Source organism: Nothobranchius furzeri, chromosome 4 (genome assembly GCF_043380555.1).
Source record: "Nothobranchius furzeri strain GRZ-AD chromosome 4, NfurGRZ-RIMD1, whole genome shotgun sequence".
NCBI lineage: Eukaryota > Metazoa > Chordata > Actinopteri > Cyprinodontiformes > Nothobranchiidae > Nothobranchius > Nothobranchius furzeri.
The window spans coordinates 63,231,840-63,303,928 of record NC_091744.1 but is presented as its reverse complement, the minus strand read 5'-3'; the positions used below and the strand labels follow the sequence as shown (position 1 = coordinate 63,303,928).

Below are 72,089 nucleotides of genomic sequence, written 5' to 3'. Positions count from 1 at the left end.
TTTTGCAAAAACCCTGACCCTGCCCTGACCAAGAGATCATAAATATCTATTTATTATTAAAATATATTTTTTAAACACCCCAAAATGTTTTTAACAATTTTGTGGAGTCTGAAATTTTTCTCAAGCTTTGAAAAGTCACTGTTCACAAAAACATGTAGATGTCATTATATATATAATGTAAATTACATTTTAAACTGATGATTATATTCCTATGAATCTAATATGATTACATCAGCTTATTTTACTGCTCAGCCAGTGCCTATACTGAAATCCAGATGTATATTTTACCAGCTTTATGATTTATTCTGAGGATTGTGTGAAGTGTGTATTGTTTTTACATAATCTTGCCTAATGCACAGTGAAAGTGGTTCACCACTACAACACCTACATACTATAAAAGCAAGTTAAATGAATCTGCAAAACTCAAATGAGTGTGATTTGGGTGGAAATGGGAGACTGGAAGCATTAGTCAGGTACTTATTTTCTTTGATAAAGCACCCACCAGGATTATTTTCTGTCATTCCCAAATAACAGGCAGAGATGGAGGAACGTCAGCCCCAAATGTATTCAGCCATGACTGGACAGCCGCCCCAGGGACAGAGACGGCATGCACATTTCACCATGAGACTAAATTTGAGATGAAAATAGATCACTCAAGTCATCAAAAGCTAGGAGGAGATGAATGAGAGAGATTGATAGAGGGAGACAGAGAATGGAAGATTTCTTTATTATTATTATTATTATTATTATTATTATTATTTCCCATGTCCTGTCTGGCTGTGAAGCAAACAGATTTATTGTCTGAATGCTGGTGACAAGCCTTACAGATTTACTCTCAGGTGGAGCATCAGAGCTTTTGCTTTAATGTCACGCCTGATACTTAAAACTTTATTGTTATTGTTTTGAATGCTTTATAATTTCGACCAGACACAGAGACAGAAGTGAAAGAGAAAGGAAGAAAAAAAAAGGAATGGGGGGGGGGGGGGGGGGGTCACAAAAATAAACAGTCAGTGATGAACAAGAGTCTGCTTCTAGACCTGCAGAAAAAGAAAAACAAACAAATTAAAAAAAGAAGGGGACACACAACAATACAACAGGATCAAGCTATCACTGCGTCATCCTGATGACGAAATGTAAAATCAACATTGTTTTACTGAACTATCACATGATAATAAATCACAGTGCATTTAGTGTCAACCACAGCCTTAAGACCTTTGTTGAACGTGCCCAAGTCCAAGCTTATGAGAGCACCATGTGAGCACCTATGTGTGTACCCGTGCTTGTATATGTAAGGTTTCTCTATGGGAGCGTCCAATAGAGAGTGAGAGGGGCCACAGATCTGCCCCCCAAAGATGTGTAGGAGATGGAGGGAGCTCCAGTCCCAGAGATCCAGGAGCTGTCCCAGAGCGCAGGGACCCCAGGGAGACTGTAACCAGAATAGCCCCTGGCCCCTATCAAGAGGCGCAGAGGATTGCCCCGGGGTGTCACAACCAGCAGCCAGCAGAGTCCCGGGAGATATCAGCGGCAAGCCCACAGGGTCGCCCGCAGCCTCCCACCCCCAAGCCAGCCCAGCCCGGAACCCAGCGACCTGGGACCCTGGGGCGACCAGCCCCGTCGGGGACACAGCAGAGCCCAGGGACTCGGATCCCACCAGGCAGCCACTGGGATCGATCAGGCAGATGCTAAAAATCTTAAACCCCCCTGACCCGGGAGCCACGAAGGCAGACCAAGGCACCACACTCCACACCAAATGTGGCAGGGGGAGGGGACGAGAGGCGAAGATGTGTAGTAACACAAGAAATCCCAGAGGGGAGGAGTCCAAGACCCCACCTTCGTTTTCTGCTTCAGGTCGGTAACAAGATGGCGCCTGTGCTTAGCTTAGCCGCAGTCACCGGCCACTTTTTCAAACTTTTCTCCACTAACCTCCACTTATCCACCTTGCTCCTGTCTGCGACCCTCTTCAGTAGTGTCCCTGCTACCATCTCCTATGATCGCCAGACTCTTTTGACCTTCCGTTCGTTCACGATCGCCCAAGATGCACCGAGGACGTACCTTCCTGTTTGTTTACCTGAGCTGCGCTCTGGCCCAGAGCCAAACGATTCCTACCAGGATTCCTCCAGCGATGTTAATCTGGTCCCGGGAAAAGTCGGAGGAAAAGAGGTAAACGAGCAGGAATCCAGGTGAGAATAAGACTTCTCTTAAAGTGTGGTTTATCTAGTAAACATTGGCGTGATCTTCTAGCTTCTTGTCCTTTGTTTGGTGACTTGACGTCACTTCCGCATTCCCACCAGGCTGCGTTGCGGCGCGGTTTCTCCGTCCAAGTTTTTTCAGGTCGGTTTATCCTCATTCTTCAGTGGGTTCCCCTCCTGTTCTCTCCTTGAGTGGTTTTTATAAACACCGTGGATCTAACTCTGCTAATTTACATCCTCTAACTCCAGCTGTTTTAGTAGTTTCTGATTCCTCCACCTCACTCAGCATGGCTCTATTAAACACTCGATCTGTTAACAATGAGTCCTTCCTGCTTAATGATTTAATTCTCTCTAAAAGCCTGGATTTTCTGTTTCTGACTGAAGTTTGGCAGCAAAAATCTGATTATTCTGGTCTGATTGAACTCTGCCTGAGTGGTTATTCTTTTCTTAGCCAGCCCCGGGGTTCTGGTCATGGTGGAGGCCTAGCTGTTGTTTTCAGAGACCATCTTCCATGTAGCTCTCCATCAGGGGTGGGGAACCCTGGTCCATCGAGGGCCGCTATCCAGCATATTTTAGTTTCAACCCTGCATCATCCCACCTGATTTCAATCAGCAGGTGATTTACAAGCTTCTGCAGAGCCTGAAAAGCTGCAGAACATGTGAATCAACCACTGAATCAGAAGGGTTGGAGCAAAGACACACAGGATACCGGCCCTCGAGGACCAGGTTTCCCCACTCCTGCTCTACAACCTCTGGTCACTTTGCTCCCTTTGAACTGCAGGTGATCAAAGTCGGGCGTAAGGACCCGTTCTACTGTGCTGTGGTTTATCGTCCACCTGGTCCAAACAGTTCTTTCCTTCTGGAGTTTAATGACTTTCTATCCTCCACTGTGAACCTGTCCAGACTGGTGATTGTTGGTGACTTTAATATCCAGGTTGATAATCCCTCAGACCACTTTGCCATGTATTTCTCCAGCCTTATGGACTCCTTCAGCTTTACCCAGCATGTTTCTGGCCCCACCATATATTAATGTCGATGGGCCCCACACACACCAGGGGACACATTCTAGACCTTGATTTTACCCTGAGTCTAAATGCTGACAGTGTTTGTCCGGAGGATGTTTGTATTTCAGATCACCATTGCATTTTCTTTAACTTGTCAGTTTCTGCGTCCCCACCTCCTGCTCGCCATCTGGTTAGTTCTCATTTTCTTAACGAGAGCACAGCTAGCAATGTTTCTGCTGCTTTTGATCCACCCTGTTCTTCTGATAACGACCCAGATTCCTTAACTTCTCAGTTTAACGAGCACTGCCTCTCCATTCTGGACAACATCTGTCCTGTCAGAACCAGATCAGTTCCTGCAGTGAACCCTACTCCCTGGTTTAATGACAGCCTTCACAGCCTGAAGCGCCAATGCAGAAAAATTGAGCACGTGTTGAAGAAAACCCATCTCCATGTCCATCTGTTGCACATAAAGGATCTTCTGACATCCTTTAACTCTGCAGTCAGAGATGCAAGGGTTTACTTTTTCCAACCTGGTGTCCCAGAGCAAAGGGAACCCCAAGGTGCTGTTTAACACCATCAGCAGCATCGTTTCTCCTGCCTCTCCTACAGCCTTCATCCACTCTGTTGCAGACTGTGAGAACTTTCTCTCTTTCTTTGTGGACAAAGTCAATAAGGTCAGATCTAGCATCTCTCCTTCAGCCTTATCGCTGCCTCTCCTGACTCCAACCAGGCCCGTCATCCTAGATAGTTTTGCTCCTGTTTCTTTGCCTGAGTTAACCAAACTAGTTAACTCTATGAAGACCTCTGCATGCCCCCTCCACATCTTACCCTCATCTTTGTTTAAAAGTGCTTTTCAGTCCATCGGTCCCAGCGTGCTCTCTATAATTAATGCTTCTCTGGTTTCTGGTCAGGTCCCTGCTTATTTTAAGAACGCTGTAATCCACCCGCTTCTTAAAAAACCGAGTCTCGACCCCTCTCTCCATAGCAGCTTCAGACCCATCTCTAAACTTCCGTTCATCTCCAAGATCTTGGAAAAGGTTGTGGCTAAACAACTCACAGCTGCTCTTGATGAACATAACATCTATGATTGCTTCCAGTCAGGTTTTCGTAGAGCTCATTCTACTGAAACAGCTCTTCTTAGGTTCTCTAATGACCTTCTGACTCACAGTGATGCAGGGGACTGTTCTGTTCTGGTCCTGCTGGACCTGACTGCAGCCTTTGACACTGTTGACCATCACCTGCTACTGGAGAGGCTGAGAGACTGGGTAGGCCGATCAGGAACTGCTCTGGAGTAGTTATCCTCTTATCTTTCTGAGCGTGGCCGTCTCCCAGTTTAGGTCAGCCACCACCTCCCTTACCCATGGTGTCCCACAAGGTTCTGTGCTGGGGCCTCTGCTCTTCCTTCTCTGTCTGCTTCCTCTTCAGCACATCCTGAGCTCCTTCAAAGGAATCTCCTACCATCTTTATGCAGATGACATCCAACTGCACATCTCCTTTAAGCCCCATGAGATGTCTAAGCTGCAGCTGTTACACACCTGCTTAGACTCTATCAAAAGCTGGATGGCTGGGAGCTTTCTACAGCTGAATGAAGATAAGACTGAGATCCTCATCTGTGCCCCAGACAAGCTGGTTCCCAAAGTCAGAGACTCTCTTGGTCAGCTTGCTTCTCACACCAAACCCTCTGTCGGGAATCTTGGTGTGACCTTTGACCAAGCTCTCACCCTGGATTCTCATGTCAGTTCTCTTGTTCGCTCTTCCTTCTTCCATCTCAGGAACATTGCAAGGCTGAGTCCCATTCTGTCCCGCTCTGAACTTGAGACCGTTATCCACACCTTCATCTCCTCACGCTTAGACTACTGTAACTCTCTTTTCACGTGTCTGAGCAGAACCTCCCTGAACCGTCTACAGGTGGTTCAGAATGCCTTTGCTCGGCTTCTGACCAAGTCCTCCAATCACACCCACATCACCCCGCTTCTCCTCCAGCTTCACTGGCTGCCAGTCAACTTCAGGGTTCATTTCAAGATCCTGGTTCTGGTCTATAGGGCCTTATATGGACAAGCACCATCTTACATTGGTGATCTTCTTAGTCCCTACACCCCCAGCAGGTCCCTGAGGTCCAGTGATCAAAGCCTACTGGTTGTGCAACGCACCAGGCTAAAGACCAAAGGTGACAGATCATTTGCAGCTGTGGCCCCCAGACTCTGGACCTCTCTCCCCCTGAGCCTGAGATCAGTGGACTCTTTAAAAAGCAGGTGAAAACTCACCTGTTCAAGCTTTTGTGTGACCTTCTTCACCACTCTCTCTTTATTCTGCTCTCCCCACCTATTCCACCTTCCTCAGGATCCGCTGATTTCCCTCTTTCCTATTCACTCTCTCTCTTTCTTAACATTTTTTAATCACAATAGTCTATTTTTGCTCATTTTAAATATTTTTAAATCATTTTCTAAATTATTTTTTATATTTTTACATTTTTTGTTTTTGTGAAGCACCTCGTGATTTTTATCTTGAGAGGTGCTATAGAAAAGATCTTTTTGTCTTCTTCTTCTGACATATACAGTTATATACAGACACAGTGACATACTCCCTCCCTCATGCTCACACATACACATACAACCTAAGATTTACAAAAATGAACGCTAGACACCCACTACCGCTCCACATACACACCCTATTCACTCTGGTCTCAGTATTGCTGCACAATGAGTACAACCATCACCGGTTCCCAGAGTTCGCCCCTTTCTGCTGGGGTGATGATGAGCAGGCTCCCCCGCCCAACGCTGAGCAAAGCATCCCACCACCCCAGCCTCCAACCAGACGACCAGCCCCCCCTCCTAGCCTCCAGCCTCTGGAAGCCAAGCATCAACAGAGGTGTGCTAAGACCCCTAGTCTCCCTCCGCCTGCTCCAATACAGTGTTAGTGCGTGTTGATGAGGTGTATTCCACGGCTGTGGTGAGCGGGCAATGGAGGATTTCTAATGGGCAAAGCCAGAGTTTTACTGAAACAGGAGCGAGACGCTGAGATGGGTGAGGATATTGTTCTAATGAGCGTTGGAGAATGAGGCAAATGGAAAAAAATACACACAACATTTTTCAAGAAGTGCTTTTATTAAGAAACAAAACATGCAATAAATAACAAGCTCCTCAATACAAATAAGAAAAATCCACCAACTAATATAGTGAAAGTCAGCTCTGAGATTCCTGGACTGAAGACCCCCCAACTGCATTGGTTTTATTAGTCTTTATGAAAAGAAAAAAAAAACTAATGAAAAATGTATTTATATAACAATACTAGGATGTTATGGGTCCAAGCTAATATTTCCTTCTGAAGGCTCAGTAGAAAATATGGTCCAGAGGAAGGCAGGGAGAAATAAACATGATTACACTGAACATCTACTTCTACCTGATTGAGCCGGACTGATATGATGGCCTCTTGCTGATATGGCTGTTTTGTTTTCCAGAGGTTTACATTAAAACTGTGTGCTTTCCCAAGTTGCATATTTTATGCGAGAACGGTCAAATGATGAGGATGCAATAATTGCAACAGCATAACCATTAAGAACTGGTAAATAAGTGATTTACAGTAAATTGACAAACAATCAAGGGTTGACAAAGTTTACAGTGAAAGGGGGCAAATTATGACTTTTGTCTTATAGTTCTATAGTTGATACAAACATGTATATGAAATTCTTTGCACAAAATCCCATAAACTGTTTTATTCTCGACAGTTTCAGTACCTTCCAGAATGTCGTTGCAAAATTCTGATCCTTTGAGAAAACAACCTGGAACCGGCCATGTCCATTCATCCCCCTCGCAGGCTAAGAAGCTCTGAGATCAAGGAGGGGCTCAGAGTAAAGCATCGACATAAATATACTGGACAACTCCTTTCCATAGGCTCCAATATCACGTTTTTGAGGCCAAATGGGAGGTGGCCACCACCGCCATTTTGACCGTGTCACAGGTTCCGTCAAGCCCAGACAATTCCAAAAAAGGGAAGAGAGGAGGAGCTGAGGGTGGAGCTGTAAGGCTGGGATCAACTGACGATACCCGATCGAACTAGCTACACGCTAACCTGAAGCTAACCCTGGCTAACCCAAAGCTAACGCGGAGGTGGGAGCTAAGCTAATGGAGGTAGCAACCTAGCTACAACCGGAGTTAACTGTTTACAACACCAGAGCTTCTGAGTCAGAGCTACGCCGGGCTGACCGCTGGGTAAAACCGGGTGGAACACAGAGGTCTCTGAGACCTCCACAAGCCGGCAGCCGCACAGCAGACAAGGGCCGCTGCGATCTGAGATGTGCAGAGCTGCCACTGGGGAGAACCGGGTGGAAAAGTTTCTATCCCAGATCTCCACAAGCCGGCAACCCGCGCAGCAAACAGAAGCCGCGATCAGACAGAGATGCGCCGAGCTGTGGGGAGGGGAGAAACGGGTGGAAAACATCGGTCTCCCGAGAGCTCCACAAGCCGATAGTCAGAACCCAGCTCCACCAACATGTTATATTTCAACCCATTTTCTAAAGTGCAGCATTATGTTAAATGCACTGGGCTTTACCCTATTACATTTAAATTTCATGGTTAAACAGTACATGTTAAAATCTAAGCTCAGCTCGGCAGTGACCTAAAATACATAAATATAATTTTACTTACCGAAAAAAATGAAGTGGAGACTCCTTGGACGCTGTATTAGTGCAATTAATGCCACAGCAAGTCATTTTGTCCAACAATTGCACTAAAAATATCCAAAAAAGAATACACAAACACAGAGACTCCAAATGCCGGAGCAGTTTCCAAGCCAGGCAGAGGCTCTACTGAGGCCTTTCCACGGAGCTAGCTCTGTGGTCACGTGGGTTGGATGCTCATTAATTATACAGAATTTTAGGCTTTTAATACACTTAAATAGAAGAGTGAGAAAAAAATTCACCCCCCTCAGAGTTGTCATGAGTGTAAACTAGATCATTTAAACAAAAAACATGTTTTGGTACCAGGCTTTAAACATGTTTATTTCTGCTGTGAAATTGGTATTTTTAACATGGGAGTCAATGAGGATTTGCTCGCTTCTGACACCAGCCCCCAGCGGATGAGGGTGGAACTGCAATTTATTTCACTTCCGGGTTTGCCTCAATTTTAGAGCTGCATTGTGGGGGCTTGGAGTAAAGCTGCTACTCCAATGCTAATTTCCCTGTTTGTGACATCACAAGCTGTGATTTTTTTTCCTTTCACACAGCTTGTTTTAGGCACATAATTCCTAAAACCAAACACTGAAACATGGATGGACAGGTTTTTTTTCTATGTTTGGACTGATTATAGAGGCAGTAGAGACCCACATGGTAACACAAAAGACTGCAAAAGGTGAAGATGAGTTATGAACAGTGTTCACTTTAACTAGAAAATGTAATTTAGTTTTAGTCTTAGTCTTTGGACTAAAATTCTTTTAAATTTTGGTCACAATTTATTCATCCAATTTGTTTTAGTTTTAGTCTTATTTTAGTTAACAAAAATATTTGTGTTTTTCTTCTGATGCAATAATTTTCAACTTGTGTAAAGGAAAAGTTAGCTAAACCTACCTGAAACTGTAAAGAATATGTAAAATTCACATTTCACACTTTGCACCAATAAAACTACATACTTATAATTGTTTCTATAACATTAATTAACGGAAACAACCTAAATAAATGCTGACAGGTTGAAATTGTGCCTCTCAACATTAATAAAATAAAAAATCTGTATAATGTGCAGTAATATTTGTAAAAATGAGAGGAAATTACACCATACTATCAAAACATTCAAATATAATACTCTAAAGGTAAACTAAAGGTATGAAATGTTTTCAGGTGTATTTATTAGAGTTTTTATTAGACTGATTGATGACGGTGGGACACCTGAACGTTTCTCCTCACAAGAGCACCGCTAGAACACCAAACGCTGATCATACCAGCTGTAGCAGCCACAAGAATAGAAACGACCAGACAACAAGATGTGCGTCGCTCTGCTCTGTGGTTCGGTTTGGTTCGCTGAGCTCCAGCTGATGGAAAGTGTTGCATCAGAGTTTCAAACATCTTCTGAATCCTACTTTACATTTTGTGCTGAGTCAGCCTGACCATTAAGTGGTAATATGTGCCTATGTGTGTGTGTGTGTGTGTGTGTGTGTGTGTGTGTGTGTGTGTGTGTGTGTGTCTGAAACCCAGGAGACAGAGACATGAACCAGTTTTGTCCTAAAAATCGCAGCTCAACTCTGAAACACACAACGTGGTCTGTACAGCAGCATTCAGCTCATCTGCTGTCTGTTTCCTCTAAGTAGCACTAAGCTATCCTTTTCCCCTTCTGCGCTGTTCTTGATTCTTCCACCTTTGTTGGGTCAGAACCTCCCAGCACGCAACCAGCTTGTATAAATCAGTCATCAGGCCTCGACAGCGTTCACATCTCAGTCAGCACAAAGTCCCCCACAATCAAGATCCATCCCTTCATGTGAGCTACATCGGTCCATGCCTTTGGATCTTTAGGCAGCACAAAAAATCCTGATCAAGCATGCACACAGAGCTCTATTGTGTTATATTGGCTGTCACGCTAATGGGTTGTCAGTACTTTGTCTGCTGAAATATGTTCATATCGAAGGCAGACTGCAGGAAAAAAAGCTGCAAAGCATTGCTGCAATAAAAATAAATAAATAAATAAATCAGCAGATATCCTCTCTCTCTCTCTCTCTCTCTCGTGTGTGTCATGTAGCTTGGAGCGGTGGTTTAATAACATCAAAAACAAGAATTATTTCTACCTGAAGTTTCACAGAGTTTCTCTCTCAACAACAGTTTAAATCCCACATAGTTCATAATGTCAACAGTCTGATGGCTAAAAGTCAACATGTTTGGCATTGAAACAAGAACAAATACTTGCTTCTTACTGGAACATTTTTGAAAGATAAAATTGTCTGATATAATTGTGATGAGGGGGGAAGCCACAAGACATAAAATGTCATAAAATGTATGAAAATTTTTTTTTTATTGCCATGAAAGTGGACGGAGGCCTGTTTAGGACAATTTAGATACCACAATATATTTGTTTCAAAAGGGTCAGATGTAAAAGCAGCTGAAATCATTACTGACAATTTCATCTGATGACCCAGCCTCCTACTACAACAGAAACCTCTCCACCCTTCTGAATGTTCACGCTCCACTAAAAACCAGATCTGTTTCCTTCACCCGTTCGTCACCAAGGTCCCCCCCCCCTGCTCTCCGTCAGCTCAAAGCTCAAGGACGCCAACCAGAACGACTCTACAAGAGAACTAGACTTGCCATACACAAAGAAATGTACTCCAGTCACATAATGTTCTACAAGGACCATCTCTCATCAGCTAAGTCTGCTTATTATTCTGGATTAATTCATTCTAACCAAAAATAATTCAAAAACTTTTTTTCTGTCCTGAACAATAACACCAAACCTCCCGACTTCCTCCCCCTCCATCTGCAATCCAATGACTTCTGTAACGTCCTCATGTCCTATTTTGTTTCAAAAATCACCGACATCCATCAGCATCTAGCTCATCTTATCTAGCCTCATGCTGCTTCTGCAATGGACATCGCTGTCCCCTCCCTACATCACACAACTACATTTTCCAGTTTCATCCTTCCCTCAGTCCATGACATCACTGAACTCATCCTCAAATCCAAACCCTCCACCTGTCAGCTCGATCCACTCCCTACAGTTCTTGTTAAATCGTGCCTCCCTTCTCTCGCTCCTCTCATAACCATTATTATTCAAAACTCTGCTCATCACTCCCAAAGCTCTTCATAACCTGGCTGCATCCTACATATCTGATCTCATTCACACCGCCGCTCCTGTCCGCTCACTTCGTTCCTCTTCTGCACCTCATTTCTCTGCTCCCCCTACGCGCCTCGTCACTGTGGGGAGTAGAGCATTCAGCCGCTTTGCTCCCCACCTCTGGAATTCTCTTCCCCCTGACCTCTGCACCATTCACTCTCTCCCACTTCTTAAATCAAAACTCCAAACCCACCTCTTCAGACAAGCTTTTACTAACTAGTTTCAAAATCATTGTTTTAATTTTTACATCATAGTGTTTTTATACATTTCTGTAAAGTGTTGATCTTGTTTTATTTTTTTCCATTGCTGTAAAGTGTCCTTGGGTGTTAAGAAAGGAGCTTTTAAATAAAATGTATTATTATTATTACTTTTCTTAGAATTAATCCATTAATATGAGGTGATTGACCCTTGATTATTTGTCAAAGATGGCGTGATATTTAAAGATGCTGCATTTCATACATCCAAATCAGGCACAGAGCTGAGAAAAAGAAAGTATCTGTCTCAGTTTCTCTCCTGAGAGTTTGGTTTTACTCTATAAACATGTCCTTGAATCAGACGGTACATCTCAGTCAAGTCTGGAGTCTCCGTCTGCCTCCGACCTGCGCTCTGACCTTCCTGCAGATAAGCTAAATGAAAAGAGCACCAGGACAGATACATAAATAAATAATGCCAAAGTTGCTGCTGGTATTCTGAGCGGTGATGGATGGGAGGTCTGGGACAGTGTGTGGGAACGTGGCAGGCTGAAAGGCACTAGAGCTGACAGCAAGAGAAGGCTACAGCTTTACCCTCATAAGACGGTGACGTGTGATTGGCTGAAGGCTAAAGTGGCAGATATCAAGGATTTATTCCTGTCTAAGTGTCAAACTCACGCTGATTCCCCATCTCCGTTCAGACATTGCACATTTATATGAGTAATGTGAGAGCAGAAACGCAGAGTGACTTTTCATCAAGTTGTATTTCACGAGTTCAGATGTGACTGATGCAGAAACCAGATCAGGGTAGATGAATTTTCCTGCAGAAGGCTGAAGCAGGAGAACGGAGAACAATGGGGCCATCACTTCATTCTGTATCAGATTTCTGTGGACTGTGCCAAGCCTGGCAGGTGACCGGGTCAGATGTGTGACACTCACAGATCACCTAAGCTCACTGACTGTTGTCATGCCAATAGAAGATGTGGCCACTCGGCCGCGAGTACTTATGCCTTTTAGTCATACTTGTAAATGAGGAAGAAAAATTCTGTTCATTAAATTCATTAAAAACATCTCTAATGACACATCAGAAACACCCACTCACCTCAGATTAGCCATTAGCTCACTTGGCCAATCCAAACTAATATCTATTTCTCCAAACTGAGGCTGTTCAAAGAACTTTCCACAACAATAGCAAATAAATTGTTTGCAGGAACCTACTTCAAATGCATCAATCTGATCTAATGAAAAGCTGTCAGATTTGAAAAAACAGTTTAAAAATTTATTCCTGAACTGTTCAAATCAAAGTACTTTATTCAACCTTATTAGTGACCAGCATGTTCTTTGCATGCTTAAATAATGAAAACATCTTGCAATCTTAAATAACTATAATAAAAATACTAAAGGAATAGAATTAGCATCAGTTTAAACCAGATTTATCCAATTCATACTTTGACAAGTAGGCAGAGTGCTAAATGTTTTTTATTATAAAGGCAAAAAATGAAAAATGTCACATGATTAGTGATGAATGAAGAGTTATTACTTAATCATTTGAGGTAATCGAATGATGCATGAGATTACTTTTGCACAAGAGGCAGTAACTCAGGAGAAGTGCACAACACAAAACACAAGAACACTTCTGTGATAATTTTGCAGCTGCACGGGTTTAATCAACACTCACAACTCAAGCAGCTGCTTTCCTCCCAAAATCTTTTTGTTTTTTCAGATTTTGCCACAATCCATTATGATTTTTCAGATCACTTAAGGTTGCAATATTATTAAAATCTAATTAATTTAAGTGAAGCAATAACATTTTAACATATAAATAAACAAACAAAAATACATACATAAATATTACATAAAGATTCAGGCCTCACAGGTGCTAGGATGTTACCATAGTGACTTGATTTGATTGTGCAAATGAAATGAAGTTTGCCAACTCCTCCCTGAAGTTCAAACAGATGAACTGAAGAGTGCCCTAAATAAACACAGAAGAGCTCTCTGTGAGCGAATGTTTTTGTCACAACAGTAAACCAGTGTAATAAATAGTTTGTGGGAAAATACAGAAACAAGTCTCAGAAATATATTTGCTGATACTTATTTTTTTATTCATTTTGTTTAGTTATTCATTTATCTATCTGTAATAAACAATTATCATTTCATTGATATTATGTGATTGTGTCCTTAAATGTCAGCCCCAACAGGAGGCAGCTCGCCACTCTGAAGTTGCAAGTGGAATAGTCTGGCCACAGAGGGTAGTGGGGGTCTGTAAAGGGTGATTTTAGCCCATACTGGCTCAAGAAAATGATTTAAAAATATGGAAAAAGTTGCATCATATCCTTTTACCACAGTCTGCATGGCTGATCTGATCAAGACCATGACTGACAGCTAACACTGGTGGTAACTGGTCACCATTACTCCCAGTTCCCAAACAGACAAACAAACAAAGTAATGTGCTAATCTGTGCAGAAATCAGCTGCAACAAAATAAATAATCCTGCTGGGTGAAATTGAAATGTTTAACCTCAGAGCACATGAAAGAGACAGAGCGAAGGAGACATGGAGCTCTGAAGACAGTTTAAGTAGATCTGACCTTGGTAATTTCATGCTGTTCCACACACGTTCTTAAGAGCGATTAGACGTAAAAGCACTCAGTCTGAGAGAAGGGAAGCTGTGCAGAAAGGCCTCCAGTTTGCTTCACCTGAACATGAAAAGGTCTTTTTCTTCACAGACAAGAGATGTAAGAATATTTACAATATTTTGGTAAATTAACAAAAATCTGTCTGTCTCACATCTTTTAGTTTGTAGACTTTTATTTCTAAGAGAGCGTCAAAGAAAGGAAAAGATTTGGGCTAAAAGAGGTAATAGTTTTGAAGAATAACGATCATTTTAGAGTTTTATTTTAAATGTTTTAGAGAAAAAATGGATCCAGAAAACAAAATAATTAAGGGAGCATTACATGCATTAAAGCACACTGATTGTTATTTACCCATTAATCTTTCGTTTTCATCACTTAATCGATTCACTTCTTCTGCAGCTTTTAAACCCGAGTACACACACCACTGTACTAATTAACAGAGTAACATAAATGACCGCTCACATATTCAAAATCTGTTGACAAACACAGAATAAATTTTTTATAAAAATAGTGAAATATCAGTAAGGTAAGGGGTAGTGTGTCATGTTTACTGTTATGAGAGATCACAGTGAGCCCTGATTGGTTGACATCCCATGAGGCCAAATAAGCACCCTGCCACATGAGCATCAAAATGCAACAACTACAAATAGTGTAATATGCAAATGAATTCCTGAAAAGCTGAAAACAATTTCCCTATCAACAACAATTTGGTGAAACAAGAGAGAAAACTTGTCTCCACGTCTCAGGAAACCATCAAAATAAAAGCATCATTTCAGTTTTAAACAGGTCTCAGAAAATTTATTTCAAGTGACTGAACTGTCATTTTTATAAGTTTCATGGTTAATCGCAGTTTAATACAAACAGTATTTTTAATAAGACTCTTTTAAGCTGTCTCAACACTCCAAAAACCCTTCTTGTTACTCCCACAGACATCCCTTTTCTTTAAAATGTTGATATTTTTGTCTTCTTTCACTTGGTGAGCCTTTTGTTGCTGTGATTTCCCTGAAACTCCTCAGGCACACAGAACTGACATGTGACCATCAGACACTATCCCACCTACAACTCAGAAACAGTTTTTGAGTACAGTTAATTGTTTTTGCACAGCAGCTGTTAGTTTGGGGCTTAACCTCTTATCTATGTTTCTGAGTCCTTGTATAAAATACAGTCCTGAAAAGGGACACAGGCATGTTGTGATGAGCCTAATGAGCCACTGACAGCAGCTTTAACATTTCTTTTTAAGCGACCTATAGTTTATTCAACAAAATGTACGCATTTTGTCATACAGATGACTACAAAGGAATGTCATAAATTATTTTATAGAAGAAAGCCTGTCCTCTCTTTAACGCCACAGCCTGAGTGCATTTCCCCGAGGGGTGAGACTCCGAGCTCCTCTAATGAATACCTTGGCCTTTCATTTAGAGACACCTCACTGATCACTCATGGAGCCTCCTGCAGGGCTTTTAATGCTCCATCTAGTCCCATCAGAACTACCTGTCGTGTTTTTTCTCTGCCAGAGCAACAAGTCCAGAGCCGCCTCTAAAGGCTATAGTTGAGCTAGAGACAGCAGAATTTAATTAACTCTCCGTTAAAGCCTCCTCCTCCTCCTCTCACTGCCTAACATGCCTCTCCTCTTGCCTTCGTGGACCAGATGGGCGGAGTGAAAGCAAAAGGTTTGCGATTACCTTTGGATCAGGCTGCTCCAAGTGTGAAATTATTGTCACGGTTGAATGATGTAGCTGTAAGCCTCTAAGTAACTGTTTGAAATTATGCCAAAAAAAAAAGGGGTCTTTCAGAGAGGGAGACAGACATTTAGGGGTGATTAGTTACTGGTGATCACAGATTACCTCCCTCGGTTCCCCGAGATCACTTTAATTTTATTTTCATGACTGTTTGGGGCATTTTCTGCTGCGGTAAGTTAGGAATTGCTGTGATCCATGGACAGCTGCCTACAAACTGGTGCTTTTGCATCTCGGCTAATCATCTAGGGGGGAGTTGTGGTAAACACTTTCATTTCTCTCAATGACATCAGCAGTGCAGACCCCAAATCAGAATAAATGAGGCTTATCCTTCAAAGAAGAGGACAATTTAGCATCTGTTTACATCAGTGATGCTAAACCTAAGGCCGTGTTTGTCTTCAGGAAAGCTCCCATGACTGTGGGGGCAGAGTGATTTGAAAGTTAGCACCTGTTCAGGAGAAACACGTCACCCACAGCTGGAACAGGCTTCTGGTTTGTTTTTGGAACACATTTTATTTTTATGAAAGGACAAACATGGCAATGATTTAAAAATAAAAGACAGTTGGAATGTTAAAAATCATGTTTGAAGACAGCAAAGTGGTGTGATGCTCGTTGGAATGTTGTATAAAAACCCGAATAAGACTTTAGTTGTCTTGTACAATTCCAGTGCCAAAAAAATATTTGGCACCAGAAAACCAACATGTCAGAGAAACATACACATTTTTCCTATTTAAAACAAAAACAAGCGGTTAATTAAAACAATGCACAAAAATGATCCACTTTTCTTTATACAGTAGACTTTCAGCTGAACGTTTACTGAAAAAAGTAAATCACAGAACAAGGAACTTATTTCAGTCGTTCTTTTTTCAATCATTTCCTAAAGATCTGTTCCATTTATGTCTAAAACAGATCACAAATGGTGAGCTGTGTTTTAGACACAGACAATGCTGGGTAAAGAGGCTCAGAAAATCTGTGCTGGTAGGAGTACAGTAAGGCAAGACTGCCCCCTGGTGTCACATTAAAGAACGATAAACTGCCCTCTTCAAAGTCCAGGAACACTCCCACTCTCTGCAGCCCATCTGCCTTCACAGGGACCGACTCCTTGCTGTGCAGCGCCTCCACCTTCTTCTTATCGCACGCCAGGCACCAGGAGTAGCTGTTGAACCCCAGCCGAGAGCTGTCCTTTTGGCCCTTCCTTTCTATCTGACCCTCACACACACCCACCTTCCAGCGGCCGTCGTCTACACACACCCTCACCTCCCAGTACCAGCGACCCCCTTTCAGGGCAGAGGAGGCCAGCACCTGAGGGAAGGAGCTGAAGCGACCTTCGTGCTCCACGTAAGCCTGCTGGGAATCGGCGTAGGCCACACTCCTGTTGTCATCGGACAGCTGCAGCTTCGGATGGGCCGTGTCCGCATCCAAGACAGGAATGGTGCCATCTGCAGGCGGGAAAAGGAAGTCATGAACCAAGAACGCAGACACATGTGTTGGTCTAAAAGGGATCATCAGTGAGGCGTGTCTTACACAGCAACCTGTAGAGGTCTCCGTCTTTGCCTGGCATGGCGAGAACGACCTTGTCCAGACGTCTCTCTGTCCATCTCTGCAGACAGTTCAGACGAGCATGGTCCACTTCTTCCACTTTTGGGGCCTCGAACAGCTCCACACAGTTCCCCACCTCATTAGTCCTGGTGAGGAAGAGTAGTCAGTGCACAACTTTAAAACGGGTAAACTTAGCACTTGTGTTTTAAATAGCCCGCAATTAGAATTTGTTTATACAAAAAGTGATGAGATAAGATTCTGCCAACTGCTGAAAGTCCCACTTGTATTAAATTAGCATCTGATGCAACAGAATCTGATGCTGTCCTTCAGGATGTTTTATAATTGGTGTCCCCTCATTATTCCTTATTTATGAAATGTGGAGCTAACAAACCACCTCCATACAGAAAACAAACTTACAGTTCAGATGTTCTGCTGTATTCCTACAAAGACAAAGAAAAACATTGTTTTTAGGAACAGAAACAGTAATTAAGCCCAAAGAGAATCCCTAGCAACCAAGAAAGCTCCAGTGACCATAATGAAGGCCTGGTCTTGAATACGTGTGTCCCCTCTGGCATCAGCCAGGTTTTCCAGTGTGTGAAGCCCACTCTGGATGGACTCCAGAGATCTCTGAAGGACACCAAGTTTCTTCTCCAGACCCCCCAAGACCCTGTTCTCCTCCTTGGTCACACACTGAAGAGCTGACTGCTCCTCTTGCTCCAGGGCCTCCCTGATGGCTCCATATTGCTGTTTCACTCTGTCTTGTGCCTCCGTTAAATCCACCTGGACAATCCAAACCACATGATGAGCAGACAGTCTCAGCTGAAGCTGTTCTGAGTCACAGAAGTGGCCTTTAAGAGGACGGGCAAGATGACCAACAACTACCGGAAATATTTATTTTGCCGATTGTGCCAAACAAAGAGGACACGGGACGTGCTTTTGCCACTCATAGACCTGGAACAGGATACAGAACCTGGAAGCTATGGTCCTCTAGAGACAACTGTACGAAGGAGGATTATTTGTAAAATGAAAAACATGGTGGACATCCTCTTAACAAGACCAGAGTGAAACATCTGAAAACGTGAGCGCAACTCTTACTCTGAAAGTTTCTTTCTTCCCCGTGAGTTCAGCGAGTCTGTTCTTAACCTTCTGTTCAGCTTCCTGCAGGTGTTTGATCTCGTCTTTCAGGTTCGTCTGGAAGTAAAAACATCCACATAGGTGAATTACAAACATATTGTATCATTAGATTGAATCAAAATCAGCCTTTGAGCGAAACAAAATAAACCGCAAATACCAGAAACTCCTTACAGAAGCAGGAAAACAATGCCCCGAAAGCATGCCTTAAACTTGTCAAAGCTAATCGCTGTAAGCCGACAGAGGAACACTCACTCTGAGCTCCGTCTCTGCCTCCCTGATGCTGATGAAGACGTGGTCCCGGTGGTAGCCGATGACGGTACACACCGTACACACACACACGCTGCACTGTCGACAGTAGATGCGGTTTATCTCCTGGTGCTCCTGGCACCTCCACAATGAAATGTCCTCCACAGGAGGAACTAGGGAATGATTCTGGAAGACTGGTGAGTCCAGATGGGGACGGAGGTGTTCTTTACACATGGACGCTCCACACACCAGGCAGGTCTTCACTGCTGGCTCACATGCAGCTTTAGGACAATAATGGCAGGGGACAGGGCTGTTGGTTTTGTTCTGAGGCCTCAGGAAGATGGAAGTGCGACTCAAGGGACCTGAAGCAGCTGCAGGACTCTTAGTAGAGCTCAAAGGTGACTTGCTGTCTTGCTGTGGTGGATCTGGTTTCCTCCCAGGATCCGAGACACCAGGATTGGAGTTAGAGCTGGCAGGCAAGATGGGCTTCTTTGGTGAGACACGAGATCCTGTCACACCCGTCTCTTTCTTGGAGGCTGGAGGATGAGGAGCGTCACACAGATCTACTTCACTGGAGCTGTCGGAGTCGTCTGATTTGTGTTGGTTCTGTGTGACCGGGAAGTCTCCGAGTTCATCGTTTGGAGGTACCTTGCTGTCAGAGCTCTTGCTGATGAATGTGCCATCACCATGTTCAGACTGTGTAGATGCTGGACTTGCTGCTACTTCAGATGTCAACACAGGAGTCGACTGCCCGGGTTTATCTGACAAAGAAGAAGTGGAAGTCCCGGTGTCAGTGAAAGGATGAGAGGGAGTTGCTTTCTTTGTGACATGCTGCTCTGAAACAGGTGCGCTGGCTTTTCTTTTCCCAAGAAGGCGGCTAGTGAGTGAAGGTCTCCTTAATTCTGAGTCCAGTGCCGATTGATTATCATTAGCAGATGTGCCTGTAGGAAAGAGCAGATTATGGTCAGAAGAAAGGTTGATTTACACTTTTACTCACAACCCAATAGGTTTTTCTCTTCAAGGCTTTTACAATAATTAGAAAATAAGACTGTATCTAAATCTAATCTAAATGTGTAACTGTAACTTTTGCTGCCTCTTGGCCAGGACTTGCTTAAAAATGAGGTTTTTAATCTTAATGGGACCTTTCTGGTTGAATAAATAAAACATATTGAGTTATTAGGGAATGGCAGATTTTTCAATTCTACAAAATAAATGAAGATGCTTTAAAACGGTAGTGAGAACTTAGTTATTACAAGCTAATTAACACATCAAACCCTTTGATCTCCCTCATGACGGTTAAGGTATTTGAGGTAATGTGTCTGACGAGGGGGCGAGTCGCTGCGAAACAGAGAGGTACTTCACTAAAACATTTCTTTTGCATTCACTAATAAATCCACCTCGAGTCCATCCAACCGGTTTACTGTTTTGTATAAGCGGTAGAAGAATGCGTTGGTCCCGAGCCTGTAATAACGCACTTCGTACTTGTTGACGTCCGCCGGGACAGCCCCCAGTATTAGCTAAGCTAACTAGCTTTAGTCACAACGGAATGTCATTTCTGGGCGATTTGAAGAACTTTTTTCCACACTCAGCTTACCTGCAGCAGTGGGAGGCGCTGCCCATTTACCCGGGACACGGGTCTGAATCAAACTTTTATCAAACGGCAGCGTCTGATACACAGTCTTGCACCTCCACTCCGGACAGTGGTATGGTCCGTTCGGGGCAACGCTCCATAAGTCTCCAATACAGCGTTGGCAGAACCGGTGGTTACATTTTAGGGTGACTGGGTCCCCAGTCGTGTCGTTACAGAGAGGACACCTGGCCGGAGTGTCCAACGCTGCCCCCATCTTGTTTAGGCCAATAATTAATCTGTTTCCGCAATGTTTGATAGAAGGGGGCGGAGCCAAAGATTTGAATTCTATTTCCGTTTGAGTGCGTCTGTGGATCAGTTGGACACACACACACACACACACACACACACACACACACACACACACACACACACACACACACACACACACACACACACACACACACACACACACACACACACACACAAATTAAGTATAAAAATATTTAATAAATTATTAAAAATATATGTTTAAAAGAAGAAAAGAGGAAAATCAATGGATCCAGGAAAGGTGGAATAAGAGCAGAATAAGGAGAGGGGGTGATGAAGGTCATGCAAAAGCCAGCTTGAACAGGTGACTTTTCAGCTAAAGGAGACCACTGAGTCCACTGATCTCAGGCTCAGGAGGAGAGAGTCTGGGGGCCACAGCAGCAAATGATCTGTCACCCTGGGTCTTCAGTCTGGTGTGCTGCACAACCATAGGCCTAGGTCACTCACAAACATAGCATCCCAGTTACTTTTGTAACTAATTACTTTTACAATGTGGTAATTTGAGTTACTAACTCAATTACTTTTTGGAAAAAGTAATTTGTAATTATAACTAACTACTTTTTAAACGTAAGATGCCCAACACTGGTTATAAATGACTATCACTTTTCAATCCAGCAATCACATGCAGTTAGAGCAGGGCAAGCAACCCAAGGGCAAGAAGCAGAAATTCCCCTAACCAGCATGGCTGCCACAAAGAGCCCATACAATGTTTAGAAGGAGTAGAACTCAATTTCTAAAAATGCAAATACGAAACGCTGCACATTATCTTGCATGTTTCCAGACAGCTTCGATATTTCAGGATGGTGCATTACTATGGTGCGCCAACCACAGTTTATGTAAATAAAAATGTAAAATTTCAAGCTATAGGACATTTTAGTATATTTATATATAGTATATTTAGTATATTACATAGATATTTTAGTGAGATTTATTAATAAAAATGACATGTTTGTGAATGTGATACACATAATATGAAAAGTAACAAGATGTTACACATTGTGGTTTTATTTATTTAGCCAATAACACAATAAAAACTGTTTTTACTTAAAATGTGCCAAACCCAGCAAGCTACAGCTGCATGAATGAGGAAGGGAACTGGTCTCATCTATTGGTTAAAAGCTGGAACTTCACGCAAGTTCTGTTAGAAGTAGAAAGATTCTTTTTTTTATATTCAAGGCACGATAAAAAATTAATTAAAAACATGATAATAAAAAGAGGAAAGCATAAAATAAAAAAATTATACAAAAAATCAGTAGAAACTCTTACTTAAACTTTGGGAACAAGCATTTCTAGGGCACAGGTGAGTGTCTCTGTCTCTGATAAAGACACATAGGTGCCGAAACGTTGGTTCTTTTTGCACAGATTAAAATTATTTTCTGACCAGTGTGCTCCATACTCCAGCAGAAGTTTTCTCTCTGCTAAATTAAAGCAGTCCAACACAAATGCTGACAGTATTTCACCCTGAATGCAATATTAGCTAAATACATTTCCTGGTAAGAACTGACCACCTGGACTTCAGCATATGCACGACTGGTCAAAAGATACTTCACAGGTGGCTTCTGGCACATAATTTCACATCTGATGAGTGAGAGGTGGATTGAGCAAATAATTGTTGATTCAAAAGGATGCTGCTAAAGTTATTCCACTGAAAAATCTGGTTTGACTCCCCAGGACGGTCATTTAACATGAGCTGTGAGCTTTTGCTGAAATCGGAGCTCTGGCTGGAACTGGGGAAAATAGGAAGTGCTTTCACTTTTACTGAAATGGTTTTTTTTTTATAAACTTTGACCAACCAGATCTGAGAAATTTGTATAGGTGTTTACCAAGACCCCCCAGGCACCCCCCTTTCTTAGAAAGCTCATTTCGTTTTAGTAAATCTGTTAAACATTCCTCTGTTAATACAGAATACGATTGTAAACCTGTAGATTCAAATAAATCCTTTTATGAGACCAAAGAATCATTTCATTGAACGGAGTTGTCGTCTCATAGCTGCCATCAGAGACAGTTATATAATTTTATTTTGATCTGACATTCATGGTTTAAAGAATACTTTATATTAAGAAAAACATGGTTTATTTTAGGTTTGTTTAAATATACATTTAAATAGTTTTTTTGTTTAATTGTTGTTTGAGGTGGAACTAATGCTCTATATGTTGTTGTGGTCCGGTCTGTAATTGTGACGCACTTCAGTCAGCAGAGGGCAGTGTTCATGTGCCTGTTAAGGCAGATGAGACCATTTACTGCAGGATGTAACCTTTCCTAACCCATTTGAGTTAATGCGGCCAGTGAAGTACGAAGGTTTCTGTTTTATGCGGATAAGTTGCTAATTAGACAATTAGACATCATTGTTTTGTGATAATATGCGGGGATCAAATAATTTCAAGGTGGTATGCGCCCGCACAACCCTCAAAACTCACTGCATATCCAGAAGATGTGTTAAGCTTTGGAATGATTTAGATGACAACTTACAGAGTGCTGCTAGTCTACTACTATTTAAAAGACAATAAAAGATGACTGTTATTGAGAAATATGTTGAGAATATGTGATGGAAAAGCTTCTTAGTTTTATTCTGACTGTGTGTTATATAAAAGAACAGTACAAAATATAAAACTGAATAACAAAATATGCATGAAAGGTTCATTAACAAAACATTTACTGTCAAAAAGTCTAATATTGTAAATAGTATAATATTGTAATGTGGGGAAGGCGCACATACGCTTTGCTTCAGCCTACTCCATTTGAGCATTGCTGTTGTAATGTTGTGAAATTTGAAAGAATACAACAAATGTAACTGCTCAATGAATGTGCTAAATAAATAAAATAAAATGTTCTAAAGCCAATTTTTAGAGTTAGTAAGACATTTTATGGTCTAAAATGTTTGTTTATTCTCTGTGAGAATGTGTACATTTTATTAAACAGAATATTTTTGTGGTATTTGTACAGTTCCCACGGCACGGTTGGTGGCACGGATGTGTTAATAAATCCAGTTAACATAGAACGCCTTGTGTCCATGATTCAACTTGGAGGGAGTTACACTCGTCTTCTGCACGGACCTTGGTGTTGCAGCTTCTTGTAAATAGTGGCCGAAAAGAAGTCAGGAGAAGGAATTTTATTATGGCTTCCCTTCTTGGTAGCAAGGTCACAGAGCAGTGGGAAGCACACGGTTAACCCCTTGGCGCACCGGTGAAGCAGTCTGTGGACAAATCAATGTCTGGTGACCTCTGACATTAGAGTGGACAAATAATTTTGATCATCTCCAATGCTACACCTAACATAAAACAACTGTTCTGCATAGAAAATACATGAAAAATTTAGAAAACTTTTTAGACCGAGGTTTTGAAGATGTTCTGATGTCCAGAAGCGTTTGAGTGGCGGTATCATATCAACACAACCTTGAAACTTAACAGCAAATGAAAAGAAGCGGTTGAGCGAGACGAGCTGCTGTGATCAGTGACACCAACCTCTTAACAAAAATAAAACTACAACTGAGATTTACAGTGAAAACCTTTATTAAGTATTCATATTTTCAGAAATGAATTTCTTTGCTCTAATTCATATCCCCATTTTTTATATTAGCTTATCAATATCTACATGTATTCATATTTACAAGAACATCTTCACTTTGAGGCTGGGACAGGCCTTACAAACGTCTTCTGACTTGAGTTCATCTCCCAGGCACATCTACTGCTCCGTATTTAAGCTTCGGCTGCACCGCGTTACCCTGTATGTCCCAACTAAACAAATGTGGTCATCGAAGAGAGAAGAACAGTGAGACAAGGACAGAAAAAAGTACACAACAGAACAACGTGTGTGTGTGAAGCTGGCACCTCGGCTCGCTAGCCCAATGAACTATTACACACATCACACTCAGAGCAAGTGTGTGTGTGTGTGTGTGTGTGTGCATGCACTCATGAAAACAGACACACGTAGAGAAACACACTCACGTAGCAGCAACGAGTCCTGCAGCTTTCAGTTCTAATAGCCACCTTCACAGTGTGGACATACAAACTACAAAACATTCCTCTCAAACTGAAGCACTGTGCAAAGTTAGCTAGCAGGGCATAGAATTACTTCTGTTAAAATCACTTGAAATATTCTCTGTACACACTTTGTAATTCAAGTTTAAACATTACTCCTAAAAGCAGTTTTAAATACATGTTTATTTTACTGTAAGGGGGAGAAAGTGGCATGTGAGCAAGAGAATCATGAAAATTTCTTTGTCAAACCTAAACACTAGATTTACACAAACCCAATAATATTCAGAGTAGTTTTTTTGTCAAATAAAACATGAAACTTCTGACTGTGACACAAAGATAACTGCTAACATAGGTTAATATTTGTAATTACATAATCTACAAAGGTATTGTTTGAATGTACTGTGTGTGTGTATGTGTGTGTGTGTGTGTGTGTGTGTGTGTGTGTGTGTGTGTGTGTGTGTGTGTGTGTGTGTGTGTGTGTATGGGTGTGTGTGTGTGTGTGTGTGTGTTTGTGTTGACCATACATTTTCATCTAAAGAATAACAGTCTCTGCCCTTGTCAGGGTTGCCAAGGGTTTCCTTCCTTTTGACAAGAAGTGCAGTGGGATCCATCTAATTGCTGGGACTAATGTAGAAGAGAATGGACTTCAAACAGGTCACATTGTTCAGCAGGAAGTAGAAGGCAGCCTGATGGGTTTGATAGAGTTCTACTTCTGCACAAATCTGGAATGCCTTTTTCCTGTGAGATGTAGAAAGATCTGTACTTTGACTAAAACGGACTCTTTGAAATTAAGGAACCTGCAAGGAAAAAGTAAAATAACAATAATGAACCTGTTGTTTCTTTATCTTCTTTGTAAATTTGAAACAATTACAAATAGATTTCATCAAACCAATATATGTCCTGCATGGGCAGTTTAGCTCCAATTGTTGCAGAGAGTATGACGCAATACATATGAATGCTCTTGCATAAAATGAAGCAAGATTGCGCGTGCATTTTATTCATATAAAACTAGCTGCAGTTTTGCCTTTACAAAATATCCAATGTACATACATGATGTTTTTTCTATAAACCACAAAATGACAATGAAAATACCAGCTCAGTGACCTAGTGGTAGCGTGTCCGCCCTGACTGGGAGGTCAGGGTTCAGTTCCTGGTCAGGTCATACCAAAGACTTGGAAAAAATGGGACCCAATGCCTCCCTGCTTGACACTCAGCATTAAAGGGTTGGATTGGGGGGTTAAACCATCAAATGGTTCCTGAGCCCGGGTGTGTCTGCAGCTCACCACTCCACCAGGGGATGGGTTAATTGCGAAGAACAAATTTCGCACACACATTAGTATGTGTGACAACTGATGGGACTTTGACTTTGAAAAAGCATAAATTAAAACACTTTTACTCATATATTTATAGTTGTCCTTGTTCAGAGGAAAGGGACCTTTACATTCAATTATACTGACTTTAGGCTAATGTGTTGTGGTGAATGGAAAGGGGGAAGCAGATATGAAAAAGAAAAGATGGTGGACAGATGCATCTCTGTCCTTAAACATACCTTTTCTCTGGGTTAGGCTTTACCACCCTCTGTGAAAGAACACAGAAACAGAGAGAAATACTGAAAACACCATTTGAGTATTGCAGTTTTCTCAAATTGCAGATACACAGTGTTTGCATGTGCTGCACACAATCACCACCAGATGGTGCAAGGAATGAGCTAAATCTGGAAATGGTAAATGAATTGTGTTTATAAAGCATTTCCTAGCTTTTCTGACCACTCTCACACACACATTCCTGCCCCCAGTTTGCAGATCGACGGGGACACAAGGTATCTTACCCAAGAACACTGAAATTTGGTGAGGGTGCTGGGATCAAACCACTAGATTTCCATCTGACAGGTGACCACTCTAGCCCCCCAGCCACAGACAGTATTACAAGAATCACCCAGATTGAGTTTAAATGCATCAGACTGCTATTAGGGAATGTGGCTGGAGAAGAAGCTGACAGTATTTTATGTTTTTGGTATTTATCTCTCCTCATTAACTGAATTGAAGCAGTAGTGGACAACCTTTTTTTTCTGTCTAAGCCTCTCTGTGTTCCTCATTACTTTTTACTCCTCAGCCCCCTTTAGCAGACTGGTTAATCCCCTTCTAGCTTTGTTACTGGTGGAGTAAAGTAGTTGGGATGTAGCAAACCAACTATGGAAAAGATGACAGTTTGCTGTGGTTCACTGAGAGAAATAAGATGTTTATTGGACTGTCTGAGCCATCTAAAATAAAACGTACACATGTCTTAACCGGATTCAAACCCTGTTCTAAATTAAGCTGATCTCTTTTTAGAAGCTGCTTTATAAACTACACCTGGTCATAAAAAAACAGGAGTGCATATAATCCGTGGTTCTGCTCACAACGGCTGTTTGCCAGAAGGGTTTCAGTTTTATTGCTTCCCTGATCTGTGTGCCCTTTCTATTTTCAGCCTGTTCAAAGTCATGAGCTGTAATAAAACCAGCGACCATTCCTGAGATTAACATATTCCTATTTTATGTAAGCATATGCATTCGTCTGTTTCGTGGAACATGGCCTGGATTAAGAAAGCACTTAATGGTAATTCATCTGGATCTACTCAGCCAGTGAATAATGAAAGTATTCCACATTAATGAGATTTATAACCCAATAAAACACAAATGAATGGAAAGTTAAGCGAGACCAGGTACTGATTGTAAAGACTAATTAAATAGAATGCATTTAATTTACAACCAAACCAGTATTATATTGTATTAATATATTATATTATATATTAATATATTATATTATAATATATTATATTATATACAATATAATATATATTGTATATAATATAATATATTAATATATTATATTATATATTAATATATTATATTATAATATATTATATTATATACAATATAATATATATTGTATGAATAATAATAATAATAATAATCAATCAATCAATCAATCAATCAATCAACAAAGCTGCTCAGAATGAAAACTTCTACAAGGGGAAAATCCCTGCTGTCTTTTTGCTGAACCCACCAGGATTCCTGATGTCTGACAGGGTATTTTAAATAAAACTTTGTGCCCCTTTTTACTCACACTTTTTATTTGAAGCTAAAAAGTTTCATATGAACTTCATCTATCCAGGATCAATCTGTCAAATGGATCTGAACTAATTAGGCAACTAGAAGAAATCATTTTATGGTGATTTCTGCATGCAGAAGTGGTGCAGATTCTGATTCCAGATCATTTTAAGTGTGTTAGCAGTGCAGCACTGCATCGATCCAAACCGATCCTCTTGACAATGCTAAGTGAGACGGTGATTAGCCACCATTCATTTAAAGTTTTATTGGTGTCTCAGACCTCAATTAGACCTCCATCATTACTTCTGAAGACAGTTACTTAATGACACTATAACTGCATGAATAAGTTAAAATTTATTTCTGCGATTAGTTCATCGTCCACTGAGTTAAACGTGGACTCATTCAGTTCCAGTTGATCTAAAGTTGGTTAGGCTGATTGAAATCCCCTGGACTAGTTGCTGAAATGAAGAAAAACACAGCATGGAGATGACTTGTTGATGCAACAATTCCCCATCTCTGCCTCAAAGAGACACATAAAACACCGCCATTCAAAGCTCATCCTCACCCTTGCTTTCAGCCAGCAGCTCCTCTGTCATGAGTCCATCCTGCCTGTTCCCCAGGACAAAAGCCAGGAAGGACAGAATCAGGGCATCCAGGATACCCATGATTGCCAAGATGTAAGCCCAGCGCACAGAGCAGGCCCCCAGGCTGTATTTGTCTGTTTGTTCTCCGCACATTCGCCGGACCTCGTCGCTGTCCCAGCCATCCGGGTAGATCATACAACCCAGGACCAGACAGACACCTAAGCAAGGGAGGATGACAGAGCAAAGGGTTGGTGACATCATCGAAAGGTGGGACACATTACTTAATGGGATGGATGATCATTTGAAAACGTGCATGCTCTTTCTAAATGTTCCACCCAAAGAAAAAACTTTTGTTCTGCATCTCCAACTTGCATGAGGATTTCCTTTAATGCTTTCTGCAGCAGCAAAGCAGAAAGCGTACGAAAATAAGCTGAGTGTACATTTAGCCAGAGTGCACAATGCATTAATAATAAAACACGCCCTGGGTTTTTTTCTGGTTAATTCCTGAAACATTTAGTTGCTTTCAGAGGCTGACGTTTCTACTCATAGAACCTACAAGCTGCATGTTTGATTAAACAGAAATCTATGCCTATGTTTGCAGGAGTGAGAACATTTATGCTGTCTACTCACTCACACACACGTCATCCGTATGTATGCACGGCTGCACAAAAACTCTGCAGTTTATTAGCTTACTGCAGCTCCTGAAATATCAATAATTAAGATATCTTTCACTGAGAGAAGGGAGAAAAGGAAAAACTACAGGCCCATATAAAAGCTCAAGACTTCACAGAACACTGATAACCATGAACTGGAGATTCATTTTCTTTCTTTTTCTTCATCATTGCTGATTTTAATGCACACAGAGCACAGATGAAAAAATAAGGGTTCTGCACTATTGCTTTTGTCAATTTATAATTTTTATTGCAGCATAAAAATCTATTTAATTGCTTCAAAGCTGATTTAACAAACAACACATTGTTATTTAATAAATAGAGGTTTATATACCATTCTAACAATATGCTGTGTGCAGTTAATTTCTAGTCTTCTGTTAGTGTTTATCAGTTTTCTAAATGTGTAAACATAAAACAAAAGACAGTTGAAATCATTAGTTCTTTTTGTTAAAAGTAAGATTTGATGCATGATGCACGAAAATGGCTTCATTTGTTCAAATAATTCATTTTTAATTGGCATTTTTGCACAAATTTTTTGCATCAAACTGGGAAAAAAGTAGATGGGAGACGTTCTGTTTAGGGATTTCTATAGGTCACCATCAGTAACTTGAATCTGATGCGGATGAGCGTAGCCCATTGAGCTGGGGTGTCGTTTTGGACCATATACAGAAGATTCATGGTCCATGCTGGGAGACCTGTCAGAAGGACCTTGCTGTATGGAGATAAACCTGTTTTCTAGCCTTGTCGTGCTGTTTTGTGATTATTTGAATACAAGCATCATTACTGATGCTTTCTGGACATTTACATGAACTAATATCTCCAGTAAGAGTCCACATCACTACACATTTAGTGTATTGTTAGTTATTATGTGAAACATTCTCTGCACAGAGGGAATACCAAGCAGGCCAATTTTGTAAAGCCTTTGCACATCCATAGCCTTTCCACCTGTCAGGTGCCTTTACGAAGCTAACGCAAGCTTTTCTAGCTGCCTCCCTTAAGCCTTGGGTATGATTCAATACAATCATGAATTTTACATTGAGGCTCAAGAGGAGAGAGGAGAGCCCCACAGAAATCAGAGCTGGTGAGAGGAAAGGATGCATAATGAAAAAAATATCAGAAAGCATGCAGGGAAGATACCAAAAGAGAACAGGAGTCATGGAGGAATATATCAACCATGGTCTCTTCTGAATATCGTTCCCTCAAAAACTGGCAGATAAACATCTGTAAGGGAGGCTCTGGCAAAGATCAGTCCAACGGGAGAGCACATCTGCTACTTTTGTGTTTAGAAACAGCTTGTAGTAAAAGGCAGAGCACATACTGAACATCCACTATGATCACTCAATACAAAACAAACAAAAATGTCCAAATAAGTAAGACCAGAGCACAACTTCAGTGTGTGTCATGACCAGAAAAGGATTTTTGCTTTTTTTCACTTTCAAAATGAGTCTGGTTCTGAAACGGGCACGTAAACTCAACATTTTAGTAAGATATAAGCCTGGGTAGATGCACCTGCTCGGCTCTGATGCAGAACTTCACGCTCAGGAAAAAAATGCTGAGTTGTGGATTTTTCACTTTACAGAAATAACTGCACACCTGACCTGACAAAATGCATCCATCAGAGCTGAGACGACACATTAACCGACTGTATTATTTTATCCTGTCAGTTTCTGCTCTTCTTTTCCCTGCTGGAGGAAATCAGCTGACAGGTGCAGCAAAAGAAGACAGGACAAAACAGAAACACACAGATAGTGTGTGTGTGTGTGTGTGTGTGTGTGTGTGTGTGTGTGTGTGTGGGTGTGTGTGTGTGTGTGTGTGTGTGTGTGTGTGTGTGTGGGTGTGTGTGTGTGTGTGTGTGTGTGTGTGCACGTGAATGCATTGATGTGTGTGTGTTGGGAGGTGAGGAGTGGACCTGAGCCAGTCACCGGCCTCCTGTAGGACCTCAGAAACATTACAGAACCACTCCATGCTGGATCCTTATGGCAGAGTTATATTTTGAAGCTTATTTAGTCTTTCTGCTGTCTCTCGCTCTGCCTGGGAACACTGGGGGGTGAGGCAGTTGGGAACTGGAGAGAAAAAGGCTGGCTGCTTATATAAGAGGCTGCAGGTAGAGCAGATGAGGTGCAAACAGCTCTGCAGGGATGTCTGACAGGACACCAGCAGATGGCACAAAGCGGCCTGATGGCTGTGGGTTTGTCAAGAGCACATTGGCTCATTTTCGAAAATCTCGTCCATACCAAAAGAGTCCTGTCGTCTTCAAGAATCCCTGTGTGCTGTTTGAGAGTGACGAAGATGAGTGGAGGTCCATGGTGACCTCAATAACAGCAGCCTGATTGGATTTGTGCACCTGGTTTACCAACAAAGACAAACATCACTGTAATCTGTTTAGCTCTGTTGGTGTAGACGCAGCAGCATGTGTGTGTGTGTGTGTGTGTGTGTGTGTGTGTGTGTGTGTGTTTAACACAGTTATTGGCTTGCGAGGGATTTGGGCTGCATGTGTTGTGAGCCTTTTCTTTCATTATTCACACATTCACAAAGCCATGAAAATGAAATCCCATTTCTTCACTCGCACTTTTCTTCATGGATCTTCTTGTCTCCTCATAAAAAAATAAAAAAGGACTCAATTAGGCATGTACATCATTCACCTCGGTCTAACAATGCTCACGGATTTTGCTCCACCACACACACACACACACACACACACACACACACACACACACACACACACACACACACACACACACACACACACACACACACACACACACACACACACACACACACACACACACACACAATTGGCTGCTCTCAAAGCATAAAACAAAATAAAATAAAACAGAAAACACAAAAGGCATGATAGTTTGGACAATCCAACTAAAGCGCAGAGAAAAGATTCCTTTCTATGGGTTTGAAGGCAGGAGGTTGTGCATGTGACCGCTAGAGTTTCAGGGTTTGACAGTCGGAGGGAGGAGACTGTTACAGAAGGTGTTTATTCATTGGAGCCTCCTGATGACGACAGAAGGCTAAATATTCCATGAGAGGGATGGTAGGGAGGAACTTCTGTAGAAGCTGTTTGCACGCAGCAGGTGAGAAAAAGGTTTAAAATGGACTGGAGAGCCAACTTATGATTATTTAAGGTTGCAATGTATTTTTTTATTTCAAGCACTGCAGTTGCCAAACCACACCCTAAGTCAGTACACCCGTCACTGAGCCCTTGTAGGTGGGGAGAATCAGAGGTCAACGGTAAAATCATTTTCTTGTCACAGAGTTGGCATTGCTGGTTCAGGGAAGGTTGATAAAGATGTTCAGGATGAAAAATCGTGTTTGCACAAACAAAATAAAATAAAAAATGTACAAAGAAATCAAAAATAAAATGAAATATCAAAATAGAATAAGACAACAAAAATAAAGCAAAAGAAAATGTCTTTACTATTCACAGACTATTTCACTGACTGAGTATGACAAGGTATCAGAAACATAACAAAAATTAAAAATCTGTTTTGCTGACCGTTCACCTGAGTGTTTTACTCTATCCCAATTAAAGTTCATTTGAATCAACACAAGTTGGATTTAATATTTTTTATTTACGTTTTTACAGTTTTTCTCCATTGGTTTGGCTCATTTCTTGAAACAGAAATTACATTCTCAAAATAACATGGACACTCCTCCAAACCTCTTGGCAAATGTTCACAACAGAGTGGCATTTCTCATTCATTTTATCAAATGGCAAATGCCTTAGTACATGTCTCAATTGTCTCAGTGCATCTTTGCAAATGATTAAGTACATGTAGCCTACCGCTATACAGTTAGCCCAAATTTAGCACATTTTCCAAATAAATAGATCTTGTAGATCTAAACTATTAGCTGATTCTCAATCTAATGATCATTCTCTCCAAAACATGTCAGCATGATTTCATTGTATAAGTACTCGCATGCACAACTGTCTGTTCAATTGTCAGAATTGGTCAAGAACATGATACCATGATTACCAAATATGAATTTCTTTGAATATTTGATACATTGATGACAGTCATTGACAGTCAGGTGAAACTAGACTAACCAACGGGGAGTGTCTCACACAGGTGTTTTCCATGATCGTGCGTTGCCAAACACAGATATAGAGCTTGACCAGCGCCAGTCCGATATCTGAACATGGATAGACATGGCCAAGCAAATGGACAAGGGGAAGTACTTCCTCAAGCAAGAGGAGGAAGATGAAGAAGAAGAAGAGGAGGACAGAGAATGCGTGGTGGAGGAATAGGGGGAGGAGGCCGAGGAGCGGGAAGTCACTCTGCTGTCCGAAATGAAATTCGGGCCACAATTATAGACCATGTCATAAACCATGACCTCACAGTGGCAGAGGCAGGCCGTCGAGCGCAGCCTAATGTGCCTCGCTCTACAGTCTCCTCCATCATCCAAACCTTTTGCAGGGTAAACAGGTTTGTACTCTATGTAATCTATGATGGAATTATATGTTGTATCGGACAGGGCACTGTGTGTGAGGCAAAAAAAAAAGTATAACTTACTGTAGAGATTTTGTGTGCATACAATTTACTGAATTACTGTACTGTACATTTTCTGTTTTACATATGTATGAAACTGTCATGTACCTGGGCAGAGGTGAGTCACACCATCTCCTCTCATCAGCCTTGAGTTAATTCTCCACAGGTGAGGAGCAGAGGGAGCGGCAGCTGCAGGAGATTCCCAAATCAGGGACGTGGGTTTAAAAGGAGGATGGAGACACCCCACTGTGCCGGATGATTGCACCAGTTTAGGTAGCCCCAGCCGCTTGTTTTGCTCATGTTCGTTCATGTTTTTGACTCGCTCTTTGACTATTGGATTTATGACCTCGGACTGTGTTTTTGGACTATGTTTTGGATTACCCCTTACGTCTGGTGTTTGTTTCCCTTCCCCTCAGGATCCTCACACCACCTGCTCCACCTTCGCAGTCTACGTACTCTGGATTTCACACACTACGTCCCATCCTCCTCCGTTGTTCCTGTTTGGTTTACCTCTGCTACCTCACCCCTCCTGGAGTGCTCACCCTCTGCCCAGCGCTCTCCTCGGCATCCCCTCCCCTCTCGTTCAGCCCGAACGCTACACGGACTTGAGCCGCACCGCTCACTCCCACAGGACTTCCCTGTGCTGTTTCTGTTCCCGTTTTTGTAATAAAGAACTTTACTTTATCAGTCTGCCCGATGAGTATGATCCTGCATGTCTTGGGTTAGACACTTACCTCGAGTCATGACAGAAACTTTCTTTGCGTGTGAATAAAGAATGGTTATACCGTATTTTCTGGACAAATAAGCTGCTACTTTTTTCCCACGCTTTGAACCATGCGGCTTATAACGGTGCGGCTTTACTGAAGATTTTCCTTCACCTGCCAGCGGGCGCTTTAGCAGAAAGTGAAACAGGTGGAAGTCAAAAGTGTGTAACTTGATGAAGGAGCTATTCCACCCAAGGTTATTTAACCTCTCTCCACAGATGCCTCCGACACAGCGCTCGAGTGCATGTGACAGCCTCAAGGTCATGCATTTGCTTCTAAAACTGTTTACTTTCCAGCAAGAGAAGAAATAAGATAATGAACTCTTTTCTTTTATTAAATCAAAGAACTCTATTTTTAATAAAGCTAATCAAAACAAGTGTTAGTCAAGAATACAATGTTGACCGATCTGTGAAACAACAATGTTATGATTAATATGTTTTATTAAGTGAATGACTTAATCTAGTTCACTAGAAACACTGATACACGTAAGGTAAACCACTCTGACACATTGCTGTTACTGATCCAATCAGAACCTTCCTAGTCTGAAGCGTGGCATAGTCTCTGTGGTGTTTAAAAATCTGCCAGCTTTGATTCAACCAGAAATCAAAACATCCAGATTAATAAAACTAGTTCCAACGCCATCTTAGTTCAGTTCTCAAGATCTCACTAGATTTCACCGCATGCTAAGGGGAGTATCGGACCGGCCATCCGGACTTCCCTTTTTAAGCTGAGAACCACCAAGCTGGAAAAATCTCTTGCATTTTACCAACCAAGCAACGGTTCCTTTCAGAATAAAAGCTGAACTCACTAACCCTAGAGAGGGTCCCCTTTTGACGCTGTGAACCACCTGTCGCTTTTTACCTGGAGATGATCCAAGGACTAGTTTGTCGTGCTGTTGACGCTGTACCATTGGCTCCAGTACCGAAAGGAAGGTCAGAGGACCTGGCAATCTGGATCCGTACAGGAGGTCTCCTTGAGGGTAGGGATGGGTACCTTTGACATTTGAATAAATTCGGTGCTAATTCCCAGTACCTAGGAATCGATACCGGTACTTAACGGTACCAATTTTCGATATTTGAGTGTTTATTATTTTAATTCTCTTTTATAATTAAATATATATTTTTCTCAATATATAACAATATTTGATAAATATCACAATAAATAACATACAACTGTTAGTATTTTAACATCATCCTTGTAGTTTTATAAGCTGATGATTAAACTGAAGCAAACATATTTACCGTGAATTAAATTTACTGTGTATCTTCATTCCTTTTGCCGTCATTTTTCAATTGATTTTTCCTACTTGGAAGTTAGAATTTCCGAGGAAAAAGCGAACGCACCATTAGCTGATAACGGTGGCAATGGAAGCTTACATATCAAGCTAACGTTATCTTAAACAGTTTATTTAGCTGCTGGAGCAGATTAAAAGGATGATGCCTCACACTTAGATCGTTGTCACTGGTTTCATCTTCACCCAATCACCCGTCGCATTTAGTAAAGTGAAGCCAAACTTTAGAGCACATTCATGTTCTTCTAGTCGGAAAGTCGGAGTTCCGAGGAGAGAGCGAACGCACCATTAGCGAAACGGAAGCTAACATATCAAGCTAACGTTATCTTAAACATTTTATTTACCTACTGGAGCAGATTAAGATGAGGATGTCTCACTTAGATCGTTGTCGCTGGTTTCATCATCATCCAGTTACCCATCACAATTAGTGAAGTGGACCCAAGCTTTAGCGTTCGTTCTTTCTACCATGCTGCTCTGTTTACAACTGCCTCGCAGCGAGCGACGACATAACGCTCTTGCGCATGCGCAGCTGTCTTGGCAAGTTCTCGTTATGAAGGACGGGTACCGAAACGAGGCACCGTTTGAAATGACGTGAATCGGTGCTCGGTCAGTACTATGGAATTCTGTTGGTACCTATCCCTACAAGGTATGTGTGGATGTGATAAATATGGCATCTCATGTGTTTATGAAACTACTCCGGTCAAACTCTGATCGTAGTTAGGAGCAAACCATCATATCTCACTCAGACTTGCTTCTCCGGATACGAGAGTTCTGATTAACACAACTCACACACACACCATCCATCTCACATCTCATTCAAACAGATACATCCATCATTAGAGAGTTAGTACTGTTTAAAGTTTTTTAAATTATTTAGTAATAAATCATCTTAAACGTTTAGAGGACTTTCTCTCTCTTCTCTTGTCTCTCAGTTAATACAAAGTGTTCCAAATCCCTACAATAAAAAGTTCCAATCTTCTGGTTAAATAACTCATTGGTCTGTAAGATTGATCCCATACTCGATATGGAATCTTAACATCTCAAGATCCTTATTTAGATGGAAGTGAAAATCGAAGAAAGTGCTCATTTTAATTTAGCACATGCAAGCAGCCGGCACGACGAAGAATTTTTTTCAAATCCATACCCCCTCATCATGGTAACTACACGTATGAATTCATATGATGCCGCATTTAAGTTGAAGGCCATCGATCTGGCAGTAAAGGAGGGAAACAGTGCTGTCGCACGTGAGCTTGGCATGAATGAATCCATGGTTCGGCGCTGGAGACGGCAGCGGGAAGAACTCATTCAAGCCAGCTTCACCCGGGGATGATGACAGCAACACGGTCAGCCATACTGACATCGCCACAGAAAAGGTATGTAACGAAGCTCCTCTGAGGCTGTTCAACTCCGACACTGAAGAAGAGGACTTGCTTTAGTGCGCAAGAGGAAGATGAGAGCGAATGACTATTTCTGGTAGGCAAGTGTGATTTATTTACTAACCAGGCATGTTTTGTGTGCGGTTTTCATTTTCTAATCATCCGGGGCTTATTAATGCTGTGTCAGCGCTGTTCTTTTCTTCTAAACAAGCATGCAAATTACCGGTAATAATGTGTAAGTTCTGTTTTTATTTTATAACCATCCAGAAATATGAACGCTATCAGTGCTGTTTTCTTTTCTAAGCTTGCAGGCACGTTCACCCATGTTTAAAATTCATTTTGTTGAATTAAAACAACAATGAAAAACCTCCGTGTAGCATCTTTCTGTCTAATTATCTTATGTTATGGCCGTACGTGCGCTGTGCACCGGAGACCTGCATGTGGCTGCAGCGCCGCGGCTTGTATTTGAGTGCGGCGTGTGTGTAGAAAACCTTTTTTTTTGTTGGTGCGGCTTATATTGAGGTGCGCTCTATAGTCCGGAAATTACGGTAATTTCCTTGGTAGTGTGAGTGCAATCTGTGATGTCAAACCTTGGGGGCTACTCTTTTCGGTTGTATAATGTTGGTCCTCTGCCATAGTGGCAAAACATCTAAACATTTTTTATGGCAGTACTCACACAATGCCAAAGGGATGATGCATTGTGGGGGCACTGACTATTAAGATTAGAAAGAAATGTAGTTTTGACACAAGTGAACTGTTTTAGGAGAGATATGAGCTTCTGCAGGTAAACCATGTTGTTGTGATCAACCATCCAGGTTTATTTTGACAAAAGCACCAAGAATGATGAGAATGTCCCGATCTGTCGAGAAATGAGCCAAAGCTATTGAGAAGGATCTTTGCCATTTTGGAGACACTGACTGTTTAAATGAGAAAGAGATTTAGATTGAAGCCTGAGTGAACAGTTTTGGAAGAGATATGAGCTTTTGCAGGTGAGCTATAGTGTTGTGCTAAACTGTAAGAGTGTTTTGCCAAATGATCTTTTAGGTTTGAGAATGTAATTTCTGTTTCAAGAAATGAGCCAAACCAATAGAGAAAAACTGTAATACTCCTACTGGTGAAAATGATCAGAAATATGATAGAAACATCTTTATCAGCTCTTTTTAAGTTGTTTCTTTAGTTAGTTCGGAATGAAAACTGAGGGAGACACACATGTAGCAACCAAAAATGTAATAATGGCCAATAATGTAATAACATCCAATAATGTAACAAATTTGGCTATTTTAAATGTATTTACAGTTTTTTCCGATTGCTAAAACGCGTTTTTCAAAACTGTACGTTTCTTTCAAAACTGCACACACAAAACCCCAAACATCACACACAAATCGCTAAACCCTGGCATCCCTTTGCAAAACAACTCTGCCATCAAATCTCGTAACATGTTCACAAAATGGAACACGTGTTTTCATTTGGTAAACACAGCCATATTTTCACATGACACACACATACCAGTCATTGAATAAACACAAGTAGCTTTTGGCTGAACACTACCAAGCATGGAAAGAACACTGAAGAGCAAAACTGAAAACACAGTTAGAGAAATGGAACACACTGAATCTATTACACACTGAACCTATTGCAATGCCCACTTCTCTCATAGACAAACATTAGACATCACACAAATGTTGAGACAAAACATTTTATTTTTAACCCCCTTTCCTCTCCCATTCAAGCATAATTATGGGGCATCATGCCTCCGGTCTCTGTCTGGCCAGAGGGCCTCGTCAACTTCACACGCAATGTCCTCCTGGTCCAAACAGCGCTGGAAGTACCACCTTGAGTGCCTGATGAAGCCCTGACAGGCCTAAAATGCCACATCGCCACAAGCCTCCTCCATGGCTTGAAGCAGTGGGACCTGGCTCTGTGGATTCCTTTCGTACACCTTCCACCTCCAGGCTGAGAAAAACTCCTCAACGGGATTGAGGAAGGGGGAATAAGGTGGAAGGTATAAAACGGCAATCCGTGGGTGGTCCTGAAACCACTCATGCACCTGGGCAGCATTGTGGAAACTTACATTGTCCCAAATGACCATATGGTTGACCCGCTGTGGGTTATCTATGTCATCAGGTTGAACAAGCACATCATACAGGCCGTTTAGGAATTCCATTAGCAGGGCTGTGTTGTATGCCCCTAGGTGGGCATGTCGGTGTTGGATGCCATGGTGGCTCATGGCCGCACACATTGTGACGTTGCCACCATCAAACAAAACAGAGCATCAAGCCTCCTTTTATGCTGCAGTCCTTGATTGCAAATTGCTCGCTAGACCCGAAAGTTTACAGATTTGATCATTTGTGTGTTGTTGATTGAAGCTTTGATAATTTATGTGTGAAGTGTTTTTTTTAAACCTGAAAATTGTGTGCTGTGTTTTAACAGCAAGGTAATGTGAAATTGACATCAGAGTGTAGAGGAGGAAAATCAGAGTTCTAATATGACAAGGAAATCTTTAGTGATAAATTGAGTCAAGCGATTGGGAACAGAAGTAGAGGTTGTGAAAATTATGCCTCATTTTTGCTTTTTGAGTTTTAGCAATCGAAAAAAACTGCAAGCTAATAATGTAATAAAAACTGAGCCAGTAACATAATAACCTTTTGTCAATAATATAATAAGAGGGAAAAGAGCACACAGTCGAAACAACGAGACAGTTCACATCTTGTATGAATAAATATAACAGCTGCACCATACATTATAACTATTTTTGATCAGCAAACTGCACAAAAACCGCACAAAAATATTTTATTTCCAAGAACTGTGATCATGTGTATGTATTATTACATTATCGGCACTGGTTATTGAATGTTCAAAGTATTCTTTAATTCTAAGCCAATAATGTAATAACCAACCAATGCTGTCATAACTCATTATATTATTGGCAAATGTGTATTACATTATTGGTTCAGAGGTTTGATTGCATTATTGCCAAGTTATTACATTATTGGCTTTATTACATTTAATGGCCAAATTTGTTACATTATTGGCTGTTTTTATGTTAGTGGTCATGATTGCATTTTTGGTTTCTACACACACATTTATGAATAATATATTGCGGCATCATTATTTCAATGCAAACAGGATAAATGTATTGTTTGTTACCGTCGGTACTGTGATCTACTAGCATTTCAGACTGTTTTTTACCCCAATTCTTGTCTGATGCATAGTGATGCTCTTAGACATTAATGCGACAGCACAGCTGGGTGCTTGGATGACTCATGTTGGGGAAACGAGACAAGAAGCCCAAGGCTGAACGCCACGCTGCAGAAGAGGGAAGGACACAATGGTTTCTGCCTCCAACATCCGTGTGTCATGTCCCACCATGGTGTCCGTGTCTCTTTGGTTTGCTGCTCTTAGACACGAGATTGAGGGGTTGGAGTAAGAGTGCCAGAGGTTTGTCAGTTACAATTGTAACATCCATAAAGGGTCATTTTTCATCTACAGTTTGACCTCTTCAGTATCCGGTCATCTACAGACATAATTCTGCCTCTGTGCACCCTCTAATATTCCAAGCTGCAAGGAAGTTTCTACAATGTTGTTGACATTGAGATTGTTAACACAGTGTTCCCTTCACCAAGGTCTTTCTGCTAAGTCTGTCTGCTTATCTAGACTGTCATTATCCTGCATCCTGCAAAGAATAAAGGATCACATAAGACTGAACTTTTATAATAATTCACTGAATGATTTAATTAAATATATAAATAATCATATAAGTATGAACAAGAGGTTGAATGAAATGTTTTGATTAATCTGTGCCTAAATTAATAAGATTGAAATGAATGCGCCCTTGCACTGATATGCTTGTTTCATAATCAGTCTACTTGACAAGCTCACACACATATATGCATATCTTCCTGACACAAGGCTGCAGTACATCTCATGACACAGAGATTTTCTTATCCATGAAATCAGAGCATCTTTTATCTGAAGGAGGAGTGTTTCTGAGGTTTGTTTGGTAAAACCTCCTCAACATGGCACGTTGTGATTTGCCAGAAAATCATAACATAGGAATTTATAATACTTAGATCACTTCCTGAGTTGTTCAGTTTAACTGAGTTGAGTTTTTGAGCAGAACTTTGGAGTGGCCAATCCAGAGGAAAACTCTTTGAACCATCAAAGCTTTTGACAAGCCGTCACAACCTGTTTGCACGCTGACAAGCAAAGCTGACACAGCTTCGACTCCTTAAGAGTCCGTCTTTGACGCAACACCTTCCTGCCTGCTGTGATCTGGAGACAACACGAGACTGGACTGGTCGTACTGTGGTTTTTCTACAAACTTCGGTGCCTTGGGGTCCACCAGACTTCCTAACATTTCGGACCACACCGGGGGTCTCCGATCAGGTTTGTAGACACGACAGATTCCGTCTGATGTTGTTTTATTAATAAATCCACTCTCTAGTTTATAGCAGACCAAATTCTTTTACACCCAGAACTAACAGTTTCTTCCAGATACAAGGTTCTGATAAAAATCACATTCCATCATCACGCATCACATTCCATCCACACATATTCATCCATCACACATGGTTTCATAACTTGTCATGTATTATAATTAGTCTAGAAAATAAAGTTTATTTTAATTATATACTTGACTCTGAATTGATACGAAGTGTGTTTATGGTCACTGAATAAGCAAAGAATCCTAAATTCTTCAGGTTAAACATTCAAAGATCAATCAGGTTGATATTCTATATTTACATAGAGTCATCAAATCTTATTGGTCATAATTAAACCCCCTAAAATACACTACGTAACATCATTACGCAAAGGAAATAACTTATAATGAAGGCCATTGAAGGCTCTCCTCTGACTGGGTTAAATTTGGGGTCCATTTACCTCGTATTAGTCTGGAATGTGACCTGACAGCTGTTCCAGCTGTACGTCAAAAGACCGTAAGGATTTGGGAATGGGTTTATTGCTTTTAAAGACCAGAGAAACTATTGCTATCAATACAAGTTGATGACAAGTTTTATTCTCTGCATTTACAAACTGTAGCAGCACATTCTGTATGAGTGGTCAAGCAGTGTGTGTGGCTGATTTACTCAGGCACAAACCGACACACGTGAAATTTAAAAACGCTGATTACTGGAGCTATCAGAGCTTTTCATCAGAAAGGCAGCCATATTGAATTGTGAAGTTGGGTTTGAATCTGATGTCATCCAGATCATGGATGGTCTTTGCAGGGACTAGACTGGGTTTGTTTTGATAGCGCAGTGTGCATCAAGGCCATGCTGCGGCGCATTAATGTTTACAGTCACATATCCATCTTCTGTCTCTATATCCAGTTCAGTTTTATTCTTGGCTTCTTGCACTTTCTTCTTCTATATTGTATTTTTATTAAATAATTTTTCTTTAAAGCAGTGTTAATTTTGACAAGAAATGCTTATTTAGTTTTAGTCTTTTTTTCCCCCTGTGTCCTGTCTGGCTGTGAAGCAAACAGAACTGATTTCCAAATGCTGGTGACAAGCTTTACATATTTACTCTCAGGAGGAGCATCAAAGCTTCTGCTTTTAATGTCACGCCTGATACTTAAAACTTTATTGTTATTGTTTTTGAATGCTTTTCAATTCCGACCAGACACAGAGACAGAGGTGAAAGTGAAAGGAAGAGACAAAAAGGTGTGTGTGTGGTGGTGGGGGGGGGGTCAACTTGATGAAGAAATATATAATCAACATTGTTTAACTGAACAATCACGCAACAATAAATCACAGTGCATTTAGTGCCATCCATAGCCTAAAGACATGTGTTGAACGTGCCCAAGTCCATACTTATGAGAGCACCATGTGAGCACCTGTGTGTGTATACATGCACTTGTTTATGTAAGGTTTCTCTATAGGAGCGTCCAATACAGAGTGTGAGAGACCACATATCTGCCCCCCAAAGATGTGCAGGAGACGGAGGGAGCTCCAAGTACCAGAGATCCAGGAGTTGCCCCAGAGCACAGGAACCACAGGGAGACTGCGACCAGAAAAGCCCCCGCCCCCCACGAGAGGAGCGGAGGATTGCCCCGGGGGGCCACAACCAGCAGCCGGCAGAGTCCCGGGAGATATCAGCGGCAAGCCCACAGGCCCGCCCGCAGCCTCCCACCCCTAGCCGGCCGAGCCCGGGACCCAGCGGCCCGGGACCCAGGGGCGACCACTCCCGCTGGGGACCCAGCAGAGCCCAGGGACCCACCAGGCAGCCACCGGGATTGGTCAGGCAGATGCCAAAAATCTTAAACTCTCTGACCCGGGAGCCACGACCCAGGCAGACCAAGGCACCAGACTCCACACACATTTTAGTTTTAGTCTTAGCCTTTTGACTCAAAATGTGTTTAAATTTTTGTCACAATTTAGTCATCCAATTCACTTTAATTTTAGTCTTATTTTACTGGAATAAAATATAAGTATTTTTTCTTCCGATGCAATAATTTTCAGCTTGTGTAAAGGAAATTTTAACTACTTGAAACTGTAAAGAAATGTGAAAATTTCACATTTCAGACTTCAGATCAATAAAATTCTATAGTTAGAATTGTTTCTATAACAATAACTATTGGAAAATACCAAAACTGACAAAATGACAATTTGAAATTGTGTCTCTCAATATTAAAAATAATAACAAATCTGTAAAATGTGCAGTATTATTTGTAAACATGACCAGAAATGTCATGCCATCAAAACATTAGAATGTATTACTCTAATAATAATGGTAAACTAAAGGAAATTATTGTTTTCAGGTGTATTAATTAGAGTTTTATCAAGAATGTTTTTAATCACAAAAGCTCCGCTAGAACACAGAATGTTGATCACAACGACTGTAACAGCCACGGAAAAAACAAAACAACAACAACAACAAAATAAAAAACACAATTAGACAACATGTGCGGCGCGCTGCTTCATGGTTGGGTTTGGTTCGCTGAGCTCCAGCACCCCCTCGCTCGCCCCCATAGCTGTTAACAACACCGTAACAATTTTAAAACCAGGGGAAACCCCGGATGTGAACTCACCAAGCAAATACTTTTCTGATTGTCACATCTATTGCTTTTACTCCCAGCCGCAGACGTTTTCTCCCTTTAAATAGGACTTTTACCAGCCTAAACATCCGTATGTGTTTGCATTTTTAGGTTCTTTTTAAGTTTTCTTTTACCTTGCTGACAGTTTTGACCACTCCTGCGGTCTGTGTTAAAAAAAAGTGCCTAGAAATGCAATTAGAAGCAACAAACAGAGTAAATATACAAAAGATTAGTAGATGTCTGTTTACCGGTAGCTTATTCAAACAGCAGCCGGCTTCTAACTCTGATTGGTTCTTGTCTTGTTTAGTCCCGCCTGTTCTAGTTGGTGATAGTTTTTTTCTGCTGTCCCATCTTTTCCATTTTCTTATTGGATTTTTGTTTCTGTCAGTTTTCATTGTTTTCTCTTATTCATCAATAAAACCATCGCTCAAAATTTGTCATAAATTAGTCTTAATTGGCGTGTGTCTTTTCACTTTAGTTTCGTTTTAGTCAGCAAAAATTAATTTGTCACAAAAATGTATTAAACTGCTTTAAAGTATCTTTCCGTAGTTTTCTCCTTTCAGAAACTATGTATGATTTTTCAAAATCCGTAACAGTGATTGTCTCATCATGTACTGTGATATAATGTAAGCCAGATGGGGTTTTTTTTTGCTAAGCACGCCTCCTGCCCCGCAGAGCTCCTGCAATAGGAAACTGAGGCCCGACCAGAACTAACCAATAGTGTTAGACTACTACTTACCTGCTTCAAATTTAAGGAACACCTCAGCTGATGCAGAGTTGATGAACTTTTCACGGACAAGTAAGTCTTTGAAGTCATAATGTGTTTTTTTTCCTGACGATAGGGGGAGTAGATACCTAAATCGTTGCAAGTAAGCAATATTTTTGTGTTGGAGTTACCAACGGATGCCCATTAGGGTCAAAAAGCCCTGGGGAGCACAAACTTTAGCTAAATAACAAGCACATCAGACTCCCTTTTATCACTGACAACAAGTGAAGAGGTAAATGTGTAAAACAACATTTAAGAATGACAAAAGTTTTGTAACCATTTGTTACAAATTAGTAAATGTATTTTGTCCTCATGGGCTCCCCTAGAGGAAAACATGGTATCTAATATGGCATCGCCCAGAGACTTAGACCCACTCCCATGTACATTAGACCTGATTTTTATGGTTATATGTTACAAAGCTGCCAACATTTTTCAGCAACTGGGCAACATTTCATTCATTTTCAGCAACATTTTAATGGATATTTCCAGAAATGAATGGAAAAAACTACACATTGTCTCTTTAAAATATAAATTTATGAAAACACAACATGACATGAGAATAATACTTGTAAAACAACGTGTTTTAGCTCTGTTTGTCGGCTAAAGAAGCATATTTATAAACAGAAACCGTAAAGTCACCATCTTAAAACAAAATACCCAGAGATTTTTTGTGTGAGATGCTTGTCAGCCACTAGATGGTGCCATCGGATAGGAGAAATACTCCGGAAAGAGACTTTAAAGACCAACTTCACTTGTCACTCTGAGTTTCACATGTAAGCTTAGCATGAAAAAAGTCTTGTACCCATATTTCCTGCATTAACCACCAATGGAAAATAGACACAGAAATGCTCAAATTAGAAAAGCCACTTAGATCTATGTCATAATGTCAAGTTAGCATTCATGGATTCACCCATCTTGGTTAACAATAAGGAAAGGTGCTGTTGGGTTAACGCACAGAAAACAGCAGAGATCGTCTCCGCTAGCAGAAGCTAAGTGTAAGCATTAGCAGCTCCACCACACAGCAGAAATCCTCCAGACTTGGGTCATTTGTGGAGTTAAAACATCTGGTTTTTTTTTTGTATCCACAGGGTTAGGCCCGTCTCTGGCAGCAGTCTGGGAGGAAACTCGGCCCGGCATGGTTCTTTTTCCCCAGGGGAGGGACGTACGGAAAAACTCACTGGCTGTTACTCTGAGTAGTAAGTAAGTAAGTAAGTAAGTAAGTAAGTAAGTAAGTAAGTAAGTAAGTAAGTAAATAAATAAATAAATAAATAAATAAATAAATAAATAAATAAAAGATTATGAGTCGTAGCTTCATTTGATTTATTTAAAAAAAACAGAAAAATGGTGCAATGGAAGAGACAGGCCTTGATGCATAGCATTCAAAAGTAACCTGAGCTGCTGAAATAGTCCTTATAGCTGTGATCAGTACATCAAGATCTGTGTGTGTCATACATTTGATCCCATATGAACAAGATGTGAAAACAATGGGCGTTGCTCTATCTAGTCTGATTGATTGAAAAAATACATTATGGGATATTTTTGTACTGGACACATAAAAAATGGGGACATTGACTAAGTCATGTCTCAGAAAACAGATTAATTATCCAATAATGTTGCAAAACAAACGGAGTCAGTGGTAGTCATCAATGTTGTTAGCCAATCAGAGGGGAGATGTTTGAATGTCAGGAGATAAAACTCCACAACCTGCTGTCTTCAGCTCTGGCTCACTTCTATTTCCTGAAACATGAGCGCCAGAGCTTTTTTTTTTTTACCACAGAGATCAACTCACAGGGTATTCATTTATACTAGAAACCACTGCAAATAAAGTCCCATTAGTCATCATCACACACTGGTGAAATTACATCTCCACTTTTGACACATCACCATGGGGAGCGGTGAGCTGCAGCAGTGGCTGCGCTCGGGAACATTAGGTTGTTTAATCCCCCAGTCCAACCCCTTAAAGCTGAGTGTCCAGCAGGGAGGCACGGGGTCCCCTTTTTAATGTCTTTGGTATGACCCGAACAGGATTTGAACCCTGATCTCCCAGTCACAAGGTGGACACTCTACCACTAGGTCACGGAGAAGATATTGAAGTGAACTTGGTCTTTAACACAGCCCACATTTTTTTCATTATGCTATTAGAAAGAGAACTGCTAAAATATAAATAAAAAAATAATCAATAAAAGTGCTACTCCAACTTCACCAGTTACAGATAAACGACGAGGGTGCAGAATGAAACGGATTAATCTCATTTTCCCACGGCCAGTGGGCAGCATCAACTCCCTCACACTCCACAATAAAGTCTTCTCTGTAGCTACTGTGAGGACTGGATGAGTACCCAGAAAGATGGGCTAAAAGCATGCCAATAATATGCCTTAATTACTTGCTGATAAGTGAGGGAATTACGAGTGTATTATCCACACAGTGAGACTAAATGAGGTATGCAAGTCTGTGAAATAGTTGCAGAAGCCCGTTTCATGCTCCAAGTTTATGAGGTGGAAATAAAACAAAGAAACAGAATAAGAGCAATAAGAACAAATTATCTTTAAATAGGTCAATTTTTATAGTTTTATGCAGCAGAGAGAAGACGAACATGTTCTCAGACAGCTGGCTGGACACAACGTGAAGGCATTTCTTGTAAAATAAAAAAAGAACCTCCAACGTGTCAAAGACACAGCAAAAACTGGAGCATAGGAAACTTTTCAAAGTTACTCTGACAGTTTCCCCTGGAAGAAGAGGAACATGCTTTTTTTGAGATGAGCTGTCTACAGTCCAAATCTATTTCTGCTTCAGTTGCTGGCAAAACTTGATGGTTGCTGGAGGGGAGCGAGAAGCTTCCAGGCATCTTTTATATTCGAGTCTGTCAACAACTTCAGCAGTTTTCTGCACAATAAGCACATAATGCCCAGAGCTTACCTATCAATTTAATTCAAAGGATTAGGAGGAACCAGGGAGATGGTTTATTTCATCAAATCATCTTTATTCTGTACACGGACTTAATGCTTAAGAAAAAACCCATGAACTGCTGCAATTTATGTGCTGATAGAAGCATGTTACAGTGCAGCTGCAGGCTGCAGGAGTGACTATAACTTTTACTGCAGCTTTTACTAATGCATCTTAACAAGGGAGACATATTTAAAAACAGTCATGAAAAAGACATCAATCCCAATAGCAGCTTATAAATGCATGTGCTATGGCAAGCCAAATGAGCATTTATTCTGAAATCAGGATATCAGCCAGAATTGTCATGAACATGTAAGCCATTTCTGTCCACTAGTTAACTAGTTAGGCATGTTTGTGTCAACTAGTTAAATATCGAGGGTGAAAATGTGCCCACTAGTTAACTAGTGGCAGCAGAAATGCGCACTAGTTAACTAGTGAACACATTTAGGCTTCAGTAGTTAACTAGCTGACACAAAAACTGCTCACTAGTTAACTAGTAAAAGCAGAAATGCATACCCGTCAGCTAGTTGAAGGTATTTGTCTCACTAGTTAACTAGTGAGGGTCAAAATGTGCACACTAGTTAACTTGTGGTAGACATAAATGTGCACTAGTTAACTAGTGAACATATTTTGGCTTCACTAGTTAACTAGTTGACACATAAATGGCTCACTAGTTAACTAGTAAAGACCAAAATGCACACCAGTCAGCTAGTTGAAGGTTTTTGTGTCTCACTAGTTAACTAGTGATGGCCAAAATGTGCACACTAGTTAACTTGTGGTAGACATAAATGTGCACTAGTTAACTAGTGAACACATTTTGGCTTCACTAGTTAACTAGTTGACACATAAATGGCTCACTAGTTAACTAGTAAAGGCCAAAGTGCATACCAGTCAGCTAGTTGAAGGTATTTTGTGTCTCACTAGTTAACTATTGATGGCCAAAATGTGCACACTAGTTAACTAGTGAAGGCTTAACTCCTAACTAGTTAACTAGTTGGAGTAGGTCAGTGCCACTAGTTAACTAGTGAACCATTAATGACTCACTAGCTAGCTAGTTGATGGCAGCAGGCCCACTAGTTACCTAGTTGATGCATCCATTGTCCAAACTAGTTAACTAGTGAGGACATAAATGTATACTAGTAAAATAGTTCAAGTCTACATTCACACTAGCTAGCTAGTTGCGCAGAATTCTAATTAGGAGGCGGAGAATTTCTCAAATTAAGACTCTCTATTGGCTCCCTGTGTCAATATAAAATATGACAACCAATCACAGTGCGGAATTTCGTAAAATCCCACCCCAAACATTTGCATGCGGCACACAAGTTAACATGCTGGCCAGAGGAACCTCAGCTAGTGAACTAGTAGTGGCTTCAGTGTGACACTTACATGTAAACTTGTGAAGGCGGAACTGCTCACTAGTTAACTAGAGAGGGTACAAATGTCCACTAGTTAACTAGTGAGGTGCAAAATAAGTGTCACTAGTTCACTAGTGGGCCCCAAATCACCCACAAGTTAACTAGTAAGGTGCGGATATGCTCACTAGTTAACTAGTGAGGTGCAGATTTGCTCACTAGTTAACTAGTGCACCCTAAAGCGCCCACTAGTTAACTAGTAAGGTGCAAAAAAGCATCACTAGTGAACTTGTAAAGTGCAGATATGCTCACTAGTTAACTAGTGGGCCCCAAAATGTCAACAAGTTGACTAGTAGGGTGCAGATTTGCTCACTAGTTAACTAGTGAGGCACAGATATGCTCACTAGTTAACTAGTGATGTGCAGATTTGCTCACTAGTTAACTAGTGAGGTGCAGATTTGCTCACTAGTTAACTAGTGCGCCCTAAAGCGCCCACTAGTTAACTAGTAAGGTGCAAAAAAGCATCACTAGTTAACTTGTAAAGTGCAGATATGCTCACTAGTTAACTAGTGGGCCCCAAAACGCCAACTAGTTAACTAGTAGGGTGCGGATTTGCTCACTAGTTAACTAGTGAAGTGCGGATTTGCTTACTAGTTAACTAGTGAGGCGCGGATTTGCTCACTAGTTAACTAGTGAAGTGCGGATTTGCTCACTAGTTAACTAGTGAGGTGCGGATTTGCTCACTAGTTAACTAGTGAGGTGCAGATTTGCTCACTAGTTAACTAGTGAGGTGCGGATATGCTCACTAGTTAACTAGTGAGGTGCAGATATGCTCACTAGTTAACTAGTGAAGGTCAAAATGTGTTCACTAGTTAACTAGCGTGTACAGTTTGACCCTCACTAGTTAACTAGTTGACCTGTTGACAAGATATCAGAATTAATGCTCAAGCGGCTGGCCAAATTGGGCAAAGTTAACAAGTGGGATTTTTACATTCAGTAGTCAGCTAGTACAAGTTTTTGTACCTTACTAGTTGACTAGTAAAAACTAAATGTGTTTTAACTAGTTAACTAGTGGACATTGATCTGTCCACTAGTTAACTAGTGAACACACTGAGCAATACTAGTTAAGTAGTAAGATATGAAACATTTTAACTAGTTAACTAGAGAGAATTTAGGCCTTACTAGTTAACTAGTTGACATTTAGGCTGTCACTATTTAACTAGTTGACACAAACATGTCTAACTAGTTAACTAGTGGACAGAAATGGCTTACATGTTCATGACAATGCTGGCTGATATCCTGATATCAGAATAAATGCTCATTTGGCTTGCCATATATTTCTAGTTTGTCATTTATGCCCTTTTCTGGGTTGGCTTCATGCATTTATCTTAAAAAGTGTTTTATATTTTTCTTCTGACTTTTATTGTCCTTCTGGTTGACACCTCGTTATCAAACACTGATGTAATTTAGGATAAAAAAGTGCACCCAGCTGCAAATCCCTCTCAGGAAGCCATTTTTTAGTAAGGAAGGCCAATGTGCTCTTAAATTATCAAGTGGTTTTGCTCAAGTGATGCAAGTCTAACACAGGTGTGAGACATGCGCCTCTAAGACAAAAGTAGCACTCCAGGTTAAGGCAGAGTTGGGGATGTGAAGGGGAAAGAGTGCATAGAGGAGACGCTGAGTATAAAACCTGCAATGAGTAGAGCAGTGGGAGGGGGTGCGGTGTCAGGCTGGAGTCTTATGTAACAGGTCCAGATGCAGCTTGTTCCTCCACAGAGGATAAAGACTGGCAAGGGCAACGAGGATGAAAAGAGACCTCTGAGTTTTCTGTGAAAATATTGGCTGGACCGTCGGTTTGGAGAAGCTGGAGAGCGAGCTGGATGCTCACAGGTCGGATAAGGAAAGGCTGCAGAACAGGAATGTCTGATGTTGTTTCAGTTACTGTTTGAAAGGTAAAAACTGATCCTGCAGTGAACGCTACAAAGAGATATTTTGCCCTACGTGTAGGAGCACATAATTCATTTTATATAAATACGTAATGACACAGTTTTCATAGTCCTTACTGATTTTACTGACCTACAGAGTTGAGACATAGTATCGTGTTTTTTGTCGCAGACAGTGACGTTGTGAAACCTACAACTCCGGTTCTTTCTGTCCACACAAAAGCGCTTAAAACAGAGAGCGGAGAGTTTTTAAAAAGATTTGTTTTCACTGCGTAAATATGTGCTTTCATGTGGATGACAGGCCGAATCGTAGGAAAATATCTTGGCTTTGGGAGACAACCGGCTACGTGTGGAGAGGGTCTAAGATATGGAAGTCTTTAACTTTATAAATCCAATTACTTCTTCCCCTTCTACTCCTCCTCCTTAAAAATAGCATTCTCAAGAGGGCAAAAAGAAAGAATAAGATTTGTAAGGCTCCATTATGATGAAGAGGCTAAAATATTATCTTCTAAATGGCTAAAAAGAACAAAGGTGCCACACCAGCATCCTGACACTGGAGTGCAGCAAATCCCCATTTTTTTCTTATTTTCTAACTGCTGATGAAAACAAGAGGGTTCTGTTAGGAGAGAGAGGGTGACAATTCCCAATTCTTTCAAGGCAACAAGATCACATTTTAAATAATTTAGAGGAAGTATTTCCTACTAAATAGCTCTTTTAACTTTAAAAGTCCAGCTCCTTTAATTCTTCCTACTTCTCCTTATTCCCGTTGGGATTAACTGAAAGTTTAGGATTTTTTTAAAGCTTGAGGAGGCAAAAATATTCTCTTCTAAATGGTTAAAAATAAATAAAGTGTCACTGTCAGATTTAAGATTTTTAGCATCATGTTTTAAGCATGAGGTCAGAAATTTGGGTGCCATATTTGATTCTGGCAACCTTTAAACAGATTGACTCAGTTGTCAAAACAAGTCTTTTAGCTAAAGTAAAACCATTTTTAAGTCTCAGTGATCTAGAAAAAGCCACATATGTTTTTATCAGCTCCCGTTTTGACTACTGCAATGCGTTGTATGCAGGTCTAACCCAGAAACATCTTGCCAGGTTACACCAAGTCCAAAACGCAGCTGCTCGTCTGCTCACCAACATCCCCAGGCCTCATCACTTCATTGGCTCCCTGTTAGATTCAGAATTAAAGTCGAGGTTATGATGTTTGCATTTAAAAGTATTCATGGGCTTGCACCATCCTACATCTGTGACAATCTTTCACTACAAAAGCAGAGCAGAGAAACAAGGTCCTCTGGTAAATTTTATCTTCATGTTCCGAGATCTAAATACAGAAAGTGGGGTCGCTCATTTCCTGTGGTAGCGCTGAAGCGATGGAACAAGCTCCCACTTCACCTGCGCACTACTACTGATGTAACCTTATTTAAGTCTGGATTAAAGACGCACCTCTTTCGCATGGCTTTTGAAAATTCTGGATGTAAACTGTGTTTAATCTTTTTACAATTTTTTTATGGTTTTTAATTATTTTAAAATGGTTTGGATTTTTATTACTTTTAGATTTGTCCTAAATGGTTTAAACTGGCTCTGATCATTTACTTTTTTATAGTGGCTTTAAAATTATATTATTGTCATTTTTTTCTTTTCATAATAAATGTTAAAGTGACAGTGTGTATTTTCCCTGGCCATAGGAGGCAGTTCTTCTTCAGTAAATGCATGTTTTCCTCTTGGGCAAGGGAACATGGCACCTGATATGGCGTCGACCCATTCCCGTGTTTTTTAGACCTGATTTTTATGGTTAAATGTTAAGAAGCTGCCATTATTTTTCAACAACTTTCCATCATTTCATTAATTTTCAACATTTTGATAGATATTTCTAGAGATTGACGATAAAAACTACACATTGTCCCTTTAAGCACTGTTGGTCGATTAGTCACAAATCGAGTCCATTTTAACGGTTTCAGACAGCTGTCTGCTGGTTTCATCACCAGCATGCATTTGGTTCTAGACGTTGCTAAAAGATTGTGACAAAATCCTGTCAATGATTAAACTTTAGCATTTGGTGACTTTTCTTGTTGAAATAAAATCACCATCATGTAGGAAAAGACAATCTCAGCCTAAAATGACATAATTCAATTTCTGAGATATTCACACGGTTTTGCTTGATGTGAAAGTTTAACTCCCACTATCTGGGATTATGACATCATAAACATAAAAACAAATGAAAATAATAATAATTGAGCAATTGAAAGCTGCAGCCAGCAGAATCACTGTGCCTCTCAGTCAGGCTCTAATCTGCTTTTACATCCTGATGGTATTCCAGACAGAAGTGCTCATTTGCAGCATTAATTCTGCAAAGCCATAGAAGCTCGGGCTCTGCTGCAGCTCTGCGACTGCTGCTCTCAAGCCGAGCTCCTCCACCCTCCACCTCTATGTTTAATGAGGCTTTACAGCCCTTTTCAGAGAAAGCGTCTCAATAGAGCTAATGGATCATCAGAGTGAAAACGAGCCACAGAGAAACAGAGATAAAGATATTTTGGAGATGTGGAAATCTGACCTAAACTATCATGCTGTCTTCTCTCTCGTCTGACTTGACCTCACTTTACCCTTCAGATTTTGTCTCATGCTTTATAAAGTTATGACTTTATTCTCTTTATAGTCATGAGTGTGTTCTGGGCCTCATTCTGCCATGCATGCTTCTGCTTGATTATGCTCCATCTGATCTGAATCAGAAATGTTTAGTTGTTGGGTTTAAAGAAAACACGTACAACTCATAATCCCAATAAATGTCCTCTCTTTTCCTTCTGCTCCAGCCTGTTCCCATTTGCCTTCAGTTCCTGTGAATTTATTTCTGAGTCTTTTAAAACTTGATTATGTTTCCGCTCCTTACAATTTAAGTTCCTGTTTCCACACCACTCCACTGGACAGCAGACAGCAGACAGTCCTGACGACGGGGTTCTGTTTTCTTTCTGCACAAAGCAGCATCAAATAATCCTCTTTTTTGGTTTACCATTTAATAAACCACACTAATGAAGAACTGCAATTAGCAAAACTTTGTACTTTATAGAATAATTTGAACTTATGTTATAATATGATTCGATATAAATAACTTTGCTGCTCTCTTGCATGAATTTGATTTGGATTCTGTCTCAGTAGCTGCATTTAAAGTGATGATGTGTATTTTTGTGTTTGTGTAAGACTTTACCAATGGATGGCCATTAGGGTCAAAAATCCCTGGGAGGGCAACCTCCAGAAAACTTGTCAAGCACTGGCAACGAGTGAAGAGGTAAACGTGTAAAACAACAAGTTATGAATGGTGAAAGTTTTTTTAACCGTTTGTTGCAAATCAGTAAATTCGTTTTGTCCTCACAGGCTCCTGTAGAAGGAAACATGGCGTCGCCCAGAGATTTAGACCCGTTCATTCCAGACCCAATTTTTATGGTTACATGTTACAAAGCCGCCAACATTTTTCAACATTTTGGCACCATTTAATTCATTTTAAACAACAATTCAATGGATGTTTCCAGAGATTAACAGGAAAAACTACACATTGTCTCTTTAAACATGTTGAATACTTTATAGGTTCAAAAATTAATGAATTAATCTCAGTTTTTTTAATTATTCCAAAATATTTACAACAAAACACATCATATGTGATACAGATAATGTTTAGTCATGTTAGAATTTTCTTCTATCGTTTTTACAATGTACTTTGGTGTTTTCAAAGGTGCTTTTCAAATGAAATGTAATGAATTAATTTTTGAAATTTTTTATGCCTTTAAAATCTGAACTGAATCTTTGCCACAAGACAAGGCAAGGCAGCTTTATTTATAGAGCACATTTCAAACACAGAGAAAATTCAATGTGCTTTACAATTATCAGGACATGATGTGAAAACAACATAAAACACAAACTAAAATACACACAAATGGAATTACAGTTTAGAGCTAAAGGAGAAGACAAAGTTACGGTGCAGATTACAGTGGAGATGACGCATGATAAGAAACAATTCATTTAAAGAATGATTAGTACATTTTTATTTTTGATTTAAACAACACTAGGGTTGGGGCAGATCTGAGGCCATGGGGAAGCTGATTCCATATGTGAGCAGCACAGTAACTAAATGCATCTCCACCATGTTTGGTTCTGACCCGAGGTTCTACCAGCTGATTGTTTCCAAGGGATCTCTGAGCCCTATTGGGTATACAGGAAGGAGATCGGACATGTATTTTGGTCCTATGCCATTGAGTGATTTATGAACTAGTAGAAGCACTTTGAAGACTATTCTGTAGTTTACTGGTAACCGGTGTAGGGATCTAAGAACAGGAGTGATGTGCTCCGTTCTCTTAGTTCTTGTTAAGACTCTAGCAGCAGCATTCTGAACAAGCTGCAGTTGTTTCACAGCTTTTTTGGAAAGACCAGTTGAGACCACTGCAGTAGTCCGGCCGACTAGAAATAAAAGCATGCATACATTTCTCTAAGTCTGGTCTGGACATGAGACCTCTGACTCTTGATATCTGATGAAATTGATAAAACACTGATTTAGATATAGCCTCAATAGGTTAATAACAAGATAGATAGAAGAAAACAGGGAAGTAATCATAACTGATCCTGCAGTGTGAGTGGTCAATCATAGACTGTGGGAGTGCAGCGGTCACAGGAAGCAAAACTGAGAGGGGAAAGGACAACTCACAATGTACAAACAGGTGAAATAAGACAGGATACAAAGAGTAAAAAGAGAATGCAAATGTAAATATAAATCATGTAGCTTGTTGTGCTTAGCTCTACAAAAAACAGAATCTAAGTCCCTTTAGGACACGACATTTCAAAACCTTTCATTAGACTCGGAAGTTAGTCACTTCATCAATAATTTTAACCAGAGCTTTAAAGACGTGCAAGTTCCCACTGGTTCATGCCCTGGAGGAAATGTCATGCAGTTGTTTATTTGTTAGAGTATTTATCTGCTGCTGTCCAGTCTAAATGTAACAAAATATTACTTAGATAGCAAATGATCAGCAGTCACAGTAAAGCTCTTTTTGTCATTTTGTTTCAAGCTAAGTTATTTTAAACAAGTAACTTCAAACATTATAAAGAGCCTAGTAAATGAGCGTGTCTGTCTAAAAGAAACATTTGGCACAGTTCTACCAGTCTTCTGCTTAGTTTTCTTATGCTTCGTGTTTTTCTACATTTTCAAGCATCAGTCTGTTCCTTTAAGCTATAAACATTTGGTACATTTTTACAGCGATTTTAACGCCACAGACGTTTCATTTTCTATCAATTTGTGGAAAAGTATGTGAGAAAAGTATAAGGCAGAGCCTTGATAGTGCCCGCAGAGACAGGATGAGAGATTGATGCCATGTAGCAATGAGCAGTGCTCTGAATACCGACCGTGTCATTTTTGTCCTCCAACCAGGCTAGCAGCAGGATGGGTGACAGCAAGCTAACTCTGACCCTCAGTCAGCATTTATTTCAGTTTGTTTTAATGCTAGAGAATGCAACAAACGCCATGCCCTGTGTTCCCAAAAACGATCCAAGGTGAAAAACTCAAAATAGGAAAAACAAATATATACATCATCAAAATGTTCTATTTTTGCTTGGCAAACTCAATCTGATGTGTGGTTTATCTCTATCAGGCTGATCATTTGTGCTTTTGTTTCCAAATAACTGTGTGTGGGCATTTGTGGGCCACCTGTCTCCCCCAGACTTAGCCAGGCACAGCCTGAGTGGAAGCGTCAGCTAAGTGTAATAACGTTTGACAGCTCTAATCAGCCGAGCTTGCTCATTAGGGATCCTTGCACCAGACTGCCGTGACCAGGGTTTCTTCTCTTGGCTTTCTCTTTCATCTCCTCGCAGCAGAAACACAAAGCCCAGCGGTCTCCTCATTAAGCAGGCTTATTGCGTTAATTCAGCCCAACATAACACACTCAGCTGGAGCTGTTCCAAATAATTCCTTCTCATTTGTGTTTGTTGGGAACAGGGAGCCAAAGTACCGATGTTTGGACCCTTCAGATGATGCAGTCATGGCGACAGCTATATTCCTGCCAGTGGCTAATCCACTGACCTCTGCAAAAATCCACCTCCGACAAACATGAAAACCAAGCAAATGGGAATAAACTGAAGATTATACAATAATTTGTTAAAGATTATAACTCAGATTAGATTGAACTGTAAATTCAAACATTGCTTGTATAACCAACTCAATATGCTGGTGAAGGTTCTCAGTCATCCAGGTCATGGTAATCCAAAAGGGTTCAGTTGCCTGCATTTGAACCCTTTTGCATAACCAAAATTAGACAAAATGTAAATTAAACATAAAGTAACAGATGAACGTGTATTTCAACAGAAATATTGATGCATATGTAAAGTTTTAGAATAATATAGTGACTCTGTTTGATTTATGTCAGAAACAACGTAGATCCCATTGGAAAAGGTGTCTGCTACTTTTACAGGAGAACATTTTACATCAATCCCATTAGGAATAATGTATAGAGACACAACTGTTCCAATTAAAATAAAGTGGATCAGAATGTTTCCTTTTTTCTCCACATACAGTCAGCAGACCACATTTTGATTTATTCATTATTTTTATTTTCATTTTTAACATCTCAGGCTCAAAATAAGTTTTGATAAAAGGACGAACAACTAAGTCCTCCAGGGGTACTTCTGAGTTAAAACATGCTCATGAAATACGTATGTGGAGTAACCAGGTAGGTAGATTTTAACGTTGCAAATCTGCAACACCTGCCTCCAGAGGGTTAAAGTAAAGAGAGAACTACACAAGGTGGGTACATTTTCCTTTCCAGATTGGTGCAGATGTGTCGCTGTCTAAAGTGGGGAGCAAGGCAATCTCAAACAGGATTCTTTCATCTTTTCAAAACCTCTAGCTGAAGCCCTTTTTGACACTGCCACACCCGTAGCTTCACTATGTCTGCCTCCTCTACTGAGATCCTGCTAGATCATCTGCAGGCTCCATTTCTCATCACCAGTATTCCACAGCATCAGTTCTCCTCCCTATTTTTTTCCTAGATCATCTTCAGCTTTGCATCAGCATTACTAATTTTTCACGATCACTCAGTGTATGTCCAGGTGTTTGTCTTCTCTCACCTTTTCTGAACACTTCCTACTTCAGCATTGCCTCTTGCTTTGCCTCTGGCCTACATATTTAGATTTTTTTTATTTAACATGAACCTGACCCTATCTGACTATAGCCAACTAAAACAATGGATTCAACCTTCCCTAAACTATCACATCTGCAAAATGAGTTCACATAGGCAAACAAAGCTACTTGTGCAGTTGGAATCATGTTGATTGTGATTGCAAGACGTTCAGATGGGAACCTTTCTAAACTGCTTACTTGAAGTCAGTTTTAATAAAAACACTCAATTTTAAGTCATCATTGTTCAAAATTACAAAAGCGTCAAATTAAAGGTGCTGGGGAGCCACGATTATCTCCAGTGCTGCAGGTTCCAGACCCGTTTTATTCCACTGACAAAGGACTGACCATGGATGAAAAGGTACAAAGAAACATGTTTGAAAGGCACACTGCACACCACCACATGTGTAACCTAATGTAAACAAGCAAAACACCTACTGTCTGTGATTCAAAAAATCTATTTTCCAAAACAAGAACATGATGGATGAATCCATCGAATGGGACGCAATTTTGAACACTAATGTAACATTAACAGTGATTTTGTTAACAAGTTACTATGTGTAATAGTCCTTCCGTCATTTTTCATACTTAGGATAAAAATGCATAAAACAAGATGAAAAACTGTTTATACTGGTAAGACAGAGACCTAAGTCAAAAAAAGACACAAGTAACCTCTTTTGTTACTGCGTTAGGGCTATTTCAGCACCATGGACAGCACCATCTGCTCAGCAGACAAGGTGCAAACAGATCCTAAAATCTGCTGTCATGGTAAACTGTCAGATGTTTGCTCATTTTGCATTTTATTTATATCTCCTTTACAACTTGAATTGTGGAGTTATTAAATGATTTATGCTGGAAAATGACATTGTGCATCTGCATTGGACTTGGAGAGGGATCGGTGTCACAAAGATGCTTATTTAGAAGAAACTGACGGTTTTAACATATTAGGTCTCTTGTCTCCATTTGAAACGGTGACAACTTGGAGTTTAGACTCTGAGACTTCATCATTTGTGTTTTTCTTCCAGTTTACTGTCTCAAGTCATCCTGGGCCATTATTCTTCAAGTTGCTTCCCTGCTTCAACACACCTGATTCCATGGTTGAATTAAACACCTGTTAATCACTCGTTGATTCAAATCAGGTTTGTTGGCGCAAAGAAAGAGCTGCAACATGGTGTGTTTAGAGTTTGAGATGTTTACATTTCTTTAACCAGCTCACCAATCACATTCAAGCTAATTAATTCATACATTTTCACACATCAGAATAAATTCTAAGATATTTAAATTCTAAACAGAAAAATTGAGCTCAGATCATTTTGATTTGTAAAACGATTTGTTTTCCATTTAAGACCTTGAGGTGTTCCAGCCTACCTGAAGCTGCCTGCATCCAGCCGCAGATTTTGTACACAGTGGAGGTGCTGAGGAGGAAGAAGAGGCTGAAGCAGCCAATGCATGTGACCACCAGCATCATGGACATTCCGATGAAGAAGGAGGCGGCCTTGAACGCACCGGAGGGGATAGCGGAGAACTCGGTGAAGCTGCCCTGGCAAACCAGGTCTCTGGAGTGTCCGTCCCCGACGCAGTAGTGGAAAAGGCCGAAGTAGCCGGCCTGCGGCGTGTCCATGCCATCCCCGATCCAATAGGGCTGCGAGAAGATGGTCACGTTAACGATCCCGAACAGGATGGTGAAAATGGCCCACAGAAGTCCGATGACACGGGAGTTGCGGACGTAATTGGTCTGGTACAGTTTGGCAGCTTCTGCAGACGGCAACATTGATGCGGCAGATCCAGGTATCATCTTAAGCAAGCCCAAACAATAAATGTATTCTGCGAGGAGTAAACATTCACGACACCTTTGGTTTTTTTTTCTTCTTCTTCAGAGAATCATCAGCTGGATCACACGGTCACTGTTCGTGCAGCTGCTAAACATCTGTCGGGCGCATCAGCTCATGACGTGGCGTCCCAAAAAACCAGGCGCTGAGGAGATCTGGATGTGGAAACTCAAAGCCTGATCAGCCGTCAGACGTGCTCATCGCTGCCGCATTTTAGTGTCCTTGGAAAATCCCGACTCGGAAAGAACCGGATTCACCTGAGCTACAGCCTGACCCACATGATGCTCGCGTCCCCTTCACGGTCCAAAAGAGAGGAAGCAACAGCGAAACGCCTTAATGGAGTCCCAAGCACAGCGATGCACGCTTACGATTTAAAGCATCCAAACGCAATTACCCAATCAGAGAACACCACAGCCTTCGCTCCAGCGGGGATTTGGTATCTAAAGCAGCATGGTGGTGCTGCCTGCCAGCGACGAGGCACGGAGGGCGGGGCGCACAGATGGCAGACGCAGAGACGCGCGCGTGCAAACAGTGACACACACCTTCTGGGTAAACGCTGCGTCAACATCCGAGCGAGTGACGAAACATCAGAGCAAAAGACAAGCAGCGCTGCGCAGAGCGTCACGACATGCGTGTGCTAGAGCTGGATGACCCCCATCCCCACATGATCCAGCGTTATTACCCAGTGCGTGAAAGGAGGACTCAGCACTCAGTGTGCTGGCTTGTTTCATGTGGTTATGCAACAGTATCAAACTTTGACCTTTCGGGAAAATACGGAGAACAGGATTTATTTAATCAGAAAAATAATCCTTTCATGTTCGGTGTCCCCTAGTTCCCCAGCTCCCTCCTTTTCGTCCTCTGCGTTCCCCTCATGTGTCCCCTTGTGCTCTGACAGTGTGTCCCTATGCTTCCCCAGCCCTCTCCAGGTTCTCCTCATGTGTCCCCTTGTGCTCTCCAGCTCCCTCTACTCTTCCCTCGTGTTTCCTCCTAGTTCCTATTTGTTTGCATTAGTCCTCCTCACCCCTCTAGTCATTAGTTGTTTACATTTGCCCTTAGTCTTTAGGTTTAGTTATTTAGTGTTTTATAGGTTATGGTTTATCTTTCCCTCCATGCACGTAAGTTTGTGTGTGTGTGTGTGTGTGTGTGGGGGGGGGGGGGGCGTCCCCCCCCCCCCACTTTTTCCAAAGTCAAGTTTTGACCCTTGTACGTTTTACCATCTAAAAACAATATTACGCTATATTAAATTGACACTGGTTGAGCTGTAGGACCAAGCGGAAAACAACTGTGTTGAAGTCTGTTTCCCATTAAAGCATACTGTAAATACCCCCCCCCCCCCCCACACACACACACTTCTAAAGTGAAAATTACGTCCATGTTCCCCTCTGTTTAAGTTCTTTCCCCATTTAGTTTATTAATGGCACCTGTCTTCCCTCTAGACCTCACTCCTCACACCTGTCATCTGTTCCCGATTGCTTCCCTCTGTGTTACAAACCCTGTCTTGTCCCTCAGTGTTTGTTGGTCCATTGTCTTTGTCAGTGTTGTTCTGCCCTCCTCTATAAACTCCAGGTCCTTGCTCATAAATGAGCTTTTGTTTTTGTAATTCAGTTTTCCTAGATTTTAGGCTTGGCGGCCTGCCCTTTGGAAAGTACTCATCATCCTAATAAAAGGACTTTTCATTTATTCAACCGCTCATGCCTGAGTTGTCTGGATTTCTGCATTTTTTGGGTCCAAACCTCCTGCTCTCAACGTGACAAATCCAGGTCCATCCCAGTTATTAGAAGGGAGAGCAAATGTAATGAAGAACATCACTCGTTCAAACTTACATCTTATTTGTGTCAGACAGGCTTGTTAAACACAGTCTAATCCTGGTTCTGCACCACCCTACTAGTTTCGCTGCTCTAAAACACTAATCTTGGATCAATAGGTGATTAACAGGCTTCCGTAGAACTTCAGGGCCTGAACTTAAACATTTAATCAGCTGGAAGCTCGAATACACGCAGTAAAGTGACCCAGAGGACCATGCAGGGCACCACAGTGTCAAAACACATTTCTGGATGAAAATCACACATCAAACACACGTTTGATGGTCCACTGTAATCTTGAGTCAGCAAAATAAATAGACCGTATTCTATAATGCTGAAAGGGTTAATGTCGGTGCTGATGCCCTGTTGTTCTGTTTTTGATTTTCTTCAACACTACTTTCCACAATTCTTAGTATAAATACTATTATTTTTTATTAATATTACTTTACCTTTATTATTATTATTATTATTATTATCATTATTATTATTATTATAACTAATGCTGCTATGCATCATAAATGATGTTACTCTGTGTATAGTTTTGCATATATTTGTTGATTTTACATTTATAATATTTCTCTTTTTTTGTTATTCTTTTACATTTTGCACTAAAGGGAGTGGCATTCTAATTTCGCTGAACCCTGTACAACAATAAAGGCTATTCTGTTCTATTCTATTCTATTCTATTCTATTCTATTCTATTCTATTCTATTCTATTCTATTCTATTATTACTAATACTATTATTATTACTACTACTAGTAATAATAATAGTATTATTAATAATAATCTGTGTTCTCTACTCTGGATTTCTGTTCAAAAGTAGCATCTTATATTTAAAATTTCCACACATTTCCTACTGAGGTACCTTTAATCTACTGAGTTGTCCTTTGACCATAAACTTTATTGTTAAATGTGAGGAACTCTGAAAAAAACCGACCCAAAATTTGATTGTGATTTGATCGTGAATGACGCATCACTGATCACACTGTCACTTAACCTTCATTAACTCACCATCTTGACTTGCGACGGAGAAGGCCTTTGTTGGTTTAGCGTCCAGAAAACAGAGAACGTCCCAACTAGTAGAAGCTAACTGTTAGCATTAGCAACCCCACCACTCTGCAGGGCTCCTTCAGCCTTGTGTTGTTTGTGGAGATATAACATCAACATAACAAAGTAAACTGTCATGTTTGGAGATCCGACCCATGTTATGCAGAACCACACAAAGACAAAGGTAAGTGATTAAAGTTTTATTATAAACTCAGGAGGCACCGGGGAAGAGGGGTGAATCTGGGAATGGTCCAGATGAATCGAAGGGTAGAGGAGAGGAGAGTAAGTGGGATGTTGAAAGAAAGAGTGTCAGAGTCCAAGCCCCCAGGCCGGGCTCTCCCAGCTGACCGGCGTCTGTCTCGGACCATTACCCAGCATGCCCCTCGTGGGGATTCCCTCCACGTTGCACCTGCGTCATCCATGTCTATATATGGAAGACGCCACACCGGCTCTTCACTCAGTCATCGTTCCACCGTGTTCCATGATCAGAGTATTCAGAAGCTAAGACAGTTAAACCTCCACCTTTCTAACTCAGACCTCATCCTTCCGTCAGCCTTTTCAGCACCGCTTGCAGCCAGCAGTCTCTAATAAAAGCTCTTACTCCCAAACCCAGTCTTCGAGTCTGACAGGATGACTGAGTCCATTAATCCAGCGGAGTTCGAGCAGATTAATAGGAAGTTGGAGCAGGTTGTTAGCGAGAACTTTCAGCTCCACGCCCTGGTCGACCAGCTTAACACCAGGCTGAACTCCCAGACCGATCTCTCCCTGCAGATGTCTACTGCCGTCACGGCACTCCAGCAGCAGGTTCATGCGCTCCAGTTGCAAGCCCTCACTCCACCGACGGGAGAGCCACACTTCAGTCTCCCGGAGAAGTGGAATGGAGAGACGGGGAGTCTGCTTGCTACCCTCGACATGCAGTTCGAGGGCCACCCAGGACGCTTCCCCACTGCGCGCTCTCGGGTGGCACAGCTCACCTCCCTGCTCTCCGGACGCGTGGCAGAGTGGGCTGCTGCGCTCTACAACTCCAAATCACCGGAGTGCAGTGACTACGCTGCATTCGTGGCCGCTCTCAGAAAGACTTTTGTTCCGCCCAGCAGCGAAATGGGGGCAGAGACACGACTCCTAAAACTCCGCCAGAAGGAGCGCTCTGTGTGCGCATATGCGTCGGAGTTCCACACCATCTCCGCCAAGCTGCGGTGGGATGACTCTGCCCTCCGAGCCGTCTTTTTGGAGGGACTGGCAACCTACATCCGGGATGAGATGGCGGGAAAGGAGCTACCCCAGACCCTGGATGAAGTTGTGGACCTGGCGTTGCGCATGGATCAGCGGGTTTTGGTTCGGCCCAAGTCTCTCATTCGCCCATCCAGGGCGCCTGGACCTTTTCCTCGTCCCCCCACACCTACTCCCGGACCCGTTGCCACTGAGGAGCCCATGCAACTGGGCCACCTTCCTCCGGAGGAGAGACAGCAACGGTGGCGCGAGGGCCTCTGCGCCTATTGTGGTTCCCCCGACCACAGACGCATGAACTGCCCCCTCCGTTCGGGAAACGAAGGAACCCACTGAGTCTCGGGGTCGCTCAGCCGGGGTCAACTCCAACCCCTGCCCTTTCCAATCGGCTCCTTCTGCACGTCACCCTCCAATATGGCGAGACCTCGCTCCAGATGCACGCGCTGGTGGACTCGGGGGCTGCTGACAATTTTATGGATGTGGATCTGGCTGAACGCCTACGGATCCCCACTACCCCCTTGGAGAGGGTTGTACCAGTGACCACGGTGGACGGCAGGCCCCTCCAGCCTTACCCTGTCCAAAACCGAACGCAGTCCCTCCAGATGACAGTCCAGGGTCACCGGGAGACCCTCCATTTCCTGATTATCCATGCTCCCTCCTCTCCTCTAATCCTGGGGTTTCCCTGGCTCCGCCTCCACGACCCACGGATCTCCTGGTCCCAAGCTCACCTTCTGGAATGGGGGGCCCAGTGCCGGACCCTCTCCTCCTCCACCTCGACCTGACTGCTCGGAAGGTGGCTCCGGTTCAGCGCCACCCAATCTGCCACCGCCCTATCAGGATCAGGCCGCAGTGTTCGATAAGCAGCGAGCCACCGCACTGCCGCCTCACCGTCCATACGACATGGAGATCAAGCTCCAGCCAGGAACCATTCCACCCCGGGGGCGCCTTTTTTCTCTCTCCCCCGCCGAATCCAGAGCTATGGAGGACTATATCGACCAGGCCCTCCAGCAGGGCTTCATCCGACCCTCGTCGTCCCCAGGTGCTGCAGGCTTCTTCTTTGTGAGGAAAAAGGAGGGTGATCTCCGCCCCTGTATTGACTACAGAGGACTGAACAAGATCACAGTCAGAGATCGCCATCCTCTGCCGCTCCTCACGTCCGCCCTGGATGCCGTCTCCCAGGCGCGGATTTTCACCAAGCTGGACCTCCGGAGCGCCTACAACCTGGTCCGTATCAAAGCTGGAGATGAGTGGAAGACGGCATTCATCACCCCCACCGGTCACTGGGAGTACCAGGTCATGCCCTTCGGACTGTGCAATAGCCCCGCCGTTTTCCAACGCTTCATCAATGATGTCCTCCGTGACACGTTGGGACGGTGGGTGTTTGCCTACCTGGACGACATCCTGATATACTCCAAGTCAGAGGCTGAACACCACCACCATGTTCGCGCGGTCCTGACCCGGCTCCTGGACAACAACCTGTTCTGCAAGCCCGAGAAGTGCTCCTTCCACCAGCGGTCCGTTTCATTCCTGGGCTACCTGATCTCGGATCAGGGTCTAACCATGGACCCTCAGAAAGTCCAGGTGGTTAAGGACTGGCCCCTACCTACCAGCCTAAAGCAACTGCAGAGTTTTCTGGGTTTCTGCAACTTCTACCGTCGATTTATCAAAGACTTTAGCACAATTGTAGCACCTCTCACTTCTCTCACCCGACCGAGCCCTCCTGGTCAACCATTCCGGCTCACCCCAGACGCCGTTCGGGCCTTCCACTACCTAGTCGCTCGTTTCACATCGGCTCCTATCCTGCGTCACCCGGACCAGGCAGTCCCTTTTGTGGTCTAGGTCGACGCCTCTGATGGCGGCCCCGACGACAGGCTACATCCCTGCGCCTACTTCTCCAGGAAGTTCTCCACCACCCAGCAGAAGTACGGTGTGGGGGATCGTGAACTGCTAGCCATAAAATGGGCGTTGGAGGAATGGAGGCAGTGGCTTCTGGGCACCACTCAGCCGTTCACCAACTGGACTGACCACCAGAACCTAACCCACATACGGTCCGCCAAGCAGTTAAATCCTCGCCAGGCACGCTGGGCCCTCTTCTTCGAACCCTACGAGTTCCATCTCGCTTATCGCCCCGGGACAAAGAACCAGAAGGCGGACGCCCTCTCTCGCCAGTTCACCCATTCAGCGCCCACGTCCGAGCCGGCGCCCATCCTCCCGGAGCACCGTTTTGTGGCCCACCTTGGGTGGCCGTTGGAGGAGGCCATCCAAAACGCCCTCCAGGGTGACCCAGCACCACCAGAGACCCCCGCCGGTCGGCTGTACGTCCCCTCGGCCTGTCGCAGTGAGGCGTTGTCCTGGGCCCACTCATCACGCCTGTCTGGTCACGCAGGCTTCTCTCGGACTCTCAGGTTCCTTAAACGGGCTCTCTGGTGGCCACGTATGGAGAGGGATGTTAAGGAATACACGAGCGCTTCTGACGTCTGCGCCCGCTCTAAGGCATCCACCCAGGCTCCGGTTGGCACCCTCAGACCTCTTCCGGTGCCCAGCCGCCCCTGGTCCCATGTGGGGCTGGACTTTGTCACGGGTCTCCAGCCGGTCAACGACCTCGACACCATCCTGACGGTCACTGACCGGTTTTCCGAGGCTGTTCACTTCATCGCCCTCCCGGGCCTCCCATCGGCCCGACGCACTGCAGAACTGTTTCTGGAGAACGTGGTGCGCCTCCACGGGTTCCCGGTGGACGTGGTCTCGGATCGTGGTCCCCAGTTCACGGCCCGTTTCTGGAACGCCTTCTGCCATCTAGTGGGAGCCTCTGTCAGCCTGTCTTCGGGCTACCACCCACAGACCAATGGTCAAACGGAGCGGGCAAACCAACAGTTGGGCCGGTACCTCCGCTGCTTCGTTTCGGCGCAGCCCTCGCAGTGGCCCAAGTACCTCCTCTGGGCGGAGCTGTCTCATAATCTCCACACCTCCTCGGCCACTCAGATGTCCCCTTTCGAGGTCTGCTATGGCTATCAGCCCCTGGTCTTTGCCCACCAGGAACCCGAAGTCGTGGTGCCGGCCGCTCAATCCCTGGTGAGGCGCTGCAAAAATGCATGGATCAAGGCGCGGGCCTCCATCACCCGGGCCAACGCCTGTTACTCCCACCAACACCTCCGCAGGCACCGCCCGAGCCCCTCCTATGCTCCAGGGGACAGGGTCTGGGTGTCCACGGCAGGCCTCCGGGTCCGCGGTGGTTCCAGGAAGCTCGCTCCCCGGTTCCTCGGACCCTACCCCATGCAGAAGGTCATCAACCCGGACACGTACCGGCTGCGGCTGCCTACAAGCCTTCGCGTCCATCCCACCTTCCACACCTCCCGGCTCAAACCTTATGTGGAATCCTCACTCCTGCCGCCTCGGGCTCCGGCGCCTCCGCCGGCCCGCTTCCTCGACGGTGAGCCCATCTACACCGTCCGGCGCATTCTGGATGCTCGCCGCAGGGGTCGGGGATGGCAGTACCTTGTTGATTGGGCAGACAACGGCCCCGAGGAACGCTCCTGGGAGCCGGCCCGTTCCATCTTGGACCCTGCCCTCATCTCGGACTTCTGGGCCCACCGAGGTGGCCCGGGGACTTCTGGAGCCGTCCCTGGACCGGGGGGTCCTGTCAGAGTCCAAGCCCCCAGGCCGGGCTCTCCCAGCTGACCGGCGTCTGTCTCGGACCATTACCCAGCATGCCCCTCGCGGGGATTCCCTCCACGTTGCACCTGCGTCATCCATGTCTATATATGGAAGACGGCACATCGGCTCTTCACTAAAGTAGGAACGTTTAATCTGTGCGGCCAGAGCGCTCTCCTTCCTTCTGCTCTGCGTAAACCTGAACTGGCCACCTACTGGTGCGTAATCAAATGTCTATAGGGGAAAAGGAAAAAGCTTTAGCCATGAGGTTCACTTTTGCCTCAGACCGACTTATTGCTGTTTTATGGTGTGGCTGAATCTGCGATCCGCTGCCACGCGGACAGGAATAACAAATGCTGCAGGTTCGGAGTCACTGGCTGGAGCGGACCCGACTTTAATACATCATCCCAAAATAGAAGCTAATATCTTAATTTGACCTGGAATGAAAAATGTTATAAAACCTCTTAAAAGTTTTTATCACAGAGGAGGCAGAGCTCATTTCTGCCTTCAGTCTGACGGTATCAGTCTGGCGCGCCGGAGTTTGCGCAGCGTGCACTTATTGAATCTGTGTGTGTGTGTGTGTGTGTGTGCGCGCGTGCGCGCGGCACAGCTCCACAAAGCTTGGTTTATGCTTGACGCATTCACTTTCCGCTTGGTGATGCGTCTCGCGGATGGAACGCGCTTCACAACTTGCAGCGTTTAAGTCACTGTGTCTCGTTAATGGTGCTATTTAAACCAATGTTGTAAAATGACTTCTGCCCAGCCCAGATGTGCTCACTTGTGCATCCGTGAGCCGTGGTTCCGGAACGCGTCTGACCTCTGACAGACGCACTCTAAACTTCAGATCTTCAGCGCGTGTGAGGTTTACAATGTCAGAACACCTGCATGAGACAGGTGTTAATTACAATATGCCAGAATTACTCACCACCTTCAGATTTCTCCAACACCGTTAAAAATGATCAAATACGGAACATATCGGCGTGCGCAGGCCAGAGTGCTGAAGCTCGGCGCATTGTTATTATGAAGTTAGGGCACATGTGGAGGACACACACACACACACACACACACACACACACACACACACACACACACACACACACACACACACACGTAAAATATACTTGTTTTCAATTACATTTATTGGGCCCACTTACTTTTTCTTTGGCCCACCCACAAATGAGTTTTCTGGCAACGCTAATGGTGACACCTGACAGACTTCTCTGAGCTCCGCAGCCATTACACTTTTCATCTTGCGCACCCCCTAGCGGCAGCTCGCGCACCCCCGGGGGTGCGCGCACCACACTTTGGGAATCCCTGAGTTAGAGTCACTGTTGCAGAATTACCGACTGACACAAAAACAACCCAAATTTTCTCTGAGCCTGACAGTCATGTGGACCGTTTTGTCGGCCAGGGCTTCGAGATATGTTCCGATTCGCCGCTGATTCTAACGTTACATCCCGTTCCACATTTTGTGAACTTGACAAATCTGCCCGAAGGCAGTGCAGGCTGATATTAGCTATAGGAAGTGAACCATGTCTCTCAAACTTTGCATTTAGGAAGGGAATTGTCTTTAGAAGATGTTAAAACTTTTATTTAGCTTACTCACCTCAGACTGGAGCCCGTCATGGTGGGGGAGCAGAGTCGGTGGGCTGTATCTAAATCGCGGAAGAGCCACGGTGGGCACAGCCTCCCTCTTGGAACGGAGACGTGCAGAATCGCGGGTAAAATGCTGGTTGCAAACTACAACACCAGGCGGGAGCTGAATCTTTTCCAGACACGCAACCACTGGCGCCTAATTTCTAAGTCCAGCGGAAAGGAGTGACACCCGACAGAGCTCCGCAACCGTACACTACACCATCTCACCATGCTAACACGATATGGAGCACTAAATCCAAACTACTTTCCTAATTACACTAACAGCCAAACAGTAACTAAACTATAATATCCAACAGCCAAGCTAACACTAAATAAGTATGTGTAACACTAAAAGCTATGCTAAAGACTAAGATATGCTAATGCTATATGCTAATGCTGAACTACGGCTAGCCTCCTACACTCGCATGCAAATCCAACTCCCAACTCGCCACAAGGCGTGGCCGAGACTCCCGATACTTTTATAACGTTGACACAGAGCTGCTACGTAGTACTCTACTGGTTTACGTAGTATCTTACTCTTTAGCCATTGGCTAAAATTTATTCAAAATGAGTCAAATTCTATGTTTTAAGCTGAAGGTGGAGCTATACTGTGGTATTTAGGCAGAATTTTTAATTTTTAAAGAAAATGCACCAAAATGCTAAAATAATGAATACACACATTTAAAACACTATTATACACTCATTTATACAGTTCATCAGCAAAAAAAAGTTAATTTAGACGTTACTTGCTCTTTAAGGTTTGATTACAGCAACCTTAAAATCTTGTGGTACATACCCATTTACTAAGGATAGATTGATTGTATCTAGAATGGGGGCAGTAACCAAAGGAAATGCATCTTTAAATAATTTGGTTGGGATTGGATCCAAAATGCAAGTTGAAGGTTTAAATGAAGCTAATATTTTTGATAACTCTGAAAGCTCAACTGGATCAAAACAGTTCAAGCACAGATGAGGTTCTACAGTCACCTCTGAAGCTGCCTCACTTACTGAGGAAGAAGAAGTTGCATTAGGGAGGATGCTACAGATTTTGTTTCTAATAGAATTAATTTTACTTGTAAAAAATCCCATGAAGTCATTGCTGCTGAGGGCTAAGGGAATAGATGGCTCAGAGCTATGATTCTGTGTAAGTTTAGCAACTGTAGTGAAAAGAAATTTAGGATTATGCTTATTCTCCTCAATTAATGCTGAAAAATAAGCAGTTCTAGTTTGTTGAAGCTTATTTTTATAAAGCACAAGACTATTTTTCCAGGATAGGTAGAACTCCTCATGGTACGTAGAGCGCCATGTTCTCTCCAGTTTCCTAGAATTTTGTTTTAAGGCTCGTAAATGAGAGTTAAACCAGGGAGCCAACTTCCTGTCCCTAATTACCTTCTTTTTTAAAGGGGCTACATCATCTAATGCCACACGTAAAGAGGAATTCACATGATGAACTAAGGCATCAATTTGTGAGGGGCTAGAACTGAAAATATTGCCCTCTGTTACGTTCCTCTGAGATGCTGAGGACAGTAAAGATGGAACAGTTGATTTAAAAGACGCAACTGCGTTGTCAGATAGAGACCGACTATAGTGAAATTTACTTTCATGTCTCGAGAACTCAGTTATAAAAAACTCAAAGGTTATCAGAAAGTGGTCCGAGAGGACTGGATTATGTGGAAAGATTGTTATTTCCTCACACTCTATAACATATGTCAGCACAAAGTCCAATGTATGATGGCAGGAGTGGGTGGAGCTATGTATTCTTTGAGTGAAACCAATTGAGTCTAAGATATTACTAAAGGCTACATTGAGGCAATCATTTTCAATGTCCACATGAATGTTGAAATCCCCCACTACAATGACCTTATCAGTATTTAGCACCAAATCAGATAAAAAATCAGAAATCTGATCCAAAAACTCTGAGTAAGGGCCTGGTGGACGATATAAAACTACAAACAAGAGTGGTTTTACAGTTTTGCTATCTGGATTAGGAAAACTAAGAATAAGATGTTCAAACAAACTGTAACTATTAATCTGTAAGGGACTGATTAATAAGTCAGAATGAAAAATGGTTGCTACTCCTCCTCCTCGCCCTGTACTTTGAGCAATATGATGATTTAAATAATTTGAAGGAGTCGACTCGTTTAAGCTAACATAGTCCTCTTGCTGCAGCCAGGATTCTGTGAGAGAGAGCAAAGAGATCTGATTATCACAAATCAACTCATTAACTAACAAAGTCTTAGAAAAAATGGATCTAATGTTCAACAACCCACATTTAATTTTTCTAGTTTTCTGCTCAGTTGAATTTGTTCTAATATTTATGAGATTTCCATGATTTGCTTTATTAAGCCTGATTTTTAATCTGTGTGGTTTTGGCCATGGGCAGGACACTGTCTCTATGAGGTAGTGGGTGGGTAACAGTACAGAAGCTGCAGAGGGGTGGGTTAAACTACGACTCTGCTTCCTGGTCTGGACCCTGGGTAGTCATGGAGGACTAATAAAACTGGCCATGTTCCTAGAAAGAAGAGCTGCACCATCCAAAGAGGGATGGATGCCGTCTCTCCGCATCAGACCAGGTTTTCCCCAAAAAGTTTTCCAAGTATCAATGTAGCCCACATTGTTTTCAGGACACCACCTAGACAGCCAGCGGTTGAAGGACAGCATGCGGCTAAACATTTCGTCACTGGTCCGATCGGGTAGGGGGCCAGAGAAAATTACGGAGTCCGACATTGTTTTGGCAAACTTACACACCGAAGCACCATTAATTTTAGTGACCTCCGATTGGCGTAACCGGGTGTCATTACCGCCAGCGTGAATAACAATCTTACTGTATTTACGCTTATCCTTAGCCAGCAGTTTCAGATAAGATTTAATGTCGCCCGCTCTGGCCCCAGGTAAACATTTAACTATGGTTGCTGGAGTCTCTAATGCCACGTTTCTGACTATGGAGCTGCCAATGATCAGAGTCGGCTTGTCAGTGGGTGCGTCACTGAGCGGGGAAAATCTATTAGAAACGTGGACGGGTTGGTGGTGGCCCACAGGCTGGGTTCTATGCTTTCTGCGTACTGTCACCCAGCCGGCCTGAG

General features: G+C 42.3%; 2 protein-coding genes across 2 annotated transcripts; both read right to left on the bottom strand.

The window, feature by feature from the left end:
- Positions 1–16,054: 16,054 nt before the first annotated feature.
- On the bottom strand, positions 16,055–20,384 carry si:dkey-29p10.4 (tripartite motif-containing protein 14). The gene is made up of 7 exons (XM_015964198.3): positions 20,075–20,384; positions 18,487–19,421; positions 18,196–18,291; positions 17,632–17,880; positions 17,518–17,540; positions 17,086–17,246; positions 16,055–17,000 (listed from the first exon to the last, which is right to left on the bottom strand). The coding sequence occupies exons 1-7, from the start codon at positions 20,322–20,324 to the stop codon at positions 16,462–16,464; spliced, it is 2,253 nt and encodes a 750-aa protein (XP_015819684.1). The 5' UTR covers positions 20,325–20,384; the 3' UTR covers positions 16,055–16,461.
- Positions 20,385–24,754: 4,370 nt separating this feature from the next.
- LOC107388609 (LHFPL tetraspan subfamily member 3 protein) lies at positions 24,755–60,741 on the bottom strand. Its single transcript, XM_015964197.3, has 4 exons — positions 59,183–60,741; positions 28,008–28,244; positions 25,904–25,932; positions 24,755–25,151 (listed from the first exon to the last, which is right to left on the bottom strand). The coding sequence occupies exons 1-3, from the start codon at positions 59,607–59,609 to the stop codon at positions 25,916–25,918; spliced, it is 681 nt and encodes a 226-aa protein (XP_015819683.1). The 5' UTR covers positions 59,610–60,741; the 3' UTR covers positions 24,755–25,151; positions 25,904–25,915.
- Between the last annotated feature and the right edge of the window lie 11,348 nt (positions 60,742–72,089).

Excerpts from the sequence above, each read along its gene's own strand:
- si:dkey-29p10.4 (XM_015964198.3), bottom strand. The coding sequence starts at position 20,324 with ATGGGGGCAGCGTTGGACACTCCGGCCAGGTGTCCTCTCTGTAACGAC. Across the intron at positions 17,541-17,631 it reads AAGACCAGGCCTTCATTATG|GAATACAGCAGAACATCTGA; the intron begins GTCACTGGAGCT and ends TTGTCTTTGTAG. Across the intron at positions 17,247-17,517 it reads TACAGCAGAACATCTGAACT|GACTAATGAGGTGGGGAACT; the intron begins GTAAGTTTGTTT and ends CTTCCTCACCAG.
- LOC107388609 (XM_015964197.3), bottom strand. The coding sequence starts at position 59,609 with ATGATACCTGGATCTGCCGCATCAATGTTGCCGTCTGCAGAAGCTGCC. Across the intron at positions 28,245-59,182 it reads CTGGATGCAGGCAGCTTCAG|GTGTCTGTCTGGTCCTGGGT; the intron begins GTAGGCTGGAAC and ends TCCCTTGCTTAG.